Source organism: Chiloscyllium punctatum, chromosome 34, assembly GCF_047496795.1.
Source record: "Chiloscyllium punctatum isolate Juve2018m chromosome 34, sChiPun1.3, whole genome shotgun sequence".
Lineage (NCBI taxonomy): Eukaryota > Metazoa > Chordata > Chondrichthyes > Orectolobiformes > Hemiscylliidae > Chiloscyllium > Chiloscyllium punctatum.
The window spans coordinates 76,117,345-76,189,433 of record NC_092772.1 but is presented as its reverse complement, the minus strand read 5'-3'; the positions used below and the strand labels follow the sequence as shown (position 1 = coordinate 76,189,433).

Sequence of the window (72,089 nt, the reverse complement as noted above, 5' to 3'; positions counted from 1 at the left end):
TCCATCGGGTGCATTCCTGTCTTTAATGAAGCAATCTAAGGTGGGACTGGGATATCACAGGTATTACAGAAACACAGCTGACGGAGGGACAGGACAGGCAGCTCAATGTTTCAGGGGACAGATGCTGCAGGAAGGACAGAAGGGGAGCTGAGAGAGGAGGAGAGCTGCTGGTTCTGATTGGGTGAAACATCCCAGCAGGACTGAGAGAGGATATTCCTTCAGGATCGCCCAGTGAAGCTGTGTTCGTGGAATTTATCAATAACAATGGGTCTTCCCTTTCCTCTGATTGTTCGACAGACCCCGGGAGCCCCGCCCTCCTGCTCCTTGACCTTCTCAAGATGGCGGCCCTGAGGCCCGCGCTCCCTCTTCCCTCAAACAAATGGCGGCCGTGACCCTGGGCCCCTTCCCTGATCAGAGACCGCCACCTCCTTACCCGGGGCTGGAGTGTCTTTTTCGAGTTATTTTTAACCTGTATCCAGGAATTGTGAATTCTTTCCGCTCCTTTTTCCCAGCGAGGCTCCCTCACACCGGCTCTAAACGCCGCTCTCTGGAGCCGATCGCAGCCATGTCGATCTTTCTCCGTGACATGATCAATCTGTCACTGCGCATGCTCCACATAGAATCCAAACCGCGCGTGCGTCTGAGGTTATCAGTGAGTTTACAGAGAATATTCATGTCTGCACAGGATCATGGGTGAAATATAAGTCATTAACAATTGCTCTGTCGAGTTACAGTCATTGAGATGATTAGTAGACAAATAGATTGTTTGGTTCAACTTACCCATACTAGCCAGGTGTGTAAATTACTAATTGTTCTGGGAGTTTGAAAATAAGTTTCTTACTCGAGTTGTGTAAACCTACCTGTGAATTATTCACGCCGACCTATGAATTATTCTCACTCGTCCCCCTGCACTATTGCAAAATCACCCATGTGTTTATCTAAGGATTGTTTAAACTCCTTAATGTACGTTTTCTGATTTACAACTCAATATTTCTTAAAAATCTCACATTGATTCATGGGAGAGGCTTAATGCTCCACTATGTAGTGAGAAAGATCAATCCTGAAGCGTTCACTCCCGAGAATGCTTTGGCCCCGCTCCTCACTCACTCTGGTTAGACGACCAGCCTCTGCTCGGTCGTCCTGTTCCGCCCCTTCCTCCCAATTGCGAAGTTGATTCAGGCGTGACTCAGCAGGCTCAGGGACAGGGAAGGTTCGAGTCGATGCCTTGTGATGTGGTGAAAATATCCCGAATCTTGGATCGAGAGGCCTGAGTTAATTTCACAGCTTGTGCAGATGTGTGTAATAACGACTTTATTAAGAAAAAACAAGGGAATGCAGGAACAGAGTAAAAACAATAGAACATGCAAAAAATGTGGTGGGGCTCTCAATGCTCTGGTGATTTTAGTCTTTACCATGTGTTTCAGGGCCCCAGTGCATCTCAGTACAGACTGTGCCACTTCTCTTTGTGCACAGCCAGATACCACGATTGTGGGACAAAGTGATGTGGTGGGGTACAGATTCTGGATTAGTGGTGCTGGAAGAGCACAGCAGTTCAGGCACCATCCGAGGAGCAGTAAAATCGATGTTTAGGGCACAAGCCCTTCATCAGGAATAAAGGCAGAGAGCCTGAAGCGTGGAGAGATAAGCTAGAGGATGGTGGGGTTGGGGAGAACGTACCATAGAGTACAATAGGTGAGTGAGGGAGGGGATGAAGGTGATAGGTCGGGAGCAGTCGGAGGATGGAGTGCATAGGTGGAAAAGAAGATAGGCAGGTAGAACAAGTCAAGACAAGTCACTGGGACAGTGCTGAGCTGGAAGTTTGGAACTGGGATGAGGTGGGGGAAGGGGAAATGAGGAAACTGTTGAAGGTTGCCCTGGGGTTGAAGTGTTCCGAGGCGGAAGAGGAGGCGTTCTTCCTCCAAGCATCTGGTGGTGAGGGAGCGGCGGTGAAGGAGACCAGGACCTCCATATCCTCGGCAGAGTGGGAGGGAGAGTTGAAATGTTGGGCCACAGGGCAGTGGGGTTGATTGATGCGGGTGTCCTGGAGATGTTTCCTAAAGCGCTCTGCTCGGACGAGATGCATTGGAGGGCATCTTTAACCACGTGGGAAGGGAAATTGTGGTCTCGAAAGAAGGAGGCCACCTGGTGTGTTCTGTGGTGGAACTGATCCTCCTGGGAGCAGATGTGGCAGAGGCCGAGGAATTGGGAATATGGGATGACATTTTTGCAAGAGGTAGGGTGGGAAGAGGTGTAATCCAGGTAGCTGTGGGAGTCGGTGGGTTTGTAAAAAATATCAGTGTCAAGTCGATCATCATTAATGGAGATGGAGAGGCCCAAGAAGGGGAGGGTGGTGTCAGAGATGGTCCAGGTAAATTTAAGGTCAGGGTGGAATGTGTTGGTGAAGTTAATGAGGTGTCACCAATGCAGTCATCAATGCAGCGGAGGAAGAGGTGGGGAGGGGTGCCGGTGTAATTACAGAAGATCAACTGCTCTACGTAGCCAACAAAGAGACAGGCAGAGCTGGAGCCTATACGTGTGCCCATGGCTACCCCTTTGGTCTGGAGGAAGAGAGAGGATTCAAAGGAGAAATTGTTAAGGGTGAGGACCAGTTCGGCCAAACAAATGAGAGTGTCGGTGGAAGGGTCCTGTTGCGGACGTCTGGAGAGGAAAAAATGGAGGGCTTGGAGGCCCTGGTCATCGTGGATGGAGGTGTAGAGGGATTGAATATCCATGGTGAAGATGAGGCATTAGGGGCCGGGGAAACAGAAGTCTTGGAGGAGGTGGAGGGCGTGGGTGCTGTCTCGAACGTGTGTGGGGGGTTCCTGGACTGGGGAGATAGGACAGTGTCGTGGTAGGTAGAGAGGAGTTCAGTGGGGCAGGAGCATGCTGAGACAATGGGTCGGCCAGGGTGGTCCGGCTTGTGGATCTTGGGAAGGAGGTAGAACCGGGCAGTGCGGGGTTCCTGGACTTTGAGGTTGGAAGCTGTGGGTGGGAGATCTCCTGAGGTGATAAGGTTCTGTATGGTCTGGGAGATGATGGTTTGGTGATGGGGGGGTGGGGTCATGGTCGAGGGGGCAGGAGGAAGAGGTGTCCTCGAGTTGGCGTTTGGCTTCAGCGGTGTAAATGTCAGTGCGCCAGACTACCACTGCGCCCCCTTTATCTGCTGGCGAAATGGTGAGGTTGGGATTGGAGCAGAAAGATTGGAGGGCTGTGCGTTGTGAGGGTGACAGGTTGGAGTGGGGGAGGGAGGTAGACAGGTTGAGGTGGTTAATGTCCCGGAGGCAGTTGGAAATGAAGAGGTCGAGGGCAGGTAATAGGCCAGCGCAGGTTGTCCAGGTGGATGCAGTGTTTTGGAGGTGGGCGAAGGGGTCCTCGGTAGGTGGGCCAGAGTTCTGATGGTGAAAGTAAGCTTGGAGACGGAGGCAACGGAAGAAATGTTTGACGTCATGGCGTGTATTAAATTCATTGATGCATGGACGGAGGGGGATGAAGGTGAGGCCTTTGCTGAGAACTGATCATTCATCCTCAGTGAGGGGAAGGTCTGGAGGGATGGTGAAAACTCGGCAGGGCTGGGAGCTGGGATCTGGTGTGGGTGGAGCTGGGAGTGGGGGCGGAGCATGTAACAGGAGTGGGGGGAATGGAGGTGGAGTCATGAGCAGGTTTCCACCCCCATTCCCCCCACGCTGACGTCATCATCCTAGGAAAAACACTTCCATTGTCTACCTTTCTAATCCTCTGAGCATCTTGTATGTCTCTATCAAAATCCCTCTAGCCTTATTCTTGCCAATGAGAAGAGTTTCAAGTCTCTCAGCCTTTCCTCACAAGACCTTCTCTACAGACCAGGCATTGTTCTGGTAAATCTCCTCTGCACCTTTTCCAATGGTTCCAGATCCTTCCGGAAATATGGGCACCAGAACTGAACACAATATTCCAAGTGTGGCTGCACCAGCGTTTTGTATAGTTGCAGTGAGGTATTTCAACTTTGGAACTCAATCCCTCCACGAATGAAACCGAACGCACCGTTTGCCTTCTTAACAGCACTATCAACTTGGGTGGCAACTTTCAGGGATCTATGTACATGCATTAAAAGATCCCTCTGCACACCACACTACCAAGATTTTTTCCATTGACCCAGTATTCTGTTATTCTTCTCAAAGTGCATCACCTCACATTTAGTTGCATTGAACTCTATTTGCCATCTCTCAGCCCAATTCTGCAGTTTATCCAAGTCCCCTTGCAACCTGTAACATTTTTCCGCACTGTCCACTACTACACTGACTTTAGTGTCGACTGCAAATTTCCTAATCCATTCATCTATACCTGCAGTGGTCCCAAAACGGATCCTGGTGGCACGTGACTAGTCACTGGACTCCAGGCTGAATATTTTCCATCAACCACCACTTACTGCCTTCTTTCAGAAAGCAAGTTTCTAATCTAAACTGCTAAATCACCCTCAATTCTATGCCTCTCCATTTTCTCCAACAGCCTACCATGTGGAATCTTGTCAAAGGCTTTACTTTTGTCCATGTGTACCACGTCAAATACCCTACCCTCATCTACAAGCTTAGTGACCTTCTCAAAAAACTCAGAGGTTTGTGAGACATGATCTGCCTTGACAAAACCAAATTGACTATCTGAAATCAAATTGATGTTTGCCAGATGATTATAAATATTATCTCTCATAATCCTTTCCTAAACCTTTGCTACAACAGAAGTAAGGCTCACTGCTCTATAATGACCTGGATCATCTCTAGTGCCCTTCTTGAACAAGGGCACAATATTTGCAATCATCCAGTGCTCTGGTACCAAATCTGGAGACAAAGACAACTCAAATATCCAAGCCAAAGGCTATGCTAACTTCTCCCTAGCTTCCCAGAGAATCCTCGGATAAATCCCATCCAGCCCAGGGGACTTGTCTATTTTAACTCCTTCCAGCATTGATAACACCTGTTTGTAACTAACCTTGGTAATTTCTAGTCTCATATCTCATACTTCATTCTCGTCATCTACAATATTCTCCTTTTCCTGAGTGAAAACAGATGAGAAATGTTCATTTAGCATCTCTCCAATCTCCACAAGGTCAACACTCATCTTCCCATTCTGTCTGTGATTGGCCCTATTCCTCCCCAATCATCTTTTTATTCCTCACATACCTATATAAAGCTTTAGGGTTCTCCTTTATTCTATTTGTTAAAGACTGCTCGTGTCCACTCTTTGCTCTTCTTAACTCTCTCTTTAAATCCTTCTTAGCTGATCTGTAATTCTCCATCTCCTCATCTAAACCATCTTGCCTCATCAACACCTAAGCCACCTTCATCTTCGGAAGAGATGCAGTTTCCGCAGTAAACCAAGGTTCCCTTACCTTATCACTTCCTCCTGCCTGACAGGGACATACCTATCAAGGACTCGCAATATCTGTTCCTTAAACCAGCTCCACATTTCCATTGTCTGCATACCCTGTATTTTGCTACCCCATTCTGTGTATCTAATTCTTGCCTAATAGCATTATAATTGCCCTTGCCCCATCAATAACTCTTGACCTGTGGTATGTACTTATTCCTTTCCATTGCTAAACTAAACTTAACTGAATTATGGTCACTCTCTGCAAAGTGCTCACTTACAACTAAATCAAACACCCATTCTGGTTCATTACCAAGGATCAGATCCAATGTGGCCTCTCTTCTTGTCGGCCCTTCAGCATACTGTGTCCGGAAACCCTCCTGTACGCATTGGACAAAAACTGATTCTTCCAACGTATTAGTTATAGCATTTCCAGTCAATTTTGGGGAAGTTAACGTCCCCCATAATGACCACCCTGTTACTTTCACTCCTATCCAGAATAATTTTGCTAATCCTCTCTTCCACCTCCCTGGAACTCTGCAGAGGCCTATTAAAAAAATACTCCAAGCAGTGTGACCTCTCCTCTTCTGTTTCTAACCTCAGCGCATTCTACCTCAGGCGACTCGTCCTCATCAAAAGTTCTCTCAGCCACCGTTATACTCTCCTCGACTAACGTGACATGCATGGACCCATTGCAGAGCTCGAAACTCCATGAGGCATCCATACTCTGTGACAGACAGAGTCAGTCTGGAACCTCCTCTGTCCTTAAGACTTTATGCACTGCCTGTGCTCCTCCATTTCCCCCTTGTACATTCCCTTTCCATCCCACCCCACCTGCATCACTCCACGAATGGTGCTGTCAAGGGCAGAAGTCTGTGGAATACCCTCCCTAACCTTCTATATCCTCCTTTAAGATGTATTTTAAAATCATTCTCTTTAATCAACGTTTTGATCATCCATGAAGCACCTTAGGAGATATGCCATTGTAAAAGATCCCATACAATGCAAGTAGTTGTTGTTATTGCTGTACATTAGGAGAAACAGGAATGATGTATTCAAAATTCTAACAAGAAAGTTACTGACAGGTGTGGTGTGCAAGCCACCAAATAATAACATCACATTGGGATGGGCAATAAACAAAGAAATAACTATTGCTTGTAAAAATGGTCCGGCTATTATCATGAGTGATTTTAATCTACATGTAGATTAAATCGAACCAGCTCAGTCAGGGTAGCCTTGAGTTTGTTAAGTGTATCCATGATAGTTTTCTTGAACAGTTTGAAATGGAACTTACAAGGGAGCAATCTATCCAGCATCTGGCCCTGTGCAATGAGACAGGAATAATGAATGACCTCAGAGTTAGGGATCCTCTTGAAAGAAGTGATCACTGTATGGTTGAATTTAGAATACATATGGAGAGTGTGAAGATAAAATCTAATACCTGGGTCCTGTGCTTCAACACAGGGAACTACAATAGAATGAGGGAGAACCTGGATACAGTAGACTGGAAACAAAGATTTTATGGTGGGACAGTTGATGAGCAGTGGAAGATTTTCAAAGGCACTTTACAAAGTGCTCAGCAATGATATATTCCAGTGAAAAGGAAGGACTGTAAGAAAAGGCATACTCTGCGATGGGTATCTAAGGAAAGCGATCACATTGAAAGAGAAGGCATGCAAAGTGGCCAAAAACAGCGTGAAACTAGAACTGCGAAAACTTTAAAAGTCAACAGAAAGCCACAGAAGAGCTATAAAGAAACGTAAGATAGAACATGAGAAAAATAAACTAGCACAGACTATAAAGACAGATAGCAAAATTTTATATTGAATGAGAAAAGAGTGGCTAAAGTAAATGTTGACCCTTTGGAAAATGAGAAGGAACATTTAATTATGGGATATCACAGTGGAGGACACAAATATCTTGCCAATAATTAGCAACGACACAAAGATAGGTGAGGATTTGGAAATTATCATTATTATGGAACAGCTAGTGTTGGACTGTTGGAGGTATTTGAGCTTATGACAGAAAAGTCTTCTGACCCTGATGGAATGCATCCCAGGATACTAAAGGAGATGCCAGGAGAAATAGCAAACACAATGGCAGTAATTTTCCAAAATTCACTGGCCCCAGTGGCAGTCCCAGCAGATTGGAAAGCAGCAAAAGTGATGCCACGTTTTTAAAAAGGAGGTGGACAAAAGGTGGGGAATTATACACAAGTTATCTTATTCTCTGTAGTGGGAAAGATGCTTGGGTCTATTATCAAGGAAGAAATAGCACGGAATCTTAATAGAAATTGTCCCATTGGACAGACAGAGCATGGGTTCATGTAGGGCAGGTCATGCTTCACAAATCTTTTGGAATTCTATGAAGACATTTCGAACAAGGTGGACAACGGGGACCCTGTGCATGCGGTGTACCCGGATTTCCAAAAGGCCTTCAACAAGGTGCTGTTCAAGAGGCTGTTGCATAATATGAAGGTGCATGGCATTCAGAGTAGAGTATTAGCATGGATAGAAGATTGGTTGACCAACAGGAAGCAAAGTGTGGGGATAAATGAGTAATATTCTGGCTGGCAATCAGTGACTAATAGTGTGCCTCAGGGATCAGTGTTGGAACTGCGATTATTTAGAATTGATACAGATGATTTGGAGTTGGGGACCACATGTAGGGTGTCAAAGTTTGCATATGACACTACGATGAGTAGCAGAACAAAGTGTGCGGAGGACGGTGAAACTTTGCAGAGGAACATAGATACATTGAGTGAGTGGGCAATGGTCTGGCATTTGGAATAGAATGTTCATAAATGTAAAGTCCTACTGTTTGGTTGGAGTAACATTAAAAATGAGATTATTACTTAAATTTTAAAAAGTTGCATCATTTGCTATGCAGGGGCACCTGAGTATCCTTCTGCATGAAGGTTGGTTACCAGGTACAACAATCAATTCAGAAAGCAAATGGAATTTTGGCCTTCATTGCTGAAGGGATTGTGTTTAAAAGCAGAGGTTATGTTCCAGCTGTATTGGGTGCTGGTGAGGCCACACCTGGAGTACTGCATGTAGTTTCTGTCTCCTTACTTGCTCAAGGATGTACCGGCACTAGAGGGGGTGCAGAGGAGGTTAACTCGGTTGATTCCGGAGTTGAGGGGTTTGGCTTAACAGAGACTGAGTAGATTGGTAATATATTCATTGGAAATCAGAAGAATGGGAAACATATAAAATAATGAATGGAATGGATAAAATAGAAGTAGAGAGAATGTTACCACTGGCAGACGAAGCCAGGACAAGAGGGCATCAATTCAAGATTAGACGCAGCAAATTTCGGACTGAAATTGAGAAGGAGCTTCTTGACCTCGATGGAATTCATTGCCCAGGGAAGTAGTTGATGCTAGTTCAGTAAACATTTTTAAAGATAAGGTAACTTTTTTAAAAAGAAATAACTAATTAATTAATGGACACGGTGAGAACGTTGGTAAATGGTTCTGCGTCCACAAAATGATCAGCCATGATCTTAATGAATGGCAGAGCAGGCTCAAAGGGCAGGACGGCCTTCTCCTGTTCCGAGATCTTTTGTTGTTATATTTTGCATTCCTCCCACACTCTTGACTTTCAGGTGCTGGTGATGGATTAGGATGGACAAAATTAAAATTCACAGAACACCAGGTTATAGTCCAACAGGTTTATATGGAAGCACTCGCTTTGCAGCTTCTACATCAGGTGGTTGTGTGATTTTTAACTTTGTGTCTCACTCTTGTAACTAATAAACAGCAACAAAAGCCACGAAGCAGTACGCATGCTCCAGGCAACAATGGGCCCCTGGTGTTTGATGTCAGTGGAAGACCAATGGAAAGGCAGGGTCAGAGCTGGAGGACCTGGCGGAGCATTTGGTCCTCCGACCAATCAGAGTAAATGAGGGACAGGACTAGACTATACCAAGTGATCATCCTCACAGTGGGCGTGGATGTGCGGGACGTGGGGATGGAGAGTTGTTGTTAAGGAAAGAAATAAACAGCAGGAAATGGAAGGAAATGGTGTTCGTATGGGCTGAGAGATTTTACAAACATTTGGTGCACATCGGAAGATACAAATTAGAAACTTACATTCCCGTTTTTGCAGTAAACCGGAAAATATCCTCATCATGTGATCACCGCCATCTTTATTCGGGGCAAAGATTCACTGGACACGTGCGCGACCGCCAGCTTTGTCGGGGGCAAAGTTCAGCGGTGTGTATGTGTCGCCCTCCCTGGTAGAGAGTCAAAGGACAGGATTTACACAGAGCACATTCAAACCCAGAGAAATGCACGTTTTTTTTCTGGAATCGTTTCTTCATCCATTTAAATGATTTGGATGTGAATAGAGCCGGTACAGTTCGTAAGTTTGCAGGTAACACCAAAATTGGAGGTATTGTGGACAGTGATAAAGGTTGTCTCAGAATACAATGGGATATTGATCATTATCAGGTTTTTTGCACAATAACTTTGACAGTCAAGAATTGTTTTTTCCAATAAGCGAGTGGATTTCCCTTCTATTTCTGACAGTCAAATTCTGCACCTTTTTTATTCCCTATAATTCATATTGCAATCCCTGAAACATCATGTGTATTTCTTCTTCTACAGATACCAGTGATCATTGCTGAAGCCCTGTTGCCTGTGGAGAGGGTGATGTTTGACTTCCTTGTACAGTTGCAGTTTGAATGGTGAAGGCGCTCCCACAACGCGGTTGGGTAAGAGTCATTACAGATTATTCACTCGGCGATAGTGAAATGTAGAAGATATCTGTACAAATCAACATGTTTTTAATTTCACAAAAATATTGAGAACTTTTGACATAAGGCCAAAGTTGAAGAATATTCTGTCCGGTGACCAAAACCATTGCCTAATAAGCAATTTTTCAGGAATGCGTTAAAGGAAGAAAGCAGATCTTAGAGGGTGGGAATTCCAGACTGCGTTGCCTTGGAATCTGTAGAAACAGTCACACAGCTGAACTCAAAAATAAACACATCATTGGGAGTCTAAACTAAAATGAGTTATTGAGATGTGAAAGGGTGTGTGGTGCAGGAAGATAGGAATGATTACAGACAGGAATTAAATCAAGTGCGTGAAAGTAAATTGTTGTTGCTTATAAATGGGAGCCTTTTGATGGATCAGCAAGTTCTGGTACAAGTGAGCACTTGGGCGGTAGAGATTTTAATATTCTGGACATTATAGGGAGGGTGATTGTGGGATGCTGGCCAGTAGTGGGTTTAGAGAATGAAATCTAGAGTTAACAAAAGGAATGAATGAGTGTTTCAGTAAATGAGCTGAGACCCTGGTGAGGTCAGGTGATATCACTGAAGTCAAAATAGTGGTTATGGAGTGGGACTGCGCTGTCACCCTCAGCTCTGGGATTCAGCTGTTTGTCAGTTTGTGAATTAAGTCTGTTACAAGCTCAGGAGCTGATTGGCCCTGGCAGAACCCAAACTGGGCGTCACTGAGCAGGATATTATGAGCATGTGCTTGGCAGCACAGTTCACGACAACTTCTATCACTTCACTGCAGAGCGAGTGGGGACTGATGGAGGGAAATTGGCTGGGTTGGATGTGTCCTGCGTTTTTGTATTGAACAACACTGGAAAACATTTCCCAATGTCGGTAGGTGCCCGGGCTGGAGCAGTAATTATCTTGGTGGGCAGCAGGTTCTGGAGCACAGCCATTAGTACTATTCCCACAATGCTGGTAGGGCCCATAGCCTTTACACTACTTGTCCATTTCTTGATCTGATTTGAAATGAGTTTTCAACCAATTCGATTCCTATCTGTGATGTCATTGACAAATGTAAAGGCTCATCCACATGGCACTGGTGGCTGAAGATTGCTGTAAATGCTGTTGTCTTATCTGTTGCATGAATGTGTGAGGCCCCTCCATCAGTAAGGGTGGGGATATCTGTGATGCTTCCTCCAGTGAGTTGTTTAATTGCCCATCAACATTCGTGACTAGGTGTGGCAGAACTGCAGAGCTCAGATCTGATCCATTGGCTGTTGGATCACATAGTTCTATTTGGTGTTGCTTGCACTGTAGCTTCACCAGATTGGCACCACATTTTTAGGTATGCCTGGTATTGCTCCTGGCATGCCCTGCGGAACTCTTCATTGAACTAGGGTTGATTCCCCTGGCTTAATGTTAATGGTTGAGTGGGGGATACACCAGGCCATGAGATTTCAGATTGGGCTGGAGTACAGTTCTGTTGCTGCTGTTGGCCCACAGTGAGACAGAGGTTGCAGGGTCAAGAGGGCCGATTGTGTTGTTGTATTTTCCAGTGCATTGGTAGATGTAATGTGGGCCATCCAGTTTCATTCCTTTGTTGAGACTGTGCAGTGATTAATACAATGAGTGATTTGGTGGGCCACTGTCAGGAATGCAACTTCAAAAAAAAAGGCTGTGTGATTTTCACATGAAAGAATTGAAACGATCATGGTATTCGAACAAATGAAAGACTCAACAGACAATCAAGGTATTTTTCAATGGATAATTTCAGTTACATCACACTATAAATTTTTGCTATAAATTCTGTGTCTTAGATTTGTGCCCTCCACAATCACCTGATGAAGCAGCAGCGCTCCGAAAGCTAGTGTGCTTCCAAATAAACCTGATGGACTATAACCTGGTATTGTGTGATTCTTAACTTAGAATATTACAGAACGACTAACAGGGCTGCATGTAAACCGGCTCAGTCCAGTTAATCAATATATTCGGAAGAAGTTTGATGACATAATATTAGTCAAAACCGTCAACTTCAACTCGCAATGTTGCTCTAAACAAAAACTTCAGGCTGACACAAATCTCCCCACCCCAGTGCAGTGTGGTAACCGGGCCCAGCCCAGGAATTGGAACTGGGACATTGGTGGACTGTGATCTCAAAAGAAGGGAGCAAACACAATTCTGACAGATTACTCCTCAAAGGTGAGTAGCAAGTTTGAGACAAGGCAGGTGGTATGCAGCCTTGCACTTAGCTTAATTGCATTTCTTATTGACAGTCGTGTTTTGCAAAGAATAAAGAACCAGTTTGTTTTCCGTGGGTGGGGAGTTTTATCCTCGTTGATCACAGTTGCTGCCTCTCACTCCCCAAGTCAAATCATAGGATCGATAACAAAACAATAAACCGCAGGTGCTGGAGAAAAAAATGTTAAATTTCAAGTTCACTGACTCTTTGTCTGTACGGACAAAAGGTCATAAGACTTGGAACTTACAATGTTTTATTCCCCTCAGAGATGCTGCTGGACCTGCGGTTCTCCAGCACTGTGCTTTCGAAAGTGAGCTGTAGCATTTTTCCGATCTGTTTCGTAAATAATCTCCAAAAGTGAAGGTTCATTGCAAACATGAGCATAGTTTCCACACTTGACTTACACAGCACGTCTCAGTTTTAAAACAAGATTTAACTCAAAGTAACATTCCATCTCAAAATTAGCCAAGTTACACCAGTAATAAAGCTCATCCACCCAATCAGGCACTTCAGCCCAACATCCTGCAGTGTTACACACAGCCAACTTTACCAAAGAATGATCACATGTCACAAAATTGAACGCCGAGAGCATGTCTCTTTCAAGGAACTGAAGTCAAACTCAATTTTTGGGAGGATTTTTATTTAACCTGTTTGAACGTTGAAATCTCAGAGCATAATCTTCGCTTTTTTAAACAAAGTGTGTGGGAAACATCCCACATCTTGCTAAAGGTTCAGTTCGGTCGGATACATAGAGCTAAAGGTCAAGCAAACATCACACTTTCCATTCACTTCTACAAAGGGCTGACATCACATTTCTTCAGGATTTAAAGAATTTTATAAATTGTTTGTAAAATCAATTGTCACGTTAAAGAACTGGACAATAAATGTCATTGTATGCAATAAGAGTGAAGCTCGTGACAGCAGATTTAGCATTGGAGGGCAGTGTGTGCACTTTCTAAATTCTGGGAGCACTTTGGGAGATTGCTCCCAGATGGTGATATTGAGCATATCTGGAATGCACTGTTTAGATTTGGGAATCCATGGGAGACAATCTGTGGTTTCAATAGTGCTTGGCTTGTGTTGTTGGTGTACAGTAAGCAATTCATAAAGTTACTTATGTATTATTGTTGACTACCTGAATGGTATTCAAATCTGCCAGGTTGCCTTCAATAGTGTAAATGCATCTATTGTAAAAATTTGGAATATTCTAGAACTGCCCAGTGCTTGGCAAATTCAGGGGGGACAAAAAATCACATTGAGTAATTTGAAATTAAGAATCCAAGAGGACGTAACGACTGAAGTATTCAATTCAAATAGTTAAATGGAGTGCTCACATTTAAAATACCTCTTATCCATAGGAATGGATGGACTGACAGAATTGGGACCAAATTCCTAGCTGGGGCATGTGAAATGTGCTTTGATCAAGTCACCTGCATTTACCAACAATAATTTGGTAAGCTCAGAAATTTAAGAAACAATACATACTTCATTGCTGCTCCAGTTGGGTCCCAAGCTCTGTGAAAAAATAACAATGTTCAGGTTTATTGCATACACTCTGAAACACGTGTTTCTTCAACAGATCTTGCAAGTTTCCCCAATGAGCATAGGCCATCCAAATGATGTTGCTAACTTTGGCCAACTCATTTCTTTCCGAGCCTCTATAACCTGAAGAGTGACCAGAAGCAATTACTCCATTACCGACGAAGATTCTTTCCTTCAGAATTGACTTCCATATATTCAGTGTCCAGAAAAGATAAAAAGCTTGTTATCTTTTATAGACCAATGATTCAGTGGGAGTAAACCGCTAACCTTTTCTTGCTTAACAATCAAGCTGTCTAAATTTTTAAAAATGAACACATCTTAATAGTTCACTAGATCCTCATGAAATATTTTGTGCGAAACAAATCATATGGTACATAGTTATTCAGATAACAAAACAAGTTTGTTCATTGAAGAATCCAGAGGAAAAGGCCATGAAATAATGTGAGTTTGATATACCTCAATCATCATTTCAAGTGCATTCTCTGCATAAATTCTCCTTTTCTATCTCGAAGTATTTAACTTCTTGAATAATTGAGAGAATTATGTCACAATTGTACAACACAAAATCAGACCCTTCAGTCCAACTTGCCCATGCTGACCAGATATCAAAAGTTAATCTAATCCCATTTGCCAGCATTTGTTCCATATCAATCTTAAACATATTCTACTGATTATCAGTTTATTTTACTTTCTCAGCACTTGAAATACTGACATTTATTTTTCTCCCAACATTGGTTAAAGAAATCATAAGTTCATTCATCTAAGTTAATTTTGTAATCTTGCACAAAGAAACAAGTGAGAACAACATATAGCTGAGTGCAAAACAAAATACCGCAGCTGCGCGATATCTGGGAACACTCTAAAGGTGAGGCACTAATACTGCACAAGTTTGTCAGCATGGTTTCAATTACTGACAATAATTTAGTAATGTCTTAGCCTTCACATAGTTAAGGTAAATGTGAGATATCTGAATTTCATGAATTGGTTCCTATTGCACTTTGATCAACAAAAATTATTCTTGGTTAAATCTAGTCAAAGGAGAAAGTGACGACCAAAGAAGCTGGACATCAGAGTCGAAAAGTGTCATGCTGGAAAAGCACAGCATGTCAGGCAGCATCCGAGAAGCAGGAGAGTTGGTGGTTCGGGCATAAGCCCTTCATCAGCAATCACAGGCTTCAGAAAAATAACTGGCATAGACTTATGCCAATACATGCGTAGAAGGGTCAAAGCACGTTACTATCAGATCAGAGACTAATTTCAGATTTGGTACCATTCAGTGCAACATTTCAGTATGATATTTACATATGTACCTAAAAGAGAAGTTGTCGAAAATTACAAGCTCTAGGATGATTATAGAATTAAACCTAGAAATAAAGCTGGTGAACAAGAATGGCAAAGTGAAGTCCCATCAGTATCGCCTTGGGCAGTGTCAAGTAAGAATTTGAGACCAGCGTTGCCACTTTGGTGTAACCTGCAGTCTGGCCAAATTGCAGCAATTTTATCTGCAAACTATTGAATAAAAAATCCTCCTTGCACAATAATGAGGCAGCATTTTGGGATGTCATTTTTAAAATATATTATTTTCAAAGTTACTCACAATTAAGAGTGAGCACTTGGTGCTGTCTGCATAACAGTATGAAAAGGAATTAACAGAAAGAAACATTATAACCCAAATGCAGAGTCACTAATTTTTTGATATTGCATGGGTCCATCATTGATAAGTAATCAATTTTTAAAAATAAATACAGATATATTTACTAACTACATTGGAGTACAGTCAAGTTTTTAACTGAACAGTGACAGGATTGGACAGATTCCGCATGGATTTAAGAGAGGGGGATCATACTTAGCAAATCTATTGAAAGAATCTACAGAGTCGAATGTTAAAGTAAGAAATTGCAGGACATTTAGAAAAGCTTATCATTAAACATGGTAGACTGGGTTTTGTGAAAGAGAAACTATATTTGACAAATTTGCAACAGTTCATTGAGGAGATAACAAGCAGGGCTGATAAAGGGCAATCCAATGATGTTCTGTATTTGGATATTAAAAATGCAAATGATAAGGTGCTACAGAAAAGTTAATTGCACAATTTAGGAGCTCATTGTATCGGGGTAATGTATTAGCATGGACTGAGGATTGGTTAACCATACTGGCTGTTGCTGAGTCCTCACTTGCAGTGCTGTGTACAATGTTAGCTCCCATATTTAATAAAGGATAAACCAACATCGGAGACCATTTAAAAAAGATTCACTTAGGTGCTTTGAGGCCGAAAGGGTTGACCTATCAAGAATAGATAAGCAGGGGTGATTTTATGGAAACAAGATTCTGAGGAACTTGACAGAGTAGATGTTGACTAGATCTTCTAGCACCAATGAAGTCTCAAACCAGGGGACATGACATAAGGGAACATTCATTTTAGAAAAAGTAAAGATTTTTTCTCTCAGTGAATGGCTAGAATTTTCTCACACAAACAATTGTGAAAGTTAAATGTGGGAGGGGAATAGTTGGGTTACTCTTTGGAGGGTAGTTCTGGCTTGTTGGGCTGAAGGGCCTGTTTCCACATAGTAGGGAATCTATAATTCTATCTCAAATTATTTTAAAAGAGGGCAGATAGATTTTTTAAATATTGAGCAGTTGAGGGCTATGCGGATGAAGCAAAAAAGAGGTGTTGAGGTCTGGGTTGGCCCAGCCATGATCTGATAGAATGGGGGAACAAGCTGAAGGTGGTGAATGCCCTACTCCTGCTCCGATTCCTTGAGGCTCCGTTTCATGTTTTTTTTTGTTTCCAAAGAAGAGCTTGATATAATGTGCTAAAGATCTCAGATGTTGTGAAAAGGAATGAAAATGGGGTGTTTTTGTACTGATGCAGATGGGATTGATTCATCAATCACAGCTATACAGTCATGAGTAGGAAGGGAATTCCCTCCATGAATAAAGGAAATCGACTGCAGAGCTCACACAAGGGAATTCTTCCCCTCAGTAAACTCTCCCATCCCATTACCCAACATATCAGCTAAAGCAGGACACACTGCGCATGCTTTAGTCATCAAAGGCGACCCCGGGTGATTGATGTCAGCACCGGACCAATGAAAGGACGGTGGGCGGATCTGGGTGACCGAGCGGGAGGTTGATCCTCCAACCAATCAAAATCAAACTAAACCATGTGATCACCCTCGCGCGCGGAGCAGAGTCGCTGGAATGAATGCTCGGGAAGTTATGGAGAGAAAGGATACGGTAAGGAAAGAAATAAACTGGGAAACGGGAGAAAAACTGTGTTGCTATGAGCGGAGAGGTTTTACAAACAAATTGTGCACGTTGGAAAACACAAATTTGAACGTCCCAGTCGCGTGTTTGCAGTAAATGGGGAATGGCCTCAGCGCGGCTGAAGGCCTGAGTGAGCGCCGCCATCTTTATTCAGGACAACGATTCACTGGACACGTGCGGAGCCGCCATCTTTGTAGGGGGCAAGGTGCAGCCAGGCGCATGTGCAGCCTTTCTCTATTATAGAGTCACTGGGATCACAGCAGCCAATGCTGCTCTGATTCACCTCTGGGCTCCCTCATGACAACTTTGTCAATATCTAGCTTCCTTAGTCTCGAACCATGGGTGTATTTTTGGTCTGTTTACTAATGTATTATTACTTTTATAGACCCTTTGTAAATGAGTCTTTCACTGCGGCCCAGCCCCTGACCATGTACTGCACTATTATCATATTAATTTTTTCTTGAATATATTTGACAGTCAAGAATTCTTTTTTCCAACAAGCAAGTGTATTTTCCTTCCATTTCTGTCTATCAAATTCTGCACCATTTTCATTCCCTGTAATCTGTTTTGCACTCCCTGAAACACCAACTGTGTTTCTCCTTCCACAGATACCAGTGATTAATGCCAAAGCCCTGTTGCTTGTGGAGAGGATGATGTTTGACTTTCTTGTACAGCTGCAGTTTGTGTGGTGAAGGTGCTTCCACAATGTGGTTGGGTAAGAGACATTACAGATTATTCATTACAGCAACAGTGATGATTTGAAAATAATGTCTAAATCAACAACACTTTGTATTTTTATTGTCATGCTTATAATTTCACAAAAATAATGTTGAGAACTTTGGACATAAGGCCAGAGATGGAGATATTAGGTCAGGTGACCAAAAGCATTGTCAAAAAGCAGGTTTTGAGGGATGTCTTAAAGGTGGAAAGCAGACCTGTATGGTTTTGGCTGCGAAGTTCAGACCAAGCTGCTTCAGCAACTGTAGAAACAGCCACACAGGTGAAGTAATGAATTAACAAATGGTTGGGAGTCTCGAAGAAAATGGGTTGTCGAGGTCTCAAAGTGTGTGTGGTGCAGGGAGCTAGGGATTATCACAGCCAGGAATTAAATCAAGTGTGAGAATTTTAAATTGAGGGATATTGGCCAGGTGCTGGCAGGTGAGACAAGTTTGGGTTGGGGTATGTGGGCAGTATGGACGGGTTGGACCGAAGGGTCTGTTTCCTTGCTGTACATCTCTATGGCTGTATGCTGTTGATTATAATTAGGAGCCTTTTGATGAATCAACAAGCAGAGATTTAGACTTTCATGAGATTACAGGGAGGTTGAATGTGGGAAGCTGGCCCTGAGTATGTTTAGAAAATGAAGGCTGGAGATAACACAAAGTGGATGAGATGACATGACCTGAGACAAGGGTGGAATCAGCTAGAAATAGTGGTCTTGGACTGGGATTGAGTTATCACACTCACCTCACCTCGCCTCTGGGATTCAGCTGGTTGCCAGATTGTGAATCAGGGCGGTAACACAATCGAGAGCTGAGTGGCCCTGGTGGAACCTAAAATGAGTGTCACTCAGCTGGCTGTTACTGAGCATCTGCTGCTTGGTAGCCCTGTCGATGACATCTTCCATCACTTTACTGCTAATCGAGTGTGGGCTGATAGATGGAAATTGCCTGGGTTGGATTGCCCTGTGTTTTTGTGTTGAACATCCCTGGGCAATGTTCCACATTGTCGGTAGATGCCAGTGCTGGAGCGGTACTTGGATTGGTGGGTGGCAAGTTCTGGAGCACAAGCCATCAGTATTATTGCCAGAATATTGGCAGGGCCCGTAGCCTTTGCACGACTTAACCATTTCTTGATGTTATTCAAACTCAACTGAACTGCTTTAAAACTCACATCTGTGATGTTGGAAACCACTGGAGAAGGCTGAGATGGATCATCCCACTTTGCACTTCTGGCTGAAGATTGCTGCAAATGCTGTCATCTTATCTGGTGAATGGATGTGTGAGGCCCCTCCATCAGTAAGGGTGGGGATATCTGTGATGCTTCCTCCAGTGAGTTGTTTAATTCTCCATCACCTTTCACAACTGGGTGTGGTAGAACTGCAGAGCTCCAATCTGTTCCATTGGTTGTGGGATCACTTAACTCTGTTGCTTGCTGCTGATGCTGTTTGAAATGCAGATAGTCCTGTTTGGTAGTTTCACCAGGTTGGCACGTCATTTTTAGTTATGCCTGGTGCTGCTCTTGGCATGCCCTCCTTTACTGTACATTGTGATGGTTGAGAGTGGAATTTACAATCCCATGAGATTATAGATTGCGCTGGAGTACAGTTCTGCTGCTTTTGATGTCCCACAGTGCCTCAGAGATGTCCAGTTTGAGATCCTACATCTCTTCAAAGTCTATCCCATTTAGAACGGTGATAGTGTCACTTGACACAATGGCGGTTTTTCTCAACTTTAACGCAATACTTTGACTCCAAAAGGAATGTGTGATGGTCGCTCGTACCGATACTGTCATGGACAGATATATCTGCAGCTAGTCAATTCATAACAATGAGATCAAGTATGTTTTTCCCTCTTGTTGGTTCCCTCACCACCCGCTGCAGACTCAGTTGAGCAGCTATATCCTTTCGGACCTGACCAGCTCAGTCAGTAATTCTGTTGCAGAGCTCGTCTCGATTGTGGACATTGAAATCCTGTACCCAGAGTAGGTTTGATGCCATTTTACTTCCTCAGTGCTTCCTCCAAATATTGTTCAACATGAAGGATAACTGATTCATCAGCCGAGGGAGTACGGGACGTGGTTATCAGCTGGAGCCGTGAGACTTCCTGGTGTCCGGAATCAATGCTGAGTACTCCCAGGGCAAATCCTCCCTGTCTGTACACCACTGTGCCAGCACCTCTGCCTCGTCTGTCCTGCCGGTGGGACAGGACATATCCAGAGATTTTAGGAGAAAGTGAAGACTGCAGATGCTGGAGATCAGAGTCGAGTGTGTGGTGCTGGAAAAGCACAGCAGGTCAGGCTGATGAAGGGCTTAGGCTCGAAACATCGATTCTCCTGCTCCTTGGACGCTGCCTGACCTGTTGTGCTTTTCCTGCATCACACTCTCTATCTAGGGATGGTGATGATGGTGTCTGGTCATTGTCTGTAAGGGTTGATTTTGTGAGTATGACTATGTCGGGCTCTTCCTTGATTGGTCGGTGAGACAGCTCTGCACATTTTGGCACCAAAAACCAGATGTTCGTCTGGAGGACGTTCCACCATCGAGAGGGCTGATTCTGTGGTTGTATTTTCTGGTGCCTTGTTAGATACCAAGCGGTCCATCCAGTTTCATTCCTTTGTTGAGACTTTGCAGTGATTAATACAATGAGTAGCTGGCTGGGCCACTGTCAGGTTGGCAGGATTTGTTTCGCCATTGACAATGGTTTCATGGAGATCAGGAGATTCCTAATTCCAGTTATTTTTTTCTTGAATTCAGACTCCACCATCTGCCAAGATGGGATTCGAACCAGGACTTCAGTCGTTTGTTGTAATATTTTGGATAAACGTTAAATACATTAGGTTTGTTCACTCACTTTAAATATCACTTACTCTGGTTTTGTTTCTTTGTGAAATACTGTCCATCATCCTGTCTCCTCCATCCTTCTCTCCAACAACAAGAGTTTGGAGCACATGGAGTTTCGCTGTCACTAAGACTGAGATAATCCAATCTGCTGCTTCCCTCCCTCCCACTAGCCCACGGAGCCAAACTGCGTCACGGAATGTTCCTGGTTTTTGTCCTAAACTGACATCTTTCTCCAATCTCATGTCAAACCTTATCAGAGCTCATCTTGACCCTTTACTCTAATCTCACTAAACTACAGACTTTCCAACTCTCTTTCCTCCTCCTCATCATCAGTCCCCCTCACCGATTCACAGATATTGTTCCTTGTTCTGTCTTTTTTGGTTATGCCCTTCTCTTCCAAAATCCTGCTCCATCTCCGCTCTCCCTTTCCTTTCTGAATTTCTTGCATTTGGTGTCCTTGGTCCCTCCTGTATCTCACGTACAATGCCAGGAGGTGACATTGTGCAAAAGCACCATGTTGGGTTTGACATGTACACTGACGATGCCCAACTCTTCCTCCCCATCATCCCTCTCCATTAAACCACTGTTACTCAGTTATCAAACTGCTAACCACACTCCCACTACTCGATTAGGTGCAGTTTCCTCTAATGAAACATTGTAATGGTTAAACCCATTGCCTTACAAATTCCTTTCCCTTACTGCTGAGTCCCTCCCTCCCACTGGGAACTGTCTGAGGCAGAACTACACTCTTCACAATATTGCTGTCATATCTGACCTCAAGCTGACCTTCTGATTAGACACCTACACAATCACAAACACCAGAAATTCCAATCTCTTAAACGTTGTTTGTCTCCTCCTCACCCCAGCTCCATTGCTACTGAAACCCCTTACCCGCGTCGGTGTCGCCTTAAACTTGATGAATTTGAAACGGAACCCTTTATTGCGCGACTGACACAGAATCTGGTTTCGGACTCCCCCATGATGGGAAACATCCTCTCACTATTTATCCTGTCAAACCCCTTAAGTATCTGATGGTGGGGTTTGATTGTAGGTGGTGGAAAAAGCAGAGGATGATGTGTTGTATCTGGGTGGAAGGTAAGGACTTGGGGAGGGTTCGATCCTTGTTGCAGTTGGAGGTGTGGATTTCAAAGACAGAGGTGCGAGAATTGGAGGAGACACATTCGATGGTATTGACTATGTGGGAGGGGAAATTGCAGTCCTTGAAAAACTGGCTTTACTGGACCACTGCAGTAAACGTGAGACAGAGATGTTGGCCAGGGAACAGGTTCGTGTGTTAAAGTGGCAGGCAGCTGGAAGCTCAGGGTCTGTTTTGCAGCAGAACGTAGATCGTCAGTCACCATTTCCACCACCTCCACTGAGATGCTGCCAGACACAGGTTCCTGACCCCTTCATTAATAGCTATGCATCCCCCCAGCCAGATCATAATCCACTCCTTTGTCTTTCCAAATGTTCCAGTCTCTCTTTGGGTTCTGTCCCTGCCTATTATTTACTCTTTAACCGCTATCTCCTGCAATACAAAGATCTGCAGGTTAGTTGAATTGGCCAAGCTAAATTTCCCATAATGCTCAGGGATGTGTTGGTTAGGTGCATTAGTCAGGAGAAATGTAGAGTAATAGGGTAGGGGAATGGGTCTGGGTGGGATACCCTTCGGAGGAACGCTGTGGACCTTTTGGGACGAATGGCATGTTTCCACACTATCAGGATTCTAATTTTCCCAGCTCCCATCGGATCTGAGGAAGGGTCACTGGACAGATTTCGGTTCCCAGATGCTGCCAGACCTGCTGAGATTTCCCAGCACCTTCTGCTTGTTGTTCCTGATTGACACCATCCACACACCTTCTGGGTTTGATTTTTTTTCTTCTTTTTTTTTCTTTAAAAACAGTGAAGGGGAGGGTAAGGACTAAATCAAAATAGAGTTGGAGGGAGAAATAATGCACTCCACTCCCTGCGGTGCCCACCTCTCCCTGAAAGACTCCAGGGTGTTGGTGGACACCGCGTGCTCCTTCTCCAAGGACACCCGGTCTCTAACGTAACCACGGAAGAGGGGCAGGCAGTCGGCCCTAACGACCCACTCCACGGCCCGCTGCCTGGACCTGTTGATGGCCAGTTTGGCCAGGCCCAGGAGCAGACCCACGAGGAGGTCTTCGGATCTGCCCTCCCTCCTCTGTACCGGGTGCCCAAAGATCAGGAGCGTGGGACTGAAGTGCAGCCAGAAACAGAGGAGAAGGTTTTTGAGAAAATCAAAAAGGGAGTGCAAACGCCCACACTCAATATATACGTGGTCCACGGACTCCACAGCGCCACAGAACAAGCAGTTGGGCTGGGAGTCCGTGAACCACCGCAATCTGCGGTTGCAGAGGACTGCTGCGTGCAGCACCCTCCACCCCAGATCCCCGAGAGAAAGGGGGAGGACTCCCGCGTAGAGAGCCCTCCACTGGGGTTCTCCACCGCCCGGTGGCAAATGGGCACGCCAAGGCGTGTCCGGACGGTGGATGAGGGAGAAGAGGTGGACGGTGTGCAGCAGCAGTCGATACAGGGCCTTCCTTTGTATATCCCTTAAGGGGACAAAATTAAAATTCCGGAGGCGGCTCAGGTTGTGGGGCACAGGCTCCCGCGGGAAGTACGGGACCTTGGGGCCAATGTGAAATTACGTCCGGGCCGACCTTCTGGGTTTGATTCAGATAGGGGGAGGATCCCGACACTGACCTCACAATGGGGTCCAGCTGATTGATGGCATCTTTAGACCATTAGGAAAAGGTGGTGGGACTGGTCGACCAAGTGGAACCAGCGGGTCATCCAAACAATGGGAGTGAATGAGGGGCGTGGCCAATGGGATGACAGGTCACCAGTAACTCTGCCGATGCAGTGCCACGTGAGTTGGCCGTTGGTGAATATGGGAGATGCAAACAGGGAAGGGGAGAGTGCCTTTGGAGACGCAGATAATGATACACTTTTTTTTTCTAGTATGGCCATATGCAATCTCATGTTTATGTCTTTTTTTCTTTTTTTTTATTATCACCCAATCTCCTGTTAATTTTTTTTAAACTGCGGTAGTACTTATTTTTACCCCAGCACCCATGGTGTGTGTGTGCAGGTGTGAGATACAGTGAAAGACACAAAGTGCACGAATCTTTATTCAATTTCCACCACCAGGAAGATAGGAAAACACCCGAGTGGCCAGTGACAAGCACCGCCCTTCACATCAAAGGGCAATGCTATGTGATCAAAACAGTGAAGGGGAGGGTAGGGACTAAATCAAAATAGAGTTGGACGGGGAAATAATGCACTCCACTCCCTGTGGCGCCCACCTCTCCCTGAACAACTCCAGGGTGTTGGTGGACACCGCGTGCTGCTTCTCCAAGGACACCCGGGCTCTAACGTAACCACGGAAGAGGGGCAGGCAGTCGGCCCTAACGACCCCCTCCACAGCCCGCTGCCTGGACCTGTTGATGGCCAGTTTGGCCAGGCCCAGGAGCAGACTCACGAGGAGGTCTTCGGACCTGCCCTCCCTCCTCCGTACCGGGTGCCCAAAGATCAGGAGCGTGGGACTGAAGTGCAACCAAAAGCAGAGGAGGAGGTTTTTAAGAAAATCAAAAAGGGAGTGCAAACGCCCACACCCAATATATACATGGTCCACGGACTCCACAGCGCCACAGAACAAGCACTTGGGCTGGGAGTCCGTGAACCACCGCAATCTGCGGTTGCAGGGGACTGCTGCGTGCAACACCCTCCACCCCAGATACCCGAGAGAAAGGGGGAGGACTCCTGCGTAGAGAGCCCTCCACTGGGGATCCCCACCACCCGGTGGCATATGGGCACGCCAAGGCGTGTCCGGACGGTGGATGAGGGAGAAGAGGTGGACGGTGTGCAGCAGCAGTCTATACAGGGCCCTTCTTTTCACATCTTTGAAAGAAACAAAATTAAAATTCCTTAGGTGGCTCAGGTTATGGGGCACAGGCTCCCGCGGGTAGTATGGGATCTTGGGGCCCAATGAATCACTTTAGACTGGGAAGTTTTAATTACCCTCTGTGTGGGTCATTAGTCTGAATTAGAAACTCTCGGTCCCGCGTTTGCAGCAGATGGGAAAATGGCTGCGGCCCTCAGGCGGTGATAGGTCCTGGGATATGGCCGCCATCTTTATTAGGGGCAAGGTACAGGTGAGGCGCATGTGCATGTCCCCTTCCTCGGAAGGGGGGGGGTGCGATTTGAAGAGAGGCATTTACACATCAAGCACGTACCAAGCGAAAAGTATGTCTTTATATTCTTCCTGCACTGACTGAAAGTTTTGTTTTGTGAATTCATTTCGTAGGATATTAAATCAGAATGATTGAGGCTGGGATCTCAAAAGCAAGTTTTTACAGTCAATGGAGTCATCAGGATCTGAATATCATTGGCTTTAAACTGTGGAAGGAGAAAGGTTTGTCTGATCTGTTTGTGGTAAAATATCTTCAACATTTTTGTTAAGCAGAAAGATGTACAAATTCATGGTTGGATCACCCTTTGGGTGTGTGCTCTGTTCTGGGCCCTGCAGCAGAGGAAGGAGATATTGGCCTGAGAGGGAGCACAGGTTTATCCAGATTACACCTCGTCTCTTTGTAAGAACTCTCAGATTTAGACCCAATCACCCACTTCATGATGTTAAGCTGTAAACTTCCCATTAAAAATCCTTTTGGACTCAAATTCCAGTACCTTTTCAGGTGGAATGTTACAGCTTCTGACAACTGTCTGTTCGTTCAGAAATTGCTGAGGTCCATGTTGACTCTGGGGTTACAAAGGGCTGAATTGAAAGATGAGGTGCTGTCCCTGAGCTCCCATTTGAGATGCATTGGAACAGTACAGGAGGCTGAGGGCAGTGCAGGTATGAGCAGACAATCAAAATGACAGGGCTGCACTGAGGGCTGCTTGGCTCAATGAGAGTGTTCTGGAGTTGGGTGTAAACAGACTGATGTGAGACAGGGAGAAGGTGAAGCTGAAACTCCGTTTTAGTTCAGGCCGTTCAGAAATTCACAGTCCCAATGGGAACAGCCAGTTTTTAAGTGATACCTGCGGAGTACTTTTTTAACTGTTTTTAAAGTATTTTTTTCCTGAGGGCAGTTGAGAGTTAACCACATTGCTGTGGGTCTGGAGTCACATGTAGGCCAGACCAGGTGAGAATGACCGTTTCCTTCCCTACAGGACATTAGTAAACCAGATGGGTTACTAACAATCAACAATAGTTTCATGGTCATCATTCGCCTTTTCATTCTAGATTGTATTGAATTCCGATGCTGCCATCAGCCATGTTGGGATTCTATCCCTAATCCTCGGAACACTGTACATATCACTCATCTGGCAGGAATACCATTAAGCCATTGCCTCCCTTTTTAGCAATGTTTAAAATAAAGTTCCATCATTCTACGTGTACAATGTGAGATAAAATACTGCAACGTCCATGTGTCAGCCTCTCCAAAAGGTCAATCAACAGAAATTTGTTTGAGGGCGAAATATTTCACTTATTTTTCGGGGGGGGGGGTGTGTTATTAAACAAAAATGAATCCAAATAAAAACCTTAAGCCACGGCCATGTAATTTCTGAAGCCGGAGGGAGATTACAGAGACAGGGAGGGTTGTGGGGCCAGAGGGGGATTGTTGTCCAAACATCACTGTGGTGTACATGGACTGCAGCATTTCAGGGAGGCGGTTAACCACCACTTTCTCCAAGACAAGTAAAGGTGGCCAATAAATACTGGTCTGGGCAGCAAGGGCAACCCCCAGGGAATAAAACCAAGCAGTGACCTCTCTGAGCTGACTTGTTGTGAAGTTAAAAAACCTCTCTGGAAATGGAGTGGGCAGAGAAGAGAAACAGTGACATTTCACAGCTGCCCTCAGAGAGACCTCACCCTTGGAAGTACTCAGAGCCGGGGATCAGCTCAGTGAGTTTCAGTCTCTTCAAATATCAATCTTAGTCGGTTTTATTTTATTAAATCTACAATCGTGAGTCAGGTGACTATTTCTTTTTAATGTCTTAGGGTCTCTTGATTAAATGTTTAAGATATAAAACGTAAGCATTAAGTTATTCTCGGGCAGTATTTTTCGAGCAGTAAGACTGTGCCTTTGTCTTGGTCTGTCGATTGTTAAGGCGGAGAGATGGCCTGTTGTAGAGTGGCGTGCTGTTCCTGTCAGATGAGGGAGATTAGGGAGAGTTTCAATGATCCTGATAATTGTCTGCAGGAAGTGTGATTGCAAATCCTATTGGAACGTATGGATTGGTGGAGGAGTGATTAAAGGCAGTGAAGAATTGACAGGAGCCGGGGGTGGGGTGGGCGGTGTGATAGGTGGCAGTCTCAGGAATGCAGGATACTGCAGATACAGTCAGGTAGATGGGTTACCTCCAGGAAAGCTAGGAGGGGTAGGTTGGTACTGCAGGAGTCTCCTGTGGCTATCCCCATCTCAGACAAGTATACGGTTTTGGAAAATGTAGGTGGTAATACACTTTCAGGGGAATGTAGCACTGACAGCCAAGTTACTGGTACTGAGACTGGCTTCTAACATAATGTGAAGTATATCCAGTTCCACACGATCGATGGTGAGAGGGGACTCTCTAGTCAGGGGCACAGTCTGCCGTTTCTGCAGCTGACAGTGAGACATCAGAATGGGGTGGTGCCGCTCTGGTGCCAGTGTCAAGGATGTCTCTGAGGGAGCAGAATATTCTCAAAAGGGAAAATAACCAGTGGGAGGTCATTGTACATTGGTACCAATGGCGTAGGAAGGTGAAAGCATGGGGTCCTGACGAGCAGGGAGATTTGCTAGTGCCACTCGGGAGGCATTAAACCAGTGAGGGAGTCGGGGTAATCCTAAAGGGATAGTGAGAAAAGAGGTGAGTCTGAGGCTGGTACTGTTCACAGGTCAGACTGTCAAGGCAGGCAAGAGCAAGTCACAGAATGAGGTGCGATGGACCAGTTACACTGCATTTATTTCAGTGCAAGAGACCTGACAGGTCAGGCAGATGGGCTCAGGGTATGGTTTTGAACAAGGCTGTCTATGGAACCACAGGGGGTGCAAAAGATATGCAAATATTTCACGTCATTTTTATTGGTGAAGTATATGAAGCTCGAGAGTTTGGAGAAATAAACACTGGTAACTTGAAAAGTGTCCATGTTACAGAGGTGGTGGTACTGGATGTCTTAAATCGCATCAAGGTGGATAAAGCCCTGGAACCTGATCAGGTGTATCCTGGAACTTTCTGGAAATCTAGGGAAGTGATTGTTGGGCCTCTCCTGAGGTATTTGTATCATTGATAGCGACAGGTGAGGTGCCATTATTTTTAAAAACGTGGTAAGGAGATGCCATGGAACAAGAAAACAGTGAGCCTGAAGTCAGTGGCAGGCAAGTTGTTGGAAGGGATTCTGAGGGACAGGATATCCATGTGTTTGGAAAGGTAAGGAATGATCAGGGAGAGTCAATGTGGCTTTGTACATACACAATTGGGTCTCACTAACTTGAGTGAGTGTTTTGAAGTGACAAAGAAAATTGATTAAGCCAGGTAGTGAATGTTGTTTATATGAACATTCAACAAGGTTCCACAAAGCAGACTGGTTCGCAGGGTTAGATAACATGGAATGCAGGGAGAGCAAGCCATTACAAAACTGCCTGGAAGGTAGGAGACAGAGGATGATGATGGAGGGTTGCTTTGCGGACTGGAGGCCTGTGAGCAGCAATGTGCTGCAAGGATGGATATTGGGCCCTTAAATAAATGACTTGAATGTGAATATATGAGGTATGGTTAGTAGGTTTACAGAAGACACCAAAATTGGATGTGTAGAATAAAGAAGGTTAGTTCAGAATACAACAGGATCTTGATCAGATGAGCCATTGGAGCAAGGAATGGCAGACGGAGTTCAATTTAGATAAATGTGAGCTGTTGTATTTTGGAAAGGCAAATCAGGGCAGGACTTATACACTTAATGGTAAAGTCCTGGGGAACGTTACTGAACAAAGGGACCTTGGAATGCAGGTTCATAGTTCCTTGAACGTAGAGTCACAGGTAGGTAAGGGAGTGAATGCAGCATTTGGTATGCTCCCCGTTATTGGTCAATGCATTGAATGCAGCTGTTGTAACGTCATATTGTGGCTGGACAGGGCACTGATTGAGGCCCTTCTGGAATTCTGTTTTCAGTTCCAATCTCTCTGTTCTCGGAATAACGTTGAGAAACTTGATAGGGTTCAGAAAACATTTGCAAGGATTTTGCCAGGGTTGGACGGTTTGATCTTATTGGGCAAGGCTGAATAGGCTGTCTATTTTCCCTGGAGAGTTGGAGTCTGAGCGGTGATCTTATAAAATCATGAAGGGCATGGATAAGGTGAGCAGTCAGGGACTTTTTCCCAAGTTCGGTGGGTCCAGAACTAGAGGGTACAGGCTTAAGGTGAGAGGGAAAAGATTTAAAAGGGATCTAAGGGGCATCTTATTCATGTTGAGGGCATTGCAAGTATGGAGTGAACTGCCAGAGGAAGGGGTGGAGTCTAGTACAGCAGCATTTAAAAGGCATTTGATTGGGTACATGAAGAGGAACGATTTAGAGGGATAAGGGTGAACCGCTGGCAAATGGGACTCCATTAATGCTCTCCGTTATTGGTCAATGCATTGAATACAGAAGCTGGGATGTCATATTGTGGCTGGACAGGACATTGGTTAAGCCACTTCTGGAATTCTGTTTTCAGTTTGAATTTTCCTGTTCTGGGAAGGATGTTGTGAAACTTGAAAAGGTTTGGACAAGATTTACAAAAACGTTGCCAAGATTGGAGGATTTGGCCGACAGGGAGAGGCTGAACAGGCTGGGGCTATTTTCTCTGGAGAGTCAAAGACTGAGAGGTGACTTCATGGAGATATATAAAATCACGAGGGGTGTGAATAAGGTGAGCAGCCGGGGTCCTATTTCCTCAGGTTAGGTGGGTCCAAAACTAGAGCACCTGGGTTTAAATTGAGAGGGGAAACATTTAAAAGGGATCTAAAAGGCAACGTTTTCAAGCTGAGTGTGGTGTGTGTATGGGAGGGGTTACCAGATGAAGTCGTGAAGGCTGAAAAATCACAACATTTAAAAGGCTTCCAATTGGGTCCATGAATAGGAAGGGTTTTGATGGATACAGGCCAATAGCTGGTAAATGGGAATCCATTCGTTTAGGATTCCTCGTTGGCATGGACGAATTGGACCGAAGGTCTGTTTCTTTGATCCTAATAAATTAAGATGCATTCCTCTATTTTGTGGCGAGCTAGCTGAAGCAAACATAAATATCCTTGGAGCTGAGAAGGTGAAGCAGTGATTTCGACCTGGTGCAGATTTGGTTCCAAGGTCTTGAATTTGCAGAGAGAGAGAGGAATTGTTAGCACTGTTACAATTTTTAGTAACTACTTTCAAGTAATTGGCAAATAATACAAGGTGAAAATGTGAATACTATTTTCCTCAGTAAGTTCTGAGCATCTGGAACAGTCTGAACGACACAGATTCAGCAGGTATTCTGAAACAGACTTGGAATTTTACTTTTTAAGGTAAGATTTGGGGGGCCGTGGGCACATGGGAGGGGACTTGGGACCGACTTGCAGCATCTCCAGAGGGAGAGAATACAGCCCCAATGGGCTGAATAGCCCCCAGCCCCTGTGCTCTGTGATACAGCCCCATTCACTGTGAATGATGGAGCTCATCCCAGGGCAGAGACAGGGAGGAACCAACCACTCTCAATCGGCGCCAGCTTAATTAACGACAGCTCCAGACCAATAGGAGAGGTTGTGTGGTCCTGCAGCCAATGGGAGTGAATGAGGGGTGTGGCCAGCAAGACAGCGCCTGTCCATGAGCTGTGCAGATGCCGTGTCACTGTTTGGGGTTGGGAGAGACAGCAGAGACTGGGACAGAGGCTGTGGGACCTGAATTACAAACTCCCGGTAAATTAAAACCAAAAGAACTGCAGAAGATGTAAATCAGAAACAACAACCAGGAGGTTCTGGAAAAGCTCAGCAGGTCTGGCAGCATCTGTGATGAGAAATCAGATAAAGTTTCAGACCCAGTGTCCCTTCCTCATGACAGATATTACTGAGAAAACAAGTCAGTTTTAGTGCAGAAGTTAGTGTGGGGGGAGGATAAAAGGAGTAAACGATAGGTGGGGATAGAGTGAGAAGAACGGTTGGGTAAAGGAGTGGATAACAATCTGTCTGGGGGAGGATGATTAGCTGTTAATGGAGACTGTTAGTGGCTAACTATAGGTAGTGTGTAATGGCAGACTGTGAGAACTGGTGTGTGGGGTAGGGGGCTACGACATGAGGTTGTTAACTTATGGTTAGCATCAATGAAGTAAACACAATGACTGCAGATGCTGGAAAGCAAATAGTGGATTAGTGGTGCTGGAAGAGCACAGCAGTTCAGGCAGCATCCAACGAGCAGCGAAATCGACGTTCGCTGCTCGTTGGATGCTGCCTGTTCTGCTGTGCTCTTCCAGCACCACTAATCCAACTTATGGTTAGCCACTAGCTGTCTCCATTGTGAGCTGTTCCCCACCTATATCACTCCACGATTGAAGCTGCCGAGGACACGAACCTTTGGAATATCCTCCCTAACTCCCTCTCTCCGCCTTAAAGATGTATCTAAAAATCGTTCTCTTTAATCAACGTTTCCATCATTCGTGAAGCATTTGAGGAGATTTGTCAATGTGAAAGGCTCCATACAATGCAGGTAGTTGTTGTTATTGTCTGACCTCAGGAGAAACAGGGATGAGCCCTCTCTCTCTCATACCTGATGAACAGCAGTAAAAGCAGGAAGCACTGAGCATGCTCCAGCCCACAGTGGGCTTCGGATTATTGATATCAGCGCAGGACCAATAAGAGTGGGGGAACTGTGGCTAGAGGTGCTCGTTGGTCCTTCAACCAATCAGAATGAATGAGGGGCGGGGTAATACTCAACCACGTGATAAACTTCACTGACAGCACAGTGTTGTTGTGACCAAGGCATTGGAAATGTGTGAAGGTGCAGGGCAGGGGGAAGGAAAAACATATTGACCAGGAAGAGGAGGAAATTTTCATGGTATGGGATGAGAGGTTTTACAGAACTTGGTGCACGTAGTAAAACACAAATTTAAAAATCCCAAATTCTGCACCATTTTCCCTCCCGATAATGCATTTTGCACTCCCTGAAATATCAACTATGTGTTTCTCCGTCCACAGATACCAGTGATCAGTGCTAAAGCCCGATTGCCTGTGGAGAAGGTGATGTTTGACTTCCTTGTACAGCTACAGTTCGTGTGGTGAAGGTGCTCCTACAATGTGTTTGGGTAAGAGCTGTTATAGATTATTCACTCAGCGACAGTGAAGAATTGACAAAATGTGTGCAAATCAACAACAGTTGTTTTTTTTATCATGTTTATAATTCCACAGACATATGATTGAGAACTTGTGACATAAGGCCACAGCTGGAGATATTAGGTCAGGTGATCAAAAGAATTGCCAAATAAGCAGGTTTTCAGGAATACCTTAAAGGAGGAAAGCAGGTCTGAGGGGGTTAGGGTGGGAATTCCATACCGTGTTGCCTTGGCAACGGTAGAAACAGCTAGACAGGTGAAGCATTGATTAAACATATCGTTGGGAGTCTGAAAGAAAATGAGTTGTCGAGGTCTCACAGATTGTGTGGTTCAGGGAGACAGGGATGTTCACAGCCAGGAATTACATCAAGGGTGAGAATTTTAAATTGTTGCTTGTTAATAGGAGCCTTTTGATGAATCAACAAGTTTTGGTACAAGTGAGCGCTTGGGCAGTAGGGTTTTAGATACTCTTGAGATTACATGGAAGTTGAATGTGGGAGGCTGGCCAGGAGTGTGTTTGGATCATGAAGTCTGGAGATAACACAGGGATGGACGAGTGTTTCAGTAAATGAGCTGAGACTAGGGTGGAGTTGGGTGATGTCACTAATGTAGGAATAGTGCTTTTGGAGTCGGGCTGCTCCTCCTCCTCCTCATCACTCCCCCTCCCCAGTTCACAGATATTGTTCCTTGTTCTATCTGTCTGTCTTTTCGGGTTATGTCCTTCTCTCCCATTCTGCTACAAACTAATATTTGACCCCACCGTTGTTGCAAAAACCTACTCCATCCTGACTCTCCCTTTCCTTTCTGAATTCCTTGTATTTGGTGTCCCTTAAGGATCTCTCCTCGGTCCCTCCTGTTTCTCACCTACATACTGCCAGGAGGTGACATTGTCCAAAAGCACCGTGTTAGGTTTCACATGTACACTGACAATGCCCAGCTATCCCTCGCCATCATCCCTCTCCATTACTCAGTTATCAAACTGCTCATCACACTCCCACTACGCGATTGGCTGCAATTTCCTGCAACGGAACATTGCAATGGTTAAACCCATTGCCTTCAGTTGCTATTACAAATCACTTTCCCTTACTGCTGAGCCCCTCACTCTCCCTGGGAACTGTCTGAGGCAGAACCACACTCTTGACAATATTGCTCTCATATCTGACCCCAAGGTGACCTTCTGATCAGACATCTACACAATCACAAACACCAGGAATTACAATCTCTTAAAATGTTGCTTCTCTCCACCTCACCCCAGCTCCATTGCTTATGAAACCCCTGACCTGTGTCGGTGTTGCCTTAAACTTGACGAATCCAAAACAGAATCCGTGATTCTGTGACTGACCCAGAATCTGGTTCCAGACTCCCTCATGATGGGCAACATCCTCTCAGTATTTACCCTGTCAAACTCCTTAAGAATCCTACATGTTACAATGAGATCCCCTCTCATTCTTCCCAAATCCAGTGAGTAAAGTCCCAACGTCTTCAGCCTTTTCTTAAAAAATAATCCCTGCAAACCAGGGTTCATCCCAGTCAATCTTCTGTGAAATGCCTCTGATGAAATGATGTATTTCCTTAAATAAAGGGACCAAACCTTCTGTCATTACTCCAGATGTGGTCTGACTCGCACTTTATAAAGTTCCTCTCAGGTATATACTCCAAACAACTCCCTTTAAACTTGCACAGATGTTGTTGGAAATGCACAGAAGATCATGCAGCATCTGTGAAGAAAAATCAGTTAAAGTTTCGGGTCTGGTCACCCTTCCTCAGATACGTTAACTCTAATTTCTTTTCACAGATGTTGCTAGACCTGCTGACCTTTTCCAGAAACTTCTGTTTCTCTTCCTGGTTTACAGCATCTTCAGTTGTTTCGGTTTTCATATCCTTGAAACTTGCCATCTCTCTTATAGAATTTGTCATTTCCACCTTGGAAAAAAGATTCACATTTGTTTGGTCTCCCCTACCCTGAGGAAAAAAGAAACCATGGCTAGTCACCCTATCATTGCTCCTCATAACTTTATAAAATTCAATAAAGCCACCTAAAGTGTCCAGTGCTGCAGGGAAATAGCCTCAGCCGATTCAGCCTCTCCCTATGGTTCACGTGTTCCAATACTTGCAACACCCTAGTAAAACCATTCTGAACTCTTGCAAGTTTCCCAACATCTTTCCTATAACAGGGAGACTGGAATTGAAAGCAGTCTGGGGATTCCAAAAGTGGCCGAGCCAATAAACCGTACAACCGAACCATGTTCTCCCAACTCCTATACTCAATGCACTGCCCAATACCAGCTAGCATACCGCACACCACCTTCACTGACCTGTCTACCTTCAACCACACTTTCAAGGAACTATCAACCCACACTGCATGGTCTTTTTGTCTGTCAACACTTCCCAGGAACTTGTCATTCAGAGGTTGAGTCCTATTCTGGTAACATCTTTCTGAAATCAGGGAGACCACAATTGAATGTAATATTCTAAAACTGGCCTCCCCAATGCCCTACTCAGCCACAACGTGCCCTCCTAACCCCTATACTCAGTGACAGAATCCCTACAGTGTGGAAGCAGGCCTTTCGGCCCATGGGACCATACCAACCATCGGAACAGCATTCCACCCTAACTCTGTACCCTACCATTACCCAAAGCTCATCCAGCTAACCTGCGTGTCTTTGGATTGTGGGAGGAAATTAAGAGCACCCAGAGGAAGCCCACGCAGACACACAGGGAGAATGTGCAAACACCGCACAGACAGTGGAATCGAACCAGAGTCCATTTATTGGTCAGCGCATTCCATTCAATGTTAGTGTCCCAAATGCCATGTTCAGCACCTGATCTCTCTGAAACTCTACTTCCTAAGAACTAAGCAGTTGTTCTGAGCCCTTCGGAGGGAATCAAGGTCAGGATGAGAAAACAGGAACTGGGTTGAGTTTTAGATCTACAAAATGACTCTCCATCTTTCCACTCTGTTTCTCCCCCTCCCCCCACTCTGTCTGTTCCCCACGCTCTGTCTCCCCACCCCCCAACAGTCTGTTCTCTTTCTCCCCCCTGTCTGTCTGTCTCTCCCCCTACCTCTGTTGGTCTCTGCCCCCCCCTTCCCCCTGTCTGTTCCCCTCCTCTCTAAACCCACTTTCTGTCCCCATCTATCTCTGTGCCACCCCTTTCTATCCCCCCCTCTCTTTCCCCACCCATTTCTGACCCACCCTTCTCGATCCAACCACCCTCTGTCTGCCGACCCTCCTTCCCAGTCCCCTAGTTCTGTACTCCCTCACTGCAGGGCAAATATCTTGTCTATTTACCCTATCCATGCCCAGCCTGATTTTAAAAATCTCTTTCAGGTCACCACTCAGCCTCTGACGCTCCAGGGAAAACAGCCTATCCAACCCTGGCAACATGCTATAATTCTTTTCTGACCTCTTTAAAGTTTAAGAACATCCACCTGATAGGAAGGAGAACAGAATTAAATGGAATATTGATTCGGCAACTTTTGCAATGTCCTCTACAGTCACAATATGTCATCCTAACCCCTATACTCAATGCTCTGACTGATAAAGACAGGCAGACCAACTGCCGCCTTCACTATCCTATCAACTTGCTACTCTACTGTCAAGGAACTATGAACCTGCACTCCAAGAACTCTTTGTTTAGCAGCACTCACCAGGAACTTAATATTAACTGTATAAGTCCTGCTAAAGTTTGCTTTTTCAAAATGCAGCAGCTCGCATTTTTCTACACTGAACTCCTCAGCCCATTCACCCATCTGATCCAGATCCTCTTGTACTCTGAGGTAATCTTTTTCCCTGCTACTACATCTCCCATTTTGGTGTCATCTGCAAACTTACTTACAATACCTCTTATGTTCACATCCAAATCATGGATATAAATGGCGAAAAGTAGTGGATCCTGCCCCGATCCTTGTGAGACTCCACTGGTCACAGGCCTCCAGCCTGAAAAGCCCCCTCTCCCTTCTACCTTCGGGCCAGTTCTGTACTCCATGTGATCTAACCTTGCTGACCAGTCTCCCATGAGGAACCTTGTCAAACACGTTACTGAAGTCCATGTAGATCATGTCCATGCTCTGACCTCAGCAATCCTCTTTGTTACTTCTTCAAAAAAACTGAGTCAAATTCATGAGATGATTTCCCATGCACAAAGCTGTTATTGGTATCCAGGATTTAACTCTGTACATTGGGGTCTGCGTTGCCCAGTTATAGGTGTTAATATTCTGGATGAAGTTCAAGGACGCCAGCATTTTCTCAGTGAGTCTGTATTGAGTCTTGTTCATGTCACCAACACAGGGGAGTTCCTTTTGAAAGGCAGTCCCTGTATCCCTTGCCCACCAGGAAATAGTGTACGTGTCCTTACCTCTGGATCAGGAGGATCAGGCTCAGAGTTGAGTAACAGCATCTTTGAAGAGGCTGATTAGTAAACCTGCCCAAGCCACCAGGCCATACTGTCTCCCAGCTGTCCCTGCCTGAGCCTCCAAACAGACCCTTCCTGTAGTTTCTCTCCTGTCAGACTCTCCCATTGCTCAGTTTGTCCAGGATCCCCTCCTGCTGCTGCACTGCTCCTGTCCCTCACTGACCTGTCCATCCCCCAGTGTTCACCACATTCATTCATTGTTTACAATCTCGTTGTCCCAGTCCTCCAGCCCCGCCCCCTCCACCCTATAGAGACAGCTCAGTGGTTGGCACTGCTGCCTCACAGCACCAGGTACCCGGGTTCGATTCCGGCCACGGGCGACTGTCTGTGTGGGGTTTGTGCATCCTCCCACAATCTAAAGATGTGCAGGGCAGGTGAATTGGCCATTCGAAATTGCCCATAGTATTGATTAAATTAGTTAGGGGGCATAGGTCTGTGTAAGTTACTGTTTGCAGGGTCGGTATAGACTTGTTTGGCCGAAGGGCCTGTTTCCATAATGTAGGGATTCTGATATATTGGGCAGCAACTGCTGTCAATCACCTGGACTCCTGTATGATCGGGAGCTCGTGCTGTAGGAGGGGAGACAAGTGCATGGGTGCAGTGCTGGCAATTGTGGGATTATGCACAGTATAGGTCAGTGCCTGGGAAGGAGGCTGTGGGTGTGAGGGATTAATCTATCATTAGCAGCTTCATCCCTCTAGGAGCAGGACCCAGGGGAATGGCCCCTCTCTTGCTACCCTGATATGTGATCAGACTATCAGTGGTGCAGCGTTTTGCAGAAAGTTATTAGAACTCTTTTGTGAAGATTCAGGGTTGTTATGGAAAGGGACAAGGATGGGCCTGCAATTAGAATTCTAATTTGGCTCATTTTAGTAAGATGGGTCTTGGCCAGAGTGTGCAGGAAGCTGTGTATGCAGGATCGTTCTCATCAGGAGCTAGGAAACTGGATTCGAAGAGAGAGTGTGTGAGAACTGGGTGTGGAGGAAAGGAGTGGGGGGATTGGTTTGGATTTCAGTTCACAGAAGAGAGAAATTGTGAGACTGAGGTTTAAAGCTTTGGGGGAAACAAGAAAACTACAGTTTAATACTACAATTGTCTTATGAATTTCCATCCTGTATTAACAGTGGTAACTTGTGTGCTCTGTTGTATGGTACTGAAAGGGTGGATTTGCGGATGAGAAATACAAATTGAACTTCATGGTCAAATCTGATAGTTACTTGATCCGTGCCGATCTGAATATCATTGGCCTTTTCATCTGGATGGAAAGGTGTGCATTCTGTCCGTGGGCAAATATTTCAAATCTCAATGTGACTGGAAAAGTACTGAGACACAGCCAAGTCCATGTCAGCGTGGTGAGTATGGAGAGAGAGTTCATTTGTTTTTGAAAGTCTGAAAAATCATGGCACATTTCCCAGGAACAATGAAGCCACAACTTTGCTTTGTAAAAGGACAAGTCTTTAATTAACCATGCAACCAGAAAGACACAAGGATACCTGCACCATGGGGAACACTATGAAAACGGGATTGTTGTAAAGGGGTTCATTCTCGATAATGGATTGTAATCCATTGGCATTGTCCCGTCGGTTCCAGCCCCGCAGGGAAACACTGGAAATATGATGGATGTAATGGAGGTTTCAGTTATTAAACTGTAAAAAGTGCAGAACAATTTACAAGGATGTTACCAGGGCTCAGGGGTCTGAGTTATAGGGAGAGGTTGGACAAGGGAGGATTTTATGTTTGGAGCAGAGGAAACTGAGGGGATTCTTTTCTAGAAGTGTATAAGACCATGAGAGGCATGGATAAGGTGAATGCACTCAGTCTTTTTCCCAGGAACTCAAGGATTGGACGGCTTGATTGGATCAGTTGAAGGTTAGAGGAGAAAGAATAAAAGGGAAGCTGAGGGGCAACTGTTTTACACAGAGGGTGGTATGTATATGGAATGAGCTGCCAGTGGAAATGGTTCAGGCAGGAACACTCACAACAGGTAAAAGACATTTGGACAAATACATGGATAGGAAAGGGTCAGAAGCAAATGGGCCAAGTGCAGGGAAATGGAGTTAGCGTGGATGGACTTTCTGGTCAGCATGGGCCAGTTTGGGCCAAAGGGCCTGTCTCTGCTGTCAGACTCTGTGACTCTAAGTGCATTTGCTATTTCTCCCACTAACTCTGTTGGTATCCTGGGATGTATCCCATCAGGGCAATGAGACTTGTCTACCTTTAGCTACATTAGCATATCCAGTTCTAACTCTTTCACGATAATGGTTATTATCTAGGTCCTCACCTTCCTCAGTCTCCTTATCAATTACTGGCATGTTCTTCGTATCCTCCACTGTGAAGACTGACTGCTGTGTGCTCATATTCCTGAACCCTGCTGGATAGGAATAACTAGGCACAGAACTCAGAGAGGTCTTCTTTGACACTTTATTGATGAGACATGGCAGTTACCTGGATAGTGTACAAGCAAAACACCTTCAGGCAGCATCAAGTAACTCCCCACCTGTCCAATGTACAGCTCCCACTCTTATACCTTTGTGGTTTGGGACTTTGAATAGAGACTGTCTCTCAGTATTATCTCCATGGCAACGGCAGTTAGAAAGTCTAGTTCAGTTCAGCACTTTGTGGTTAAACCACACACCCCTCCCCCACGCCCCTGTGGCTCCCTCAAGTACCTGACAGGCGCTTCAGTTTCAGTGGGGCTGTCTATCAGGATTCTGATGTGGAGGAGCCGGTGGACAAAGTTTAAAAACCACACAACACCAGGTTATAGTCCAACAGGTTTATTTGGAAGTACAAGCTTTTGGAGTGTGCTGTGATTTTTAACTTGCTTAGGATTATCTCTATGGTAACAGTTAAGTGCTTCAACAATTAGAGGCCATATGTTCCCCAAACATCAAGTTCCCCTCTAGCAGTATAAACTGTTATTCCAGCCCTGGGGATAGCTATTAATCACTTTTCTCCCCCAATCCCATCTCGCTTTCTGTTGATCTTTAAAGTTTTTCTAATCTCCATGGTCATTGCCAATCTGTATGCATTCTATTTCAGTTTGATAGACTCCCTTATTTCCTGAGCCACCCATGGCAGATTATTCCTTTTTTCCTAAAGTCCTTCCTTTTCCCTGATATATACTTTTGCTGAGCACTTCAAAAAATTTCTTTGATATTCCCGCACTGTCCGTCAACTTTCGCACCATAAAGTCTTTGTTTCCAGTCTACATTAGCCAACTCCTGCCTCATCCTATTGTCGTCTCCTTTTGTTTAAGCACTGGATCTTGGGATTGGATTTAATCTTCCAACTTTTCATCTTTGTTCTAAATTCAACCAGACTTATCAGAATTCTTTTATCAGATTACGTGGTGAGGCGATGTTTCCTGGGTGTTTTGGTTTTCATTGTCAGTGACCTTGGCTTTGTAATAAAGTACAGGATGGATATTCACACTGCGAATGTACGACGCAATCTAAAACCATAAATCACTGTCTCCCCTCAGTTTAAAATTGCAAAATCATTATCTCCTACACGCTTCCTCACTATCTAAGATTGGAATGCTAATCCACCTGACTATCTGTCATTTTCCGAAAATCTCCTTTGGTGAAGGTGGTGATTTTTGAATTCAGCTTTCCAGTTATTACCGCCTCTCCAAGAACACCCTGCTTTATCCTCAATCATAGAATAGCCTTTATCCACAATCATAGAATAGAATCTCAACAGTGTGGCAGGAGAGCATTGGCCCATCAAACCCCACCAACCATCCAAAGAGCATCCCACCTGGAGCACTCCATCCTTTTAACACTGCATTTCCCATGGCTGATCCACTGAATCTGCACAATCATGGAGACTGTGGACAAGTCCACACAACCCGCCGAAGCGCAACCCACCCATACCCCTACATTTACCCCTTACCTAGCACTACGGGCACACAGAAACACAAAAGGTAGCATGTGTACCTGAGATGAATGAACCTGGACTTAGGAAAATGTGACAACAATCACAACTAGTTAGAATTACAGAATCCCTTAGGCGCACAAAGAGACTATTCGGTCCATCGAGTCTGCAATGACCTGCTGTCCCACCCTACCTCCATAACCCCACATTTAGCATGGCTAACACAACCCACCTTACCTACACACTACAGGCCATGTTAGCACAGCCAATCCATCAAACCTGCACATCTGTGGGAGGGTCACATATTATGTCTAAGTGCTCAGGATTGTGGATGAAGGCTCACAAATACTTGACTCTGACGCAAATCCTCTTTTATTTACAAAATAAAATCTGGGGGAAATTGCAGCCAGACAGATTTCCAATTATCTCATGAGGAAGAGAATTCACAACTTGTGCCCCTGACCCAGGATGCGCAGTGAAGTCACAGAGGTCTGGGAACCATCAGAAATGTAACAAGTTGTGTGCAAGGTGGGGGTGAGACAAGGACAAAAAGACAGTCTGTCACACGGGGGAAGGCAGGAGAAATTAAATTGCAGAAATGGTAGTCCCTCAAGGCCATGGGGAATGGATTTAGGGCTGGGAAAGAAACCAGGAAACAAGGTGAGCAGCTCTGAAAGAAATACATTGAAAAAACAGATTATAACAACATAGAGGGCAGAGTACACAGTCTGAAATTGCTGCTCTCATTGGTGAGTACATAACGCTGTAAAGCCTGGGTCATTCTATTACAGCCAACACATGCAGGATAGGCCAAGTGTCCTCGATCTGTGCTGAACTTTCTGATAAATTTATTCTGACATTTGGAATTCAGGTCGGATGATGTTCATAAATTCTCAAATTGGACTTGACTTTAATATTCTGGAGAAATGTTAAATCAATCACAATGATCCCATTCTGCAGACTTTAGTCCGCAGCCCTGCATGTTCCAGCATCTCAGTTACATCCATGTCCTTTTATTCTAATGTGATGCTGGTTACTGCCTCTGCCAGTCCATCAATGAGTTCCTGCTCCCCACCATCTCTGAGTGAAATGAATTCTCCTCTCCCCTTCTTTCTGGGAATTAGTTTCAATCTAAATCCTCCAGTTTCTGACCTCTCAGTTAATGAATAGCTCCTTCCTATCCACTCGATCTGGATTCCTCAGCATTTTATCACTTCAATTAAATCTCAGCTCATCCTCCTCAGAAATCATCCCCAGACTATCCAATCTTTCCGCAGAGCAGATATTTTCCAATTGTAGAAACATTCTGATCAATCTCCTCTGTACCCTCTCTGGTGTGATCACATCAACCCTGGAATAAGGGGATCAGAAATGTGGGCAGTACTTTAACCGCAGTCAATTTCAGGGTTACCCTTAATTCTGTTTGCTAAAAACTGCTCGTGTCCTCCCTTTGCTTTTCTTAACTCTCTCTTTAAATCCTTCCTAGCTGATCTGTAACTCTCTATTGCTTCATCTGTACCATTTTGCCTCATCAACACATAAGCCTCTTTCTTCTTTTTAACAAGAGATACAATTTCTGTAGTAAACCATGGTTTACAAACTCTGTGCCAGTTGGGTCACCCCACAGACATTGACTTTCCAAAGAGAACAATCCAAGATTTTCTAACCTCTCCCAATCCAGGCAACATCCTGGTAAACCTGTTTCCACCTTCCCAAAAGCCTTCACCTTCTTCCTATAATGTGGTGATCAAAACGGCACACAATCCCCGAAAGGTGGCCTGATCATAGTTTTATTATCACTCCCCTGACTAAAGAAGGCAAGCCTGCCATTCACCTCCTTCACCACTTTCAGGGATCTTTCAGCTTGCAACTGAAGATCCCTCTGTATATCAGTGTTGCTCAGGACCCTTCCGTTTATTGTACAAATTCCTCTTGCTTTGTGTCTTCCAAAATGCATCACCTCACACTTGTCTGAATTAAAATATATCTGCAATTTCCCCACAAAACTTTCTGACTCATCTCTTTCTTGCTGTATCCTTTGACATCATTCTTCACGATTCACAACTTCAACAGTTTGTGCCATCTACAAACTTGCTAATTAAAACGTTTACATTTTCAAACTTTTCATTTATATATATTACAAGCAACAGATGTCCCAGCTCTGACCCTTGTGGAACAGAGGCACTGGTCACAGACCTCCAGCCAGCAACATACCCCTACACAACTGTTACTGGAAGAAATATCAAAGAGGAGCCTTGAGTTCTGTGCTGAGCACCACGACCAATGTTTATTCAGAGCTCCTTACTAATACAGGATGGGAAAGGTCCCTCTCTGGCTCCCCCAGATAAGTCCAGCATTTTGATGTGTTTACTTCATACGATCCCCCTGACCTGAACTCCAGAGTTTGGAATGTCAGCTCAGATATTTCCATGTTTCCTTTCCCAGTCTCTGATTCTCTCAGCTCATGCGGCTGCTTTGCCAGTTCTTTCAGAAATGGTTTAACCCTATCCTTGTCATTGCACATCTCCAGCCCTCCCACTACCATACCCTGTGGTATCTGCATAGTCCATCCAGTCACTAATTCAAAGGGGGACTGTCCCGTCCCCTTTGCTGGGGTTGTCCTCAGTTTTATTAGGCTGCTAAATAGTACTCTAACCCATCGCTGTCCTGTCTCTGAGAGAGCCTTAGTCAGACTAGCTTTCAGTGTCTGCGTCATTCCTTCTACTGTCCCAGAGCTCTGGGGGTGGTATGGGGGATGGGATTTCTGTTCAGTACCAAACAGGGCACATAAGCTAAAGAGCTATGTTCCCTGTAACATTTGTCCCTTGGTCAGAATCTGCAGGGGAATGCTTCCACCCATTGAGTAAACCTATTTACTAAAACCCAGCAGGACTTCCTTCCCTGGGATTGGGTGTGTGTGTAAAATCCATCTGTAATTGTTCCCATGGGCCCCTGGGTCCCTGCTGCTGCCTCCATTTTATTGCTTTCCCTGGCTCACACTGTGAACAGACTACACACCTTCGACAAAACCTTGCTGTATTTCTCCCTGTTCCAGGCAAGGATTGTAGTGGATCATCTGATATTGCATTTTATCCTCCCCAATATGGGCCAGCCCATGATATGTTTTTAATAATGTTTGTCTTATACAATGTAGTGGCACTGCTGGATCATCCAGACTCTGACGTGTCCTATTACTGCCCCACCCTTTTCCCATTCCTGTTTCTGCTGTTGTGGGACTGTTTCTGGGAATATCTTTAAACCTTCCTCTCTCACTTCTGTAGCTACGGCCATTGCCATCTCCTCAAATGTCTGCACTATTTCAGTCAGTATTTCACATATAAGATTATTAAAGGATTGGACACTCTGGAGGCAGGAAGCAAGTTTCTGCTGATGGGTGAGTCCTGAACCAGAGGACAAATTTTAAAAATAAGGGGTAGGCCACTTAGAACAGAGTTGTGGAGAAACTTCTTCACCCAGAGATGGTGGGTATATGGAATGCTCTGCCCCAGAAGGCTGTGGAGGCCAAGTCTCTGGGTACTTTCAAGAAAGAATTGGATAGAGTGATTAAGGATAGTGGAATCAAGGGTTATGGGGATAAGGCAGGAGCAGGATACTAATTGAGGATGATCAGCCATCATCATAATGAATGGTGGTGCTGTCTCGAAGGGCAGAAGGGCCTACTCCTGCACCTATTGTCTATTGTCTATTCACCTGCCTTATCCACAAACTTACTGCCCCATTGGTGTGGGGTTTTGACTACCTTGTGAGCTCTAATTCTCATTATTGCTGCTTCACTGGGAAAGTTAGCTGCTTCCACTAACTCTCTGACCTGTCCTTCATGCTCTACGTGCCCACAGACAGGGTGATTTACCCTCACCGAGCCCAGGCTATCACTTGGTCATGAACTATACCAAAGGCATGCTGTCTCTCTGTGTATATGCTGACTGCCTGACACCTGGCTAATGTCCGCGCTTCTGTCAGGGCTCGTGATGGTTCTGCCATTTCTGGGTAATTCTCCAAAAAAGTCCTCCAATAATTAAACAATCCTAAAGTTTGCCTTATCCCCTTCACAGTGTGCGGGTGGATAGTTTTGAAATCATGGTCTTTCGTTTCACTGGGATTGTCCCCCTCCGTTCCTGATTTGATCTTCCTGATGTGATGTCCCAGGTACATCTCTCCCTACCTTCCCACGCTCTGTGGGTTAATTTTAAGCCCGGCCTGCCTGACCTGACCCAATACTCTATGTAATATCCGGATATGTTCTTTCTCACCAACTGAGGCAATGAGGTGTTGGTAAGATTAAATCGATGCACTCCATCAGCCATATATCGGTGGGATATACTGGAATATTATGAGGTCCCTGAGGTAACTGGATCCAGGTCTACTGCTTTCCTCAGACAGTAAATACTAGCTTATTCTGACCGTTCTAGGTCCACAGTAACCCATTCACAATATCAAGGGCTGAGACTGTATCCTGTTGCAATTTTAATCCATTAAATAAAGTGGTGTGGTTCACTACTGTAGGATACTCTTTAGTGGCAGATTTACTGAGGGAGGTCTAATCAATAGTGAGGTGGGATGAGCTGTCCGGCTTATGTGAGTTAGTCTGGGATACTGTTGGTCTGACTATTCCCTGCTTCTCTCAATCTGTTACTGTCACAATTATTGCCTTCTCAGCCCCAGCTTTAATGGGATCCAGTTTGGGTGGGGAGTGAGAGGGCCCTCGATCTTTACAGGATCTACAGATAATAACCCACATTCCTGTTTGAGTTACCCGCCCTGCTGTTTGGGTCCTAGCTATAACTCCCCAGATTCTGTGACTGTTCCAGTCTCCCTGCAAGGTAACTACTCTGGAGATGTCGCCTCTCCTTTGCTTCCTGTCCTGGGCCTGGCCAGATTGTACCCATATTAGAGTTTGTGCCTCTACATCAATAGTTGCTCTGAACTGTTCTAAAATGGCAACTTCCAGAATGGTCCCTTCCTCAGTTTCACACTCCCATATCTGAATATATTTTGCCATATCGATGATCTGCATTGGGACAGATTTATTTCATCCAGCTTCCTTGATTCCCTCTCCAACTGCTCTCATTTTAGTAATTGAGGGGTGAGGGGCAAATCCGTTTCGGTAACTGATATAGATGCTCCTTTTATTAATATTTGTTCTGCTGGTTCCCAAACACAGCGTCAATGAATATTCATGTGCCTACGTGAACACAGGCACACACACAATGTGAACATCTATCTCCCTCTCTCTGCCTACGTTCCTTGTCTATGTGCCCTTTCCTGCTTCCCTTGTAACATTGTGGGTCTGGTTACCCTCCCTGTACTGCAGTACCCTCCCTGTACTGTACTACCCTCCCTGTGTTTCTGAGTTTGTCCCAGCTCTCATGGCCCAATTCAGAATGTGATCAGAATGATCTCCCACTGGCAGTCCCACGTTTATAATTACAGTTAAATAGGGTCCCATGTCATCTGTTAAATACATCAAACCTATTTCATCATCACAGGTTGGGGTTTGGTAATCCCCCGTGGTCCTTACACACCTCAGGCTTCCTCTCTGTATGAGCCTCGATAATACCCTTGGTTCCCTGAGACACCAAGGTTATTTTAGCCCATTCAGTCTGTCCCCTCCCCAGTGTATCCCTGTAATATCTGTGAATGCCTGGAGGCACTCATCGGCTGTGCACTGGGGGGGGGCTCAAACCCTCACCCACTCATTGCAGAGACAGGTTCTGCTGTACACGTCCGGGCATCTTGGCATAAAGGATTTTGGCCTAACACCATCATCGGTGAGACTGTACCTCAACTAATTCATCCATATTGTCCCAATAAGGCCCGTTATTACCATTTCTCTATCAGGCTGTGTGTTAACACACCAACATCTGTTATTCAGCAGGTGAACGGTTCATGTTTGGTTTCTGTCAGTTCCCTTTGTTGCTCCCTACTGTCTGTCCAAGTTGACCTTTGATGCCCAGTGGTGCCACAGACACGGCCTTCTGGACCTTATAGGGCGGTGGGTCATCCCACCCATTGTCGTCCCTCTGTCCATACGTGGATGCTTTGTCATCTAACCCGTTCCAGTCAGTGTCACCATCCTCACTGCCTTCTGAGGACAGCGGGGCACTCGGTACCTCCCCCACTGGAACTACCACCTGGCCCTTTGGCTTTAAGGCCTCACGTCAGAGAGCCACCACCTTCACTTGTTCCTGTTTCCCATAATAATTAACACATCCTGTCATTCCTGGAATAACACAGAGCAAAATGTGAATTTGGTTTTACTTGAAATATTAATAATTTGACATTCACTTTACATATCTTTAAAGGTGAAAATTCTACTCTGATTATTTAAGTGAATTTAACATGATCATACAGTGAAAATAACCCTCATAATCAACGATAATGAATGAACTGAATAATATGTGATTATTTGTACAAGTTCTTGCATTGAAAATTCAATTTTATTTAATGTTTGTCACCCATTACACCATGGGCATTGTTATTAGGGAATAAAGTAATGGAAGGATATCAGAGAAAATAAATAGACTTGAATTTTAGCTTCACTGGAATAATGAACCGAAACAATATTTGGAAATATGGGTAAACTACATAACAAAGTTTCCAGTGTCATTATTGACGTGAAAACTATTTTAGTTTGCTAGTTGTTTTGCACTAAGAATAATTGGAACTGAATTGTGATTATGAATTGACCATTTAAAATATATTTTAAAGAGAATAGTCATATATATTTTTTGGAGGAAATTAGGAAAGTAAATAAATATGTATACATTGGTATTAATAGTTTTAAAATGTTTAGAAGTTGACTGGGATTATTTGATTGAGAGAGGCTGCATGATTATTAAGACTAATTCACCTTTTTCATTGCATTGTTGGTTTCACTAGAATCTGTTGTGGTCTAAGCTCTTGTTGTGTGCAATGGACTGTCACTCATAGCTTAATTAACCTGCGAGTCCCTGATCAGGTTTCCTTTGTCTGTAAGACAGTCTGTAAGTTTGGGGCACACCTGCTTTTCTGAGGGGAAACAGAGATTCTTTTCAAAGGAAATAAGTGGCAGTTCTCACTGAGAATGTTTCCTACCACACACCATAAACAGGGAAGGGTTTTTCTGAAGAATTTCATTGTCTATCTATAAACTGATGGTACCTGTGTTTGTCAGTTTGTGGAGGATTCAGCACATTTGTTCTGAGCTGTTTTTATACAAGCAGTTGGCTCATTCTGTCTTTGCCAAAAATGTTGTTTACTTTCCCCTTTTACTGTGATTCTGCAGGTTAGAATATTCTGAGAGTCAATAATGTCCAATAACTGAACATTGAATGATTTTGACTCTAACAGAGCAGTGGCCTTGTTTTCAGCTCATTATTCACTTTCCATTTCCTGGTTGTGTTGAATGTTACAGAAACAGGCTCTGAGCAATGTTTCCATTCACTTGTGTTGGAGTCACTGACAGCCACGTGATCACTCAGTTTCAGGCTGATGGATCAGTTTCTCTGTCCTATTAGATGGTGGTCACTTGCTCAGTTTCCGATGGCTCACCTGAGTGTCAATCCATCAGCTGCTGAAACCCTGCATCCAGCATTTGTTCCCTCTCACAGTGACTACTCCAATACAGTCCCAGCTTGTCTCCCACATTCACCTCCACATCCTCATGATCACCTCAGATTCTACTGTCTGTGTCCTTTCAGCAAGTTGTGTAAGACACCGACTTCAGTTTTAACCTGATCTATATTATGTTCAGAAAGATCATTTCAAAATGTGGTTCACTGCTTCTTCAGGACCTTCCTGAAGAAGGGCTTATGCCCGAAACGTCAATTCACCTGGTCCTTTGATACTGCCTGACCTGTGCTTTTCCAGCAACACATTTTCAGTTGTAATTGTAGTAACCAGTTAATTACAAGTTACTGACAAAATATTTTAAGAGAAGCTGCTATTGGTGGTGGAAATGCTGCTGGTTGGTATAAAAGAGGGCTTGGGTGAATACTGTACTCGGTTTTGATGAGAAAGTTGAGCAATGTAAGATTCTTTTATCTTTGTTAATAAGAAGAGGCAGAGATTGTAGCTAGGACATCCACAAACATCTACCCTCACCACCACTGATGTTCAGTAGCAGCAGTGCCAATCAAGCGGGCTGCTTTATTCCGATGGTATCAAGTTTCTTGAGTGTTGTTAGGGCTGCACTCATCCAGGCAAGTGGGAGTATTCCATCACACTCCTGACTTGTGCCTAGTAGCGTTTGGACAGGATTTCAGGAGCCAGGAGTTGAATTACTCTTGTAGCCACTGTGTTTATGTGGTGAGACCAATTCCGTTCCTGATCAATGATTATTCACAGGATAATGTTGATAGTGGGTGTTCAGTCATGGTAACACCATCGAATGTCAAGGGATGGTGGTTAGGTTATGTCTTATATGTGATAGCCTGCATTTGTGTGGCATGTATGTTACTTGCCTCCTGTAAGCCCAAGCCTGGATATTGTCCAGATCTTGTTGTACTTGGACTTGGACTGCTTCAGTACCTGAGAAGTAAATTATTTATTAACACTAAATAGTCACGAGATTATGCAAATTCCTTTTTCTATCAAATGTCACGGACTGTATCTTATGGTCACTCTCCTATTCACTTTCATTATCTTTTTATTTTCTTCTTAATTCAGACACAAATGTTTGAACATCGATCAGTATAAAATTACATAAATTAAAATCACATAGCATGTTTCGACAAGTAAACTAATTGAATGAAATACATTACTTCTGTATTGTCTGCATTTTGACAAAAAATAATTCTCTTCAATAACTATTGAATGGCTCATTTATTGTCCTCAATCCATCAATCTAAGTATTATATTTCAGTCTTCAGTTTACCGATCTTAATGTACGTCTAATCAACATCAGAGCAAAGTGATTTTAAAATATTGAGTCAATTTATTTGTTCAGAATACAACATTTATTAGGAATTCACTATCCTTATAATAATTGCAGAATAATTTGTTTGTCTTTCTAATGTGTTTCGTCAGATCCATATATTATTTTAATCCATATTTTAATTTAATCCATTGAAACAATGCGATTGTTTTCAGGTTAACTATCCCACAATGGAACCAATCATTTTGCATCCAACACGCTTTGTAAACTGACTTTTGCTGTTTTGAATAATCACAGTAATCTCAGCCTTATGAATTCAGAAAACTGGAACGACTTTTCACTGCAATAATTCCTGTTCATGTCTGCACATTGCACAGTCATGTAGCAAAATTAAATTTCTCCTTCTTACAAGTGTACTGATAGATTTTCGAAAATCTAAGTGTTGCTCTATCTAATTATTGTTCAGTTCAGTAGGGGGTATAAATGTGTAATAATGGCTCAGTACATGAAGTAATGTGAAGATATTGCAATGTACAAACTCACAATGATTGTGAATATCAATTTTTATTTTAACCATGGAAACACAGTTGAATTGATTAAATTATATTTCACTTCAATGCTCACATTCATTGTATTTCTAATCACAATAAGAGCAAACTATTTCATGTGACAAAATTATTTAAAATTCATCTCACTTTTTTATGGATACAAAATAGAATTAACACCCGTTTGTTCTTTCCTTGACCAATCACAGTGAAGTTTGAATTGTAGAATGCTAGACTGATACAGCACGGAAACAGGCCATTCAGCCTAACTTGGCATTCCGGCCAAGTTTCCTAAACTAAACTAGTCCCATTTCCCTGTGTTTCTCCCATACCCCTTTGGACGTTTTCTATCCAATAAACTGTCCAAAAGTCTTTTAGATGTTGTAATTGTACCAGCCACTGCCCTTCCTCTCACAGCTCATCCCAATATGTGAAAAACAGTGTGGAAAAGTTGCCCCTCAGACCCCTTTTAAATCTTTCCTCCTCACCTTAAAAATTATTTACACCGTAGAATCTTTAAGACTGCAAAGTTATTAAAAGTTGAGAGGTATTTAGAAGCAGCATAATACTTTATTCATACTTTATCGGTGTTCAAACATTTGTGTCTGAATTAAGAAGAAAATAAAAAGATAATGAAAGTGAATATGAGAGTGACCACAAGATACAGTCCATGACATTTGATAGAAAAAGGAATTGGCATAATCTCGTGACTATTTAGTGTTAATAAATAATTTACTTCTCAGGTACTAAAGCAGTCCAAGCCCAATTCATACTTTAATCAGTGATGTGAAGCAAATAAATTCAAGATGTTGTGATCATTATAATGAACAACAGTTACAAGTTGAGACAATGTTGGTTGAAAAGCAATTCAGTCGACACTTAGATATTTTCTAATCAACTCTGAGGTGTTTTGACACATCTCTGTTGAAGGTGGGAATTGAACCCATGGCTCCTGGTCTCCTAGTACACACATTACCATAATATTCCCATGCAGGAAGGGCAGGACTATAATCACATACTTACTGTGTTTATTCACAGGGAAAACTGCTCAGATATTTATTGTTATAATTGGACTAGGATTGTATTAGACAGTTCCATTGTGTAATGGATAAAAAGAATTAGTAATTTCTAATAATGATGGAACGAAGCAACAATGGTCTTAAATAAACATAAATCTCATGATAATCAAGTAAGTCAATTTGTTTGAAGCAGTTATTCATGTGCATAAGTTAAAATTAACCTGCTTTTTAATGCACATGAATTGGAAATAAAGCATTAGTCATTCAATGTGACTACTCAGCGAAAGACAACTTCCCTCATTTTCAAAAAAATGTGATTTCTAAGAATTCAAGATTTATTGTAAAAGCATAGAACAAACATTTGTTAATTCTGGTTTATTTACACAAGGAACACGTGTAATTTAAATAATGCTTAACATGAAAAATACTTAGCTCTTATTGTAATAATCAGAACTGTAACAATGTTAGAATTGAAGTGAAATACAATCAATACAAGATTGTAAACAAAACTGTGGATGCTGGAAATCACAAACAAACTCAATAATTGCTGGAAAATAACTCAGCAGGTCTGGCAGCATCTGTGGAGAGAGTTGGGCCCAGTGACCTTTCTTCAGACTGCACTTTTTCTTACAACCAATTCAATCCAGCTAAGATTCCACACTTAAAATTATTTTTGCTAAGATTAAGAGATTGTAGAGTGCAATATTGTTTGTATCAGTTGATGTACTGAGACATAGTTCCACATATACAGCTGGAGATATTGGATTTCAACAATGATTACCGGTTAGATTTTGGTAATAATTAGTTTTAAAATGGCTGATAACAAATTTAAGAATGATGAGAAAACCCCTATTGCAATGTAATTGTGCAATATGTTGGAAAAAAATTAAATATTTATGTGAAAAATAGTTAGCAATTTCTTAATTGATAAGACTGATTAATGATCCTTCCATTAATACGAGAATTCAAATAAAAGAGAAAAAGAGAGTTAAAATGAGTGTTGGGTGAGAGAACTTTGGTTGATTGCAGGTGTGTTGACCTGAAAAGAATGTCAATGTTTCATTATGATACTGGCCTTAATAAATAATGGATTGAACGAAAATGTAAATCTCATGATGGTGTGATAATTGAAATGACAATTAAATAATATTTAATGTGAGAATGCAACACTTAAGATGATACAATATTTTCAAAGCAGTTTGTACTGGATAATGAATTAAAATATTGGGTTAATTTTTTAAAAAATCTCACTTTAGAAGATTATTCATCAGAATTATTCTGTCATTGAAAAAACCTCATTTCTTCAAGAATTCTGCATTTACCTCATTTTCTGTCTTTTATCCACAGGGATCTGTACTGGAACCCTTCTGTTTGCGATGCAATTATATAGAAGTGACATGGATTAAAATCTAATTGGGTGAGTTAATAAGTTTGCAGATGATATAACGTTCAGTGCAGTTGGGGACAGTGTAGAGTGTTGTCAAATAATGCAGCAGGAAAAAGAGAAATTGCAGATATGGGCAGAGTAATTAAAGGTGAAGTTTAATCCATACAAGTGTGAGGTGTTTCACTTTGGAAGCTCAAATGTTAAAAAAAAGTAGATAGTTAATGGCAGGACCCTAACAGCTTTATTATTCAAAGGGATCTTGACGTTCAAGACCATGGCTCCCTGAAAGTGACCATGCAAGTAATTAGGTGGTTAGGAAGGCAAATGGCATGCTTGCCTTTATTGGTCAGGGAACTGGTTACAAGAGTCAGGAAGTCATGTTGTAACATTTTAACACTTTGGTTAAGGCATACTTAAAGTATTGTATTCACTTTTGTTCGCCATGTTCCAGGAAGGGTATGGATGCTTTGGAGAGGGTACAGAGGGCATTTACCAGGATGCTGCCTGGATTTGGAGAGGCGAGAAAAATTCAGATTGCTTTTTTGTGAAGTGGCGGAGACTGGGGGAAGACTTGATGGAAGTCTGTACAATCATTAGATACGTAGATAGGGTTGACGGTCAGAAAGTTTTTCCCAGAGTTGAAGCGTCAAAAACTACGTGACATGTGTTTAAGGTTAGGAGGGAAAGTTCAAGGGGCATGTAAGGGGCAATTTGTTTTGTACACAGGGAGTGATTGCTGTCTGGAATGGACTTCCAGGGTTGGTGGTGGAAGCAGATACATTAAGGCTCTTTAATGTTCATTTCGATAATTTGGAAGGATATGAACCAAGGGTAGGCAGAAGGGATGAGTTTCTTTTGCATTATGTTCAGCACAACATTATGGGCCAAATGGCCCATTCCTGTGCTGTACAGATCTTTGAGAGAAAGCTAATGTCTATCTCATATGACATTTAATCTAATCAATATTTAGCCACTGGTGTCAGAAATAGGAAGGAAATAAGTAGATAACGAACTTGACTATAATCTAAAAATATAGTCAATTAAATTTACAGAGGTAATTTTTTTATATTTGTTCTGAATTATCAGATTAGCAACTTTGATGGAGATGTGTTTAAATTGTTTGCAGTTATTGATGTTCTGACCCAAAATTACCCTTGTTAAACTGAAGATTGGACCAGAAACCTGTTAGAAAACTTGAAAATATTCAGTAAGGTGCGATGCACATCATAATTTCTTACTGCCTATACTACAATAACAAAATCTTTCAGGTCTACACCAAAAAGCATTGATTTGCAGCCAATGCTCATTATAAATATCTGAATGCTACTCGTTTCAACAATCAAAGTAATCTCAGCCTCATTTATAAAGAGATATCTTAGACATTTCACTAATAATTACTGTTTATGTTGACACATTGCTCGTTCAAACATTAATGAGATTTCTCATTAATATTCAGTTCAATGATAGCATATTAATAATTTAGTTATTAATATCTAATAATTGATCAATCCAGTAAGGGATATAACAGTGGAATTATGGCTCAGTACATTAACTGATGGAAAGATATTGTTGTGTTCACTCTCCCAATTATTGTGAATATCGATGTGTATTTTGATTTGATTTGATTTTTCTTCAACATGAAGTTTTATTGTATTTCTGATCACAGTAATAGTTAAATTTTTTAAAGCTAAAAAAATTCAAATTTGTGACTTTTTTGTCAACAAGAAAAAAGAATTTACATGCGTATGTTCTTTTCTTTATCAGAGTAAATTTTGAATTGTTGGAAGTTATACATATGTGTAAGGAAGGGGAGCTGCCTGCAGCTGAATAGTCACATTGAATGATTTTTTATTGCGATTACATCCTGCTGCTAATCATTCTAGTTATCTTTTCATTTCAGGAAAAACTGCTTTAAACATATTCCACAGTTGTATTTTGCATGAATTTACAATAAGCGCATGGTATGTGTATTTATCTTTCTTTCATTTCCATGATTTTAATTTTTAAGTAAGAGCATATGTGCTTAGTACCATATCACAGCAAACCCGTTTGGAAATATTGAATCACTTAATGTGTCAGTGTTCTAAAATAGATTACCAATTCATTGTTAGTCCAACAATCACACAGTAATTTAATTTAGGTTTTGTAACAAATATCGTGAGATTCACATTTCAATTTAAATCATTATTTCATAGTGCTAATTTTACTAAGAAAAAATTATCTTTTATTCCAGGTCAACACAACCACAAACCAAGCAATGATCCCTCATCCAACACTGACAGGAAATATCTGATATCTTCTCATTTGAATGTTCACAGAAATCATTGGATTCATATTCAGCCTTACAAATGAAGATACATCTGATTGTTTTCGACTCCAATTCTACATGTTGCGGATTGTAATATGACATTTCTAATCATTTTAAGTTTACAGTGACTAGTTTTAACACTAATTGTTACTTATATCTAATATGTAATCATTGATCAAATCAGTATAGTCGGCTTTAAGTGTGGAATTAAGTCTCAGTGACGTAAGCATATTGCATGGTACAGTTTCCTAATGGTAGCGAATGTTGATTTTTATTTTAATGCTGAAATCCTTATTGATTTGCTGCTGTAGGGAAGCCCTGAGCAGCCTGCCTTGGAATTAAAACACAAAATGGTGGAGGGGAGATAAATAAGACCAACAGTGTGTTTCAGTCTTAAGTTAAAAAAAGAACATTTTGTACAATCCTACTCCAAGTCCAATAGCATGCAATTCCAGACAGTCATATTCCAGATAGTGATAAGAGAATGCAGGCACACAGAAAAATGACCAACCCTGACTTTCATTAATGAAAGAATAATTGCCCCAGTGAATGAATAAACACCAACTGCAGGATAGAGCCCAGCTAACTTCCACAGCGGCTGTCAGGGAAACCGGCAGGGTTTGATTGTCAGAAATAGTTACTATTTTAAAATTGCTCAGAACATTTAAAACTTTTCTAATTACATATTCTTGAGAATTGCAAATAAGGCATAGTGAGAGGCCCAAAGGACTGCAGAAATTAATTTTGTAATGTGAGGAAATAAAATGCACAGAGATCCCAAGGCCTGGAGATTATAGCACCTGTAAAACACCATGAACCAATAGGAAATTCGGGCTATCCATATTGATGTTCATCCAAGATTAGGTGTTCTACAGGATTGGGTGTCTGTATCATGATGGAACGACTGTAACCACATTGCATGTGGACATTGTAATACAGAAGGTGTGTAAAAATACTGCTTTTTACTGTACACATTAGTGTGTCATGGACCTCCCTTCCTAGATTGGCCTCGGGGGGATGATCCCTGCATTAACTGATTGCAGCATGAGTAAACATCTTCCACTTGCCTGAGTTCGGCCTATCTCCTCAGTCTTCATTCCCTGTCAGGGGAAATCACTCCTACAGCTATGGTGACATTTAAATTCAATACAAACACTTATTATCTGTGAAATTATTCCTTGCAGAGCGATATCATTTTCATGTTAATATTTTAAATTTTTGTTTTCAAGAAAACAATGGAGGAACATCCATTTGTTATTTAGTTCAACTTATACTAAATTTTAAATTATTGAAAGGACTACACATGGGGGTGGCAGGGGGAAGAACGATTCTTCAGCTCAAATGTCACATTAAGTGACAATTTCCATTTTTCAAATCATGTGACCTCCAAAATGATATTTATTTTAATTTCATTTTGAGGTAGTTTTATTTTCTTCCAACATTAGTTGTCAATGAACAATAATCACACAATTATTAGTTTTTTTTGCTACAAAATGACTCCCTGTACCAAATGTCATTGACTCTATGTTTAGTGCATAATAATACCCACTTTCCCATCCTCATTATTTTCTTCCTCGTTCTGACATTTATCTAAACATTTATCATGATAAAAGTTACATTAATAAAATAGACATGAACCAACCAAAAAAAAGTTGAACGATGTTCAATTGTTGCTGAGATTTTTTAATTATTAAAGCCACGTTTTATATTTTAATTTTCAGTTTATTTATCTTAATGAATAGACAATCGACATCAGAGCAAAGTGCATTCAAAATATTAAGTCAATTTATCTATCAGGATTTTAGAAACAATTATCAATTACAATAATTACGCAATACTTTAACTTAGGCTTTATAACAAGTACAATGTGCTTTTAATACCTTCCATATTTCTTAGTGTGAGTGCTACAACATTAAAACTTGTTTGATAAGGCCAATACGCCCACAAAAGACCAATAATTGCCATTGCAACATCATTTGTAAGTATCTGACTTTTGCTCATTTGAAAGATCACAGTCTTCTCTGCCATTGAAATTCAGAGAACACCAGTTAATTTACACTGCAATATTTCTCTTCATTTCTGAACATTACTCAGTGGAATAGTAAGAGGAGATACCTCATTATTCTTAAATTCATTAATAAAATATTTCAAATCGATTTGTTGCCAAAACCTAATAATTGTTCAATTCGGTAAGGGGTGTACATGTGGAACTATGTTTTCATATAATAACTAATGCAAGGACATTGCAATGCACAATCACTCAATCATTCTAAATATTGCTTTTCATTTTAAACTTGGAAACACTTTTGAATTGATTTGATTAGAAATCACTTCAATGTTAACATTTATTGTGTTTTTAATCACAATAACAATTGAATATTTTTCACGTGCAAAATCATTGAATTCCGCATGAATTTTTTGAAGCACACAAAAAAGGGTTGGCATCTCTCTTCTTTCATTAAACAACCACAGGAAATGGTGACTTAGAAATCGTGTATTTTAGAAAGAATGAAAGTTGTCTTCAGCTGAATAGGCACATTGATTGACCAATTCATCATTTTGTTCCAATTTACGTGTAGATCAAAAGCATTGTAATTTGCATTTCTGAAAATGTGGAACTTATGAACATATAGAATAATTATATTCATTTTTATTTATAATGCACAGTAATCACACAATTCTGTCAAGTTGTCGTTCCACAAGTGATCATAAAAATCATGTTAAATTAAGACATTTGTTAACTCCCATCATTATTGTAAATTACTACTGAATTTTCAGAAGATTGTACACAGTATCCAACCATTTAATTCCAATCCAATTATCGCAATAAACATCTGATTAGTTTTCAGCCCTGCCCAGCCTGGTTGGGAATGTTATGAAGGAATCTAGTGCAACTCTGGTCGTGTATCTGTTACCAGACCAGAGTTGTCTGGTCGTGTCTCTGTTACCAGACCAATTTCAATTCCCACCTTGCACAGAGCTGTGCCAGAGCAGCTCTGAATGTTGAGAAGAAAATATCTAAGAATCGAATGAATTGCCTTTCAATTCAACATGAGATATGTTTTCATTTGTTGTTCATTCCAATAATCACAGTATCTGCTATATATATTCTTCAGTCCGCTAATAACAGAATGTATCTAATTACACTCAATCAATATTCTTTGCAAAATATTTGATAATGTTGCATTCACAAAGATGAAATATGCAAAGTAAAGATAGAACTTGATGCTTCAAAGGTATAAATATTAGAAAAAAATTAAGTTATTCTTCAGTTAAATAAACAAATGCCACTTCCTACTATATATCAATTTTTAGTTATTGATCTGTTTATGAGTTGTCTGAAATTTGTTTTTAGTTTTCCATTCATCTATTTATATTGAATGTCCGATTGAAATGTTCTGAAAATATCCGAGTGCATTCATTTGAAAATTGAATTTGCATATTTCTCTCTAATCCAGTTTATTGCATGATGACTTAACAGTGTTTTGTTCAGCAAACCTCCTGAATTCCGAAAAATTGTCTAATCTTAAATAAGATCTTTCACACCCAGTTATCAGTCTGTTCCTAATTCATGTAAATATCTAAATTTATTGAAATCAATGTTCACACAAAACAGTGCACATAAAGCGACACAAAGATATTCATCATCAGCTGATTACTATTCAGTGGAATAACCTGAGTAAGTATCTTATTGTTCCTAGGACAAATGACAACAATAAACATTTATTTACTATTCTATGCAGTTAATGCAATTGAGGTGCTATATTTCAGCTCAGTCGTTAATGTTGATTTATATTGTTTAAACCAATAATTCTACTTTATCACAGATATTGACTATACTACAATAATGTTGTAAAGCAAATCTTTGTCAATCTAACAATCTTTAAGCTCCTTTTTTGTTGTGTGTGTACAAGAGACAATTCAAATTATAACCATTTTTATTACAAATTGAACAAATACTGCATTTTAAATTTGTGAACTTCCCACATTTTTGCAAAAGGGTTAGCCTTCACTGTATATGTCACATTTAAAAACCTGCTATTTCAAATAATGAGTGCTACAAAATGATTATTGTTTTCATTTCATTGTGAGAAAAGAACTGCTTTGACCATGTTGATTTTTTTGGCATTTCTATTCCAACATTATTCATCATTGTACAAAAATGACAATATTATTAAAATCACATATAGGCTACATGTCATTGACTACATTGTTCAGTTTCAAGCTCACTTTCATGACTTACGAATTCTCTTCCTAATTCTGACACAAATCTTTCAACATTGATCATAATATTGATCATTTAATTGATGTAACATATCTCTACAAGGAATCCGTCTAATGGAAATTCACAATTCTTGTATTACGTACATTTTTTACTTAAAAAAAGAATTTTGCTCAATAATCACTGAATGGCTCATTTTTCTTCAATCCATAAAGCTAGGTAGAATGTTTTATGCCTCAATTTACTGATCTTAATAAATATCCAATCAACATCACAGCAAAATGCTTTTGAAATATTGATTCATTTTAATTCTTCAAAATACAGCATTCATTATCAAGTCATTGCCATTACAATAATGGCACAATTATTTTTAAATAAGTCTTTTGAACACATACAATGAGATTCACATTTAGATTTAATCCATTATTTCTGAGTACTAATAGTACAGTATGAAAATGCCTTTATTTTTCAGGTCACCTACCCCACAAAGGAACCAATGAATTCCCATCCAACGTCATTGCAAGTATCTGATGTTAGCTCATTTGAATGATCACGGTCATCTCAGTCTTAAAATTCAGGAAAATGTAATTACTTTTAACTGAATTAATTCCAGTTCATTTCCAGACATTGCTCAATCACTTGCAAAAAGAGATTATTCATTATTCTTTAATGCATTGACAGACTTTGATAATTCAATTGTTGCTGATTTAGAATAAAAATAATAATTATTCAATCTAGTAGGTCGCGCAAATGTGGATTTACGGCACAGTATATGAACCACTGCAAATGTATTGCAGTGCACAATCTCTCAATCATTGTAAATATCAATTTTTATTTTATCTGTTGAAACATAGTTGAATTCAATTGATTATATTTGACTTCAATGCTCACATTTATTGTGTTTGTAATCATAATACAGCTTACGGATGTTTCATGCAACAAAATCAAATGAAAAAGAATTAACATCTCTATTCTTTCATTCAACAATGGCAATAAATTTTCATTTTTTAAATTTTGAACATTTTGGAAAGAAGGGATGTTGTCTTCAGTTGAATTCTTGCAATGACTCAACTAATTCACAGTGTCCGCTACTTATTCTCTTTGGGTTCCTATGAAAAGAAGTTAACTAGTTATTCTGGTTGTAATTTCCTGGAAAATATTTGACAAATGTTGTGGTTTTAAAGCTGACAAGACTAAGTGCTCGTAAGTCATCAGTTATTTTGTTAGAAACAGCTTGATTCAAACATTTCGAACACAGACACACACATACACACACACACACACACACGCACACACACATTGTTATTCTGCTGTTTAACAAGAGGGAAAACAAGTCGCTTTCTTCGGCATTAAGTAAATATATGCCACTTCCAATTATTCATTAGTCAGCTAATTACCTACATTTGTCATTAAAAATTGCAATTCGTCGAAACATTGTTATGAACTTTGATCAAATTAAACTTTTAATTATTGTTTATTCATGAATTGGCGGGATTTTGTATTTTTTATTTTCATTACACCTATTCGTATTGAATGCAAGATTGACATTCTTTGACAATGCCGGAGAGTGTTCATTTGAAACTTGTTTTTGACGTATCTTTCACTGATTTTACTTATTGCAAAAGATTGCATGGTACCTCAGTGGTTAGCAATACTGGCTCACAGCGCCAGGGACATTGGTTTGATTCTCTCCTCGGGGGACTGTGGGGACTTTGCACGTTCTCCCCAAGTCTATGTGACTTTGCTGTGGTGTCCTCCCACAATCCAAACATGTGCAGGTTAGGTGAGCTGGCCATGCTAAAATGCACATTGTGTTCAGGGATATGTGTATTAGTCAGCAGTAAATATGAAGAAATATGATTGGAAAAAGTGTTTGGGTGGGTTACTCTTTGGAGGGTCATTTTATTCAAACAAATGGCCTGTTATCGCACTGAGGTAACAGGGATGCTTTCGTGGCATCGCTAGTATTAAGGTGCAGCCCGAGATATAAGCCATGTTGGAACTGAAACGGAGGAATCTCCAGAGAGGCTGCAGAATGACATCGCATCCATTTGAGTTTCTTTAAATCACTGACGAGCAGGAAAATGTAAACGGCGAGGGCGAGTGGGGAAGTGAGGAAGTTGCAGCTGTGGTGAAAGTCCAACGGTCCTTCTGAGAGTGTAATTTCTTTCATTGCTGTTGCTGATTGAATGAGCCACTAACGTGCGAACTGCTCCAAAATATGATTCAGAACCTCTGGTGCCAATTCTCGCAAGTTGAATAACGACAGACACCTTCCAAATGAGGTCTTTCACAGACGACTTTGGGATACATTTGACAGACAGACAAGTTCAGGAATCCGTGGTGCGCTGTGACACCAGCGCATCAGCTTCTTCCCTGCCTTTGAACCGGGCCGCCTGCGCAAGGAATGCAAATGCGGTACTGCTTTTCGTGGAAGGATCAGAACGCGGCAAGGACACTCTCAAACAGAATGGCATATGATCAGAACCAGGTTGGAGAAAAACTTTACAATGCTTTGCACTGTTAGTAAATGGAAAATGGAATTGCATTGCATTGCACTACGAGAGAAGATTTATTCAAGCAAACTCGAAAGCAGGTTTGCACATGGGAAAGCAAGCAAGAAAGCTCCGTTCTTGTCTGTCAAAGGCTGCAGTTGAAGAGCAAAGCAGTTTCTGCCCAGTTTCGGACTGGGGACCTTTCGCGTGTAAGGCGAACGTGATGACCACTACACTACAGAAACAAGCCTCGGTCGCCCCCCGCCCTGCGGCTCAGTGGCATCCAGCACTGAAAGTTGAAGCCATTCTACCTTTCACCTTTCTGTTTCCATGAGCTCGTTGTTTAATGGGACTTGTTTAATTTTGGCTATGTGGTGAGCATGGACGAGATACACCGAAGTATCTGTTTCCACGCGGTGTACCCCAAAAACGTTGTGTTGCTCACACCTGCTTTAAAGAATTTCGTGTTTGCGGAGCTTACCGTCGCAGTCTGTGGCAAAATCATTTAGTCTGTTCGACTGCTCACGGGAAAGGTAGTATTGTGAAACACTGCAGAAACGAATGACACCCTTAATTTTGCTCCGACTGACCATACTCCGTGAAAGTTTCCCAGATTCTCAGTTAAGGATTTTTGCAGCTGGAAGTTACCTCAGAAACCCTGTTAATTCGTAATGGATTGAGCGAATCGCAAAACAGAAAGCATTTAACACGGAACACAAACAAAACTGGAAAACCAAATGCATTTTCAGACACAGCGAGCATGAATGCTAAATGTGAGACAGTCCGGGGGCATGAGCCATAAAGTAATCACACAACTAACAACAGGGCAATTCCAAACTACTCTTTCAAACATACTGGAGCCTGAGTGCACCACCACTTCCCAGACAATGCTGCAAAGAGACAAAGAAAGAACATAATAAGAATGGGCCATAAAAAGTGAATTTCACCAATCACAGTCTCGATTAGATTACCTTTCCCTTCCGATGACTCCAGGACGGAAATGAAGGAAGTGGGAGAAATTCAATAACATATGACATCGAAATAGATTGGAACGATTTTCTCATTGGCCAGAAAACCAAATAACGACGAGTCGACTCACCGTAGGACTCTGTTTCGCAACAGCGATGAAATAACAGTCTCCATTCGGTTCCAGTAAAAGCTCAACTTGCCTGGAACTGAAAGCAACAGTAGAGCTGCTTGCGATTTTCCTTGCGGGAGGCGAACACGATCATGACAGCACAGACACTTTGGAAAATTCGGCACTTTCCCACACCGCAGTCAATTCCCCGGGAAGCAAATCCATTTTTCTTCTGTTTTCAACAGAAATGCAGCAGGGATTGAAACAGCATTTTAACAAGCTGTGCTGGCGGAACTGTTCAGCAGAAACAGCAGCGGTGGGATTCGAACCCACGCCTCTGTCGAGGCGGGAGCCTTAATCCAGCGCCAATGTTTTGCACTGTAAGTAAATGGAATTGCATTACATTTCACAACGAGAGCAGATTTGTTCAAGCAAATTCGAAGGGAAGGTTTGCACATGGGAAAGCAAGTAAGAAAGCTCCGTTCTTGTCCATGTAAAAGGCTGCCGTTGAAGAACAAAGCAGTTTCTGCCCAAATTCGAACTGGGGACTTTTCGCGTGTGAGGCGAACGTGATGACCACTACACTACAGAAACAAGCCTCGGTCGTCCCCTTATTAGCCATGTGATTGCATAAAGGGTCTGTACTGAGTTGTAATGGTCCATTTTCTATGATTCTTACTCCCTGTATTATCCGAGCAGTTCCATATTGGGCCTGTACTGCGGTGTAATGTTCTATGTTCTCTGAGACTAACTTCCTTTTTTAGCCGAGCGGTTCCACGAAGGGCCTGTATTGCGCTGTAACGCTACATGTTCTATGAATCTAACTCCCTGTATCAGTCGAGCAGTTCCATATTGGGCCTGTACTGCACTGCAATCTTGTATGTTGTATTTGTCAAACATCCTTTATTAGCCGAGCAGTTCCACGAAGGGCCTGTACTTCGTGATAATGCTCCATGTTCTTTGAATCTAACTTCCTGTATTAGCTGAGCGGTTCCATATAGGGCATGTACTGCGCTGTAATGTTCTATGTTGTATTCGTCTAATGTCTGGTGTTAGACAAGGGGTAGCATAAAGGCCTGTACTGCACTGCAATGCTCCATATTCTGTGAGTGTAACTTCCTGTATTAGCCGAGCAGTTCCATAAAGGGCATGTGCTGTAATGCTCCATGTTCTATCTTCTGGTTATCCTAGACCAGTATGGGCCGAAGGTGCTTTCTTTATGCTGTCAGACTCGATGACTCTATGATTCTATGACATTTCCTTTCCCAGATAATGACCTGATAAGGCACTGCAAAGTGTCAAAGTGGTGGAGACAGGCCTTTTCATGAGTTTTTATGATATACAATGAGTGATGATTTCATCTGGGAATCTGTTATTACAAGAACCAGTTTTGATCGGCTCTATCTCAGTATCAAGTCCACACAGTGAGAGGATGGTGAGGACTATATTCATGACGGTCCCCACAAGTTGATCTTGGGGCCTGTACGAATCCTAACAAGTATGCTGACCAGTGAATGTTGGCTTTCAGTTATTGGAGTTTAAAAACAATTTGGCTGATTTCGCAATGAATGTATCAAGGAAAGGGTACTCCATTTCAGTGGTGAATTTTAGCATCAGGTGGCGATCATCGAGCTTTATAAAGAAACTCTTTAATGCAGATTCAAATGTCGCAAACATCTCATCTACATGTTGAAGATATGCAAATGGATAGAGGCTAGGTATCATGCCATCAGAGATGTGTTTTGCATGGTTACCAATAAAGATGTTAGGAAGAGTTTTCCCTCGAGAATATCCCATGGCAACACTATCTATTTGGTCAGACACGTTGTTATTGGAACTGAAGTCAACTGCACAAGGTGCTCAGTTCATGTGTATCATAGACTCCCAACAACGTGGAAACAGGCCCATAGGCTTAAGAAGTCCACACCGATCTTCCAGACAGTAAGCCACCCAGACCCATTCTCCTATTACTCTACATTTATCCCAGACTAATGCACCTAACCTGGAACACTATGGGCAATTTAGCACAGCCAATTCACCTAACCAGCACATCTTTGGATTGTAGGAGGAAACCCATGCAGACCTGGGGAGAGTATCCAAAGAGACACGGGGGACAATATTCACACAGACATTTACCCAAGGCTGGAATTGAACCCAGAACCCTGGTGCTGTGTTAACCAGGAAGCCATGATGCCACCAGAAAGGAAAAAAGAGATGATGTTTGGTGAACACTGAATCAGACACAAGTGGTATGTCTGAATTTCAATGGCTTATTTGAACTGTAATAATAATAAGCTGGCAATGTTGAAAGAGCACGTGGGCATGTTGTCACTCTCAGAACGTAGCTCTCATGTGGTCTTCGTAATCATGAGGGACTCCTTCACTGTGCATGTGGAAAACTCATTTAGATATGATTATAATAGTTTCACAAAGTATTCAGCCAATTCCGGCTGTGCAGATTCAGTAACAGATATGATAGGACAGAAAAGGGACATCGATTTTACATGTCATGGGGAACCCAGACTTGGTGGGTGCAGTGAACCGTGAGAACAATTTCTATCATTGGCATCATTCGGCAGGTTACCACCTTCAAACACGCAAGATCAACAGCTGGGTGCATCTGCGCATGCGTTAGAAGCAACAAATATAATTCCGCAGGACCCTGGTTCATGTAGGCAAACAGAATTTTTACAGACATTGCACTTATTCGATAAGAAATGCATCATGGAGACAACCAACCACTGCTGTATCCCCATGCTGACACCCCGACCAATCAGAGTCCACCTATCGGGTCTGAGAATTAAGATTGACGGCTAACTGTTTTTGCTGCAATGCCATTTTAATGATGAGCTAGCCAATCAGCATCACCTTTCACATTTCAACTCCTTTTGCAATGTTTTCGAAACAATAGAACTGGTTGCCACCTGTACGTGAGCAATATTACTGATATAGTTTGCTTGAAAGATTGGGATTACAGTTTGGGATAAGGTTGATCACTTTTTGTTGCCTTAGAAATTCACCGTAAACAGAGTGGCTAGAAATTTGGTGAGTTCAGTGAATCTCTTTCTAAAAGTTCAAATTTGTTTGACTTTGAGACATAACAGCTTAGCTTTAATAAACATTCATTAGTGCACAAAACCCATCCATTCTGCAGCCGAGCTTTGAAACTGTTCTTTTAAGAAATCACCACAATTACAGGAATACTGTGAAGTTCAGAGACACAGAAAAAAACTACACCAACAAAATTTATGCTGGGAGAAAGTGAGGACTGCAGAGGCTGGAGATCAGTGTCAAAAAGTGTGGTGCTGGAAAAGGAACAGATGGTCTTGAGGAAGAGCTTATGTTGGAGACATCGACTCTTCTCATCAGATGCTGCCTGACTGGCTATGTTTATTTAGCTCCACACTTTTTGAACAAAATTATCAATTATAAATTCCACAATTTACATCCCACAGGACCTCAAGTAGTAATCAATGTCATGTTACAGTGCAGAAGGTGGCGGTTTGGCACATCGTTTCTGTTCCAGTTTGTTAAATGTTATCTTTTTTATTAATTTGTGGGATGAGGGTGTTGTTGTCTCAGCCAGCATTTATTGGCCATCCCTAATGGTGCAAAGAGCAGTTCAGATTCCACCAAATTGCTGTGGGTCTGGAAAAACATGGAGACCAGACTAGGTAAGGATGGCTATTTCCTTCCCTAAAAGCCATTCCAGAATAAGTTGGGTTCTTCAAACAATCAGCGATGGATTCATGATCATGATTACTCTCATACTTGCAGAATTTTCTGAAATTCAAATTCTATCATCTGCCATGGCAAGATTTGAATCTGGGTCCCCAGCACATTACCTGGGTCTCTGGATTAGCAGTCCAACGATAACATCACTGGGTCATCGCTTGACCTGCAATATTAGATTATACAGAATAGCACTTATTCTCTAAACTGCAGTGAACAGCAGTCCCTGTGTATGCTATACTAAACAGCAATTTCTGAGTATATGAAACAGAAGTCCCCGTGTGTATTACAGAGAGTAGCTGTCCCTGTCTGTATTATAGAGAAGAGCAGATCATGTGCATATTGCCGAGAACATTTGTTCCCATGTATTTTCTAACCCTTTCAAGTTTCATAACATGCTTTGAAGAGAAAGAAAGCCTGATATGCAACACAATAATCCAAAAGTAGCCCAACCAATGTGCTGCACAGCTGAAATATGACCTCTCAACTCCCATATTCAATGCTCTGTCCCATAAAGGAAAACATACTAAACACCTTCTTCACTAACATATCCATCTGTGACTCCCCTTTCAAGGAACTATGAACCGTGTTCCAAGGTCTCATTGGACACTCCCCAGGACCTTACCATTAAGTGTATAAACCCAGTCCTGATTTTCCTTTCTAAAGTGCAGTACCTCTCATTTACCTAAATTAAACTTCATCTGCCACTCCTCAGCTCAGCAGCCCACCTGATCAAGATCCTGTTATACTCTGAGGTAACCTTCATCGCTGTCCACTCCACCTCCAATCTAGGTGTCATCTGCAAATTAATAAATATACCTCTTATGCTCACATCCATATAATTTATATAAATGACAAAAAGCAGTGAACCCAGCACCAATCCCTGTGGCACCCCAATGGTCACAGGGCTTCAGTCTGTAAAACAAACCTCCACCACCACCACCATCTGTCTTCTAATTTCAAGCCAGTTGTGTATCAAAATGGCTAGATTTCCCTGTATTCCATGTGACCTAATTTTGCTAACCAGGCCACCATGAGGGAGCTTGTCAAAGCCTTCATCAATCCTCTTTGGTGATTCTTCAAAATACTCAATCCAGCTTGTGAGACATGATTTCCCATGCACAAAGCCACATTGACTATCCCTAACCAGCCCTTGCTTAACCGGATGTGTGTAAATCCTATCCCTCAGGATCCCTCCAATAACTTGCCCACAACTGATGTCAGGCTCACCGGTCTATAGTTCCTGAGAATAGCAGGGTATAGCATAGAGAACAACAGTCCCTGTGAAAACAGAGAACAGCAGTCACATTGTATAATGCAGAGAACATGAATCCCTGTGTCTAATATAGAGAACATGAGTCCCTATGTATAATACAGAGAATAGCAATCCCTCTGTCTATTACCAGTGCATGTGTAGAATATAGAGAACAGCAGTACCTGTGTATAAGAAAGAGAACAGCAGTTCCTGTGTCTTATCTGGAGAACAGCAGTACCTGTGTATAATATGGACAACAGCTGTCCCTGTGTATCATATAGAGAGCAGCAGTCGCTCTGTCCAATGTAGAGGTCAGCAGTTCTTTTCCCTGCGGTGGGGGGTCCAGAACTAGAGGGCATAATTTCAGCATGAGAGGGCAGAAAAAAATCAACAGGATGAAAGGGGCAACTTTTTCATGCAGAGGGTGGTGCATGTATAGAATGAGATGCCAGAGGAAGTGGTGGAGGCATTTAAATTAAATTAAACTAAATTACAGCATTTAAAGGGCATCTGGTTGGATATATGAACAGGAAGGATTTAGAAGGATATGGACCAATGCTGGCAAATGGGACGAAATTAGGTTAGGATATCTGGTTGCCATGGACGAGTTGGGCTGAAGGATCTTTTTCTGTGCTGCACATCTCTCTGACTCTGTGCCTTAAATACATCAGATCTTTGCTTCACATTGTTCTTAAAATCTCTCATTTAATACATCAAAGTGACTCTCATCATCATCAAAATCCGAACTGTTGATTACTTCAATAGCTTCATGTTCTCCCTTTTGTTTTCTGAAATGCCGTTTGCCATTAGGTAGAGCTGGTGGGCAACTTTGTAAAACTTCTGTTGTTGGGAATTGGAGTTGGTGGGAAGGGGCAGCATGTACCAGGGATGAAGTGACAACATTAAGAGTGAGTGCTGAACATAACACGCAGAAAGACTCAAACGAATCGGATGGTAGAACAAGCTGATTAGCACGAAGGCAAGTCTGACTTGACTAACCGAAAGCTTTCCACATTCGGATCATAAAGAATACAACATATAAAAAATAAATCTACTGTTCGCCTTTTTTAGTGGGGACGTGCACCATTCCCCGAAACACTGCAATACTGGGATGATGCGTGAAGTTATCGGAGCAAGCTCCTGACACAACTTCGTCCTGCAAAAATCAGATTAATATTCAGTCCCTAAATCAGGGACTTATCAGATATTAATACTGACAAGAACTTTTTTTTTTCAAAAATATACTTTATTCATAAAATGATTTGATGGTCTGTACATTGGATCATGCCATACATATGTCCATATTTACAAACACAGATTCGACTTTATTCTTGTCCTTTACAATCCTGTGCATTTTTTCAATCTTGTATATATACATATATTTGGCTGAGGCATCAGCAGAGCCCAAAAAAACGTCTGTATGGGCCCCCTGTTCTTCTTTAGGCAGGCCGATCTTACACGGTGGTCTTTCCCCACCGCGCCTTGGTGGCAGCTGCCCCAAGCTTCAGCGCGTCCCTCAACACGTAGTCTTGGACCTTGGAATGTGCCAGTCTGCAACACTCGGTCGGGGTCAACTCCTTCAGCTGGAAGATCAACAGGTTTCGGACCGCCCAGACAGCGTCCTTCACCGAGTTGATGATCCTCCAGGCGCAGTTAATGTTCGTCTCGGTGTGAGTCCCGGGGAACAGGCCGTAGAGCACGGAGTCCCGCGTCACGGCGCTGCTCGGGACGAACCTTGACAAGCACCACTGCATTCCTCTCCAGACTTCCTCTGCATAGGCACATTCCAGAAAGAGGTGTGTGACAGTCTCGTCCCCCCCGCAGCCACTTCGAGGGCAGCGTGCGGTGCGGCAGAGAGTCCGGGCGTGCATAAAGGATCTCACAGGCAGAGCCCTTCTCACCACCAGCCAAGCCACGTCTTGGTGCTTGTTGGAAAGTTCTGGCGATGAGGCATTCTGCCAAATGGCTTTGACAGTCTGCTCAGGGAACCGCTCGACAGGATCCGCCCTCTCTTTTTCCCGAAGGGTCTCAAGGACGCTACGTGCTGACCACTTCCTGATGGACTTGTGGTCAAAGGTGTTTTTCCTCATAAATTTCTCCACGAAGGACAGGTGATACGGAACGGTCCAACTACTCGGAGCGTTCCGCAGCAGCGAGGCCAGGCCCATCCTTCGCAACACCGGGGACAGGTAGAACCTCAGTACGTAGTGACACTTGGTGTTTGCGTACCGGGGATCCACGCACAGCTTGATGCAGCCACACACAAAGGTGGCCATCAGGGTGAGGGTGGCATTGGGCGTGTTTTTTCCCCCATTGCACCGGTCTTTGTACATTGAGTCTCTTCGGACCCGGTCCATCTTTGATCTCCAAATGAATTGGAAGATGGCCCGGGTGACTGCGGCGGCACAGGTCCTGGGGATAGGCCAGACCTGTGCACATATAGCAATACTGCGAGGACCTCACACCTGATGACCAGGTTTTTTCCCGCGATGGAGAGCGACCGTTGCCCCCATCTGCCTAGTTTCTGTCTCATCTTCCTGATCCGCTCCTCCCAGGTCTTGGCGCACGCCCCAGCCCCCCCGAACCAAATACCCAGCACCTTCAGGTGGTCAGTCCTGACGGTGAAGGGGATAGAGGATTGGTCGGCCCAGTTCCCGAAGAGCATGGCCTCGCTCTTGCCTCGGTTTACCTTGGCCCCCGAGACCCGTTCGAACTGGTCGCAGATGTACACGAGTCTGTGCACGGACAGTGGATCCGAGCAGAAAACAGCGACGTCATCCATGTACAGGGAGGCCTTAACCTGCAGGCCCCCGCTGCCAGGAATAGTCACCCCTCTCAGGCTCGCATCCTTCCTGATGGATTCGGCAAATGGCTCTATGCAACACACAAACAAGGCGGGTGAGAGGGGGCATCCCTGCCTGACTCCAGATCTTACAGGGAAGCTATCTGATTCCCACCCATTGATTGAGACTGCACTGACAATGTTGGTGTAGAGCAGTCTGATCCAATTTCCGATTCCCTCCCCAAAGCCCATTTTGGAGAGGACATCCCTCATATATGTATGCGATATCCTGTCAAAGGCTTTCTCCTGGTCCAGGCTGATGAGGCAGGTGTCCACCCCTCTGTCCTGCACATAGGCGATCGTATCCCTGAGGAGTGCGAGACTCTCAGAGATCTTCCTGCCCGGTACAGCACAGGTTTGGTCCGGGTGGATCACCGATCCCAGAGCAGACCTGATCCGGTTGGCGATGACCTTTGACAAGATTTTGTAGTCTGCATTTAACAGTGAGATCGGTCTCCAATTTCTAATTTCCTCCCTCTCCCCCTTCCGCTTGTAGACGAGGGTGATGATGCCTTTCCTCATGGATTCACTCATGGTACCTGCCCGAAGCATACTGACATACACCTCCAGCAGGTCCTGGCCAATCAAGTCCCAAAGAGCGGAATAAACCTCGACCGGTAAGCCGTCGCTTCCGGGAGTTTTATTCTTTCCGAAGGACTCGAGGGCCTTGGTCAGCTCATCCAGAGATAGCGGCTGGTCCAGCCTCTCTTGTGTTCCGTCATCTAGGACCTCCGTGATAGAGGACAGGAAAGACTGGGAGGCCGCGCTGTCGGTCGGCTTCGAGTCATACAGGCTGGCGTAGAAGGATTTGCTGATCCTCATGACGTCAGCCTGAGATGACGTTACCGAGCCATCTTCTTTCTTCAGGCTGCTGAGCACGGAGCTCTCTTTGTGCACCTTCTGGAAGAAGAAACGCGAGCACGTCTCGTCCTGCTCCACCGAGCGGACCCTGGACCGGAAGATTATCCTGGAGGCCTCCGAGGCAAAGAGCGAGGCTTGCTGGCCCTTCACCTCCTTGAGGTCCTCCGTGACATCCACCCCCATCGTCTGCAGCAGGAGCAGGTTCTGCATACTTTCCTGGAGCTGGGACAGTTTTCCCCGCCTCTCTCTCGCCTCCTGGACACCTTTGAGGATAAAGAACCTCTTGATGTTCCCTTTTACCGTTTCCCACCAGTCCGCTGGAGACTCAAAGAGAGGCTTCACGGTTCTCCAACCTGCGTAATCCCTCTTGAGCTCTTCGATGTTTCCCGGGGTCAACAGCTTAGTGTTCAGTTTCCACGTTCCCTTGCCCGCCCGCTGTTGGTCCTGTAGGTGACAGTCGGCCAGCAGGAGGCAGTGGTCAGAGAAGAACACCGGCTTGACGTCGGTGGATCTGACCGAGAGCGTTCGGGACACAAACAGGTAATCTATCCTTGAGCGGATAGACCCGTCTGCCCGTGACCAGGTGTATCTACGCTGCGCTCCGTCTGCAGGGGCGCTGAAGACGTCGTGCAGCTTGGCGTCTTTGACCGTTTCCATCAGGGCCCTGGACGTAGCGTCCGGTTTACTGTACCCCCCGCCGGATCGTCCATCAGCATCAATGATGCAGTTGAAGTCTCCGGCCAGAATGACCGGCCTGGACGTAGCCAGCAGCAGTGGAAGCTGTTGCAGGACGGCCAACCGTTCACTCTTACCCACTGGGGCGTACACGTTGATTAGTCTCACGGGAGCGTTTCTGTATTTGACGTCCACGACGAGGAGGCGCCCGCCCACCACCTCCTTAACCTCGGAGATGGTGAAGTTGCCTCCCCGCAACAGGATACCCAGGCCGGAGGCGCGGCTATCGTTGCCCCCCGACCACACTGACGGCCCGTGGGCCCACAAGCTCGACCATCTCCTGTAACTGCTGAGGTGCGGTATCCCACACTCCTGCAGAAACAGGATATCGGCTTTGACGTTGGCCAGGAAGGCCAGCATTGAAACACATCGCGTAGCCGCTTTAATGCTACGCACATTTATGCTGGCAATTTTAAACCC

At 43.1% G+C, this 72,089-nt stretch overlaps 1 long non-coding RNA gene and 1 pseudogene across 3 annotated transcripts; one reads left to right on the top strand and one right to left on the bottom strand.

Annotated features, from left to right (window-relative positions):
- Nucleotides 1-17,039: 17,039 nt before the first annotated feature.
- Nucleotides 17,040-57,757, top strand: LOC140458937 (uncharacterized). Of its 3 annotated transcripts, XR_011953791.1 has the most exons (5): nucleotides 17,040-17,092; nucleotides 17,731-17,837; nucleotides 31,890-31,996; nucleotides 52,102-52,171; nucleotides 54,375-57,757. It is a non-coding gene; the product is annotated as an uncharacterized lncRNA (long non-coding RNA). The 3 variants fall into 3 exon arrangements; XR_011953790.1 differs by lacking the exons at nucleotides 17,040-17,092; nucleotides 17,731-17,837 and adding an exon at nucleotides 31,148-31,749; XR_011953789.1 differs by lacking the exons at nucleotides 17,040-17,092; nucleotides 17,731-17,837 and having other exon boundaries at nucleotides 31,151-31,996.
- A 10,547-nt stretch (nucleotides 57,758-68,304) lies between these two features.
- LOC140459044 (U2 spliceosomal RNA) lies at nucleotides 68,305-68,474 on the bottom strand (annotated as a pseudogene).
- Between the last annotated feature and the right edge of the window lie 3,615 nt (nucleotides 68,475-72,089).